At 52.3% G+C, this 61,827-nt stretch overlaps 1 protein-coding gene across 2 annotated transcripts; it reads right to left on the bottom strand.

Moving 5' to 3' along the window:
- Positions 1–15,435: 15,435 nt before the first annotated feature.
- HM13 (histocompatibility minor 13) lies at positions 15,436–42,611 on the bottom strand. Of its 2 annotated transcripts, XM_065566292.1 has the most exons (13): positions 42,334–42,611; positions 40,116–40,214; positions 36,875–36,957; positions 34,889–34,977; positions 34,332–34,417; positions 34,038–34,163; positions 28,351–28,408; positions 24,977–25,060; positions 23,335–23,371; positions 21,317–21,419; positions 19,781–19,866; positions 17,018–17,213; positions 15,436–15,878 (listed from the first exon to the last, which is right to left on the bottom strand). In XM_065566292.1, the coding sequence occupies exons 1-12, from the start codon at positions 42,526–42,528 to the stop codon at positions 17,063–17,065; spliced, it is 1,197 nt and encodes a 398-aa protein (XP_065422364.1). In that variant the 5' UTR covers positions 42,529–42,611; the 3' UTR covers positions 15,436–15,878; positions 17,018–17,062. The 2 variants fall into 2 exon arrangements, with proteins under 2 accessions (XP_065422364.1, XP_065422365.1); XM_065566293.1 differs by lacking the exon at positions 17,018–17,213 and having other exon boundaries at positions 42,334–42,608.
- Between the last annotated feature and the right edge of the window lie 19,216 nt (positions 42,612–61,827).

Raw genomic sequence — 61,827 nt, 5'->3', positions numbered from 1 at the left:
TCTACACTGGGAGCTCGGCCAGTACAACTACGTCGCTCAGATCCACCCCCCCCCAGCGATGGTGTTATACCGACATCCGCTGCCAGTGTAACCCAGGGCTCAGAGGAGTCACTGCACTCACGGCTGGCTCCCTGCAGATTAACTGCCCAGACACTGCAATCCCCGCACCGAATTGCTGCGGAATGCACTGTGCAAACGGCAGCCCTGCAGTCGAGGGCCTCTGAGCCGTAGCAATGAAATTGCTGCCGTCAGTGGCTTCACGCCCATCGGAGCAATGGACTGGATTCCGGGCGCTGGATCGGTGGCCTCATGGGATGGAGTTACTGCAAGATCAAAGCAATCAGAGTGAATCCCTGGTCACTGGAGACTCACTGCCACCCTGGCCAATTCCTGCTGCCTGGCCTGGGGGACTCGGATGGGAGGCATGTGAAGAGGGTGGCCTGTGGTCGGAGCACCCAGTCACAGAGCTGTCAGTGCAGACAGGGGGTACTCCCTGCAGGGAGAGGGCCAAGCTCTGCTCATGCCGTTTGTTACCCTTACACCGGTAACAAACAATTCCCATCGCTCGCTGCCAACAGCGAAGGGGGACAGTGCTCTGGGGGCAGGAGGTGAGGGAGGGTGTGAGATCTCCATTCTCCTGGCACTCTGCACACGCTGGCCCCAGCCGGGCACGCAAGGGATCATCCACGCCCAACAGGGCCCTTCCAGCCCCTCGCGTAGGGCACAGGCTGGGGCCCGGGGCCAGAGTCACCCTGGTGTAACTCCTCCCACGTTTGGCCCACAATGGGCAGAGTCCAATTTCCACCAGCCCTTGCTGTTGCTTCCCGCCCCCCCCTTCATGCCCCTTGCTTAGCCAGGGCTGGGAGAAGGTGGGAGCGGGAGGAGGGTGGGGGGAGGCGCCCGGTAACCAGCTTTGCTCCAGATGGCACTTTATTTTGCTCAGATGTGCAGCTCCTTCACATGCAGATGGCCACGTTTGTCTCTCTCCACTGGCTCTCTTAGCATGACAAAGCCGGGAAAGGAGCCCGGCCTTTGTGAGCTCCAGGAGAGGCCAGAGCCTCCACGGCTCCTTTCTCTTGAGGAGATTAGGGCTGGGATCCGGGGGAGGGGAGCCCAGCCGAGGGAAATGCTGTTCATCGCTCCTCCTTCCCCTGCATGGGAGTTACTCCTGATTTACCCGGGCACAGAGGAGAGCAGGGCCGGCATGGGCAGGTTTGGGGAGCACATGGGCTGTTTGGCTGAGGGCATCTGTGCTGAGTGAATGCACCGAGCGTGTCTGTGTCCAGGGCTTCGTGCTGCTTCCATCTGACGCTCTGGAGGAGCCGTGAATCACCGAGCTGGGGGCGGGCTGAATCGGAAGGCCACATGGTATTGGTTTGGGGGAGAGTTACATCAACCATCAAAAAATCCCAGGCACAACAGATAGTCCTCCGCACGCGCACGTGCACACATGGACTTATGGCAAGACATGTTGTTGTGTGCATTGACGTGCGGTGAAACACACACACCTGTGTACAGACATACAGATGCAGTGACACAGCGATATTCACGGCAGACACCTACACAAAAAGAGCAAAACTTTGGATTCATAAAACCCCCTGCAGAGAAGTCCCAGGCCATGGCCCCGTCTCCGATACCATGCTAATGATGGTTTATATCTCTATACAGTTTTCACCAACACATTCTTCCCCTGTTCTATATACACAGCCCTGCTGCCATGCACACAGCTCTGGGGTGGAGGATGCAACTGACTGGGGTACCACAGCACGATGCACAGAAGAGAAGGGGGTGGGGCAGCAAGAGACAAAGACAAAACCCTTGTCTCCTAGGACAGGTCACAGGAGATTTAACACCCAAGCGAGTGGACAGGACCTTGTTTGTAAGTGTTGTCCAAAGACACGCACCATGTAAATCACACAGGACTTGTGTTATCTGCCCGGCCATGGATCCAAACTGTGGTCTCAGGGACTCAAGGTATTTCCAAGCGGAGACCTCCCCCTTGCAGCCAGCCCTCCGCCAATACAGATAATGCCACCACAGACAATTAACGGACAACGGTTTTATTATCCATCACCTGAAAACATCCTCCCAATTCAAGCCCAGTCCATCAGCTCTCACCTTCTCCGAGCCACACCTGAGACACTGGCAGCGTTAGAGTATTGCACAGGGGAGCATGAAAATGCACAAAACTCTAGTCCTGACCGTCACAAGATGAAATGAAGGACAGACAAAATAGCTGGCTAGCTGGGACAGCAAAGGGCAATTAGGGCTAGAGGCTTCATGAACATCAGCTGAATGCAATGGAACAAATCTACCCAAAGCATTAAATGGCACCAAACTTTACCACCAGTGTGCGTCCTTGTCAGGAGCCAATGGGCTGGGATGTAGGCTGTCGGGGTCCGTGTCCCTGCCGCTGGTGCCTCTGCACTGGAGTTAGGAGGCAACCAACTGCTTCGGGACAGTGTCAGTAACGGACCAAACTGGAGCATTGGCTCAGAGTCCGAAATCTGCCCTCTAGTGCAATGGCTTCAACTGCCCAGGGTGTGTGACTGGCCAAGGAGGGTGACCAGATGTCCCGAGTTTATAGGGACTGTCCTGATATTTGGGGCTTTTTCTTATATAGGCGCCTATTACCCCCCACCCCCGTCCCGATTTTTCACACTTGCTGTCTGGTCGCTCTATGGCCAAGAGGTGGCTGTGCTAGAGGACAGTGACAATCCGTGTAGACAGACACAGCCCTGGGCAGCAGCCGAACAAAACGGCTAGGGCCTGATCCTGCTGTCCGGGAGTCTTCAAGGGGAGCAGGACTGGGCCCTTAATCAGGAAAGAGGGGGTCAGTATTGTATGATCAGAGGGAAAGGCTCCGTTACCCCCTGTCTCATGCACACCCTGCAGTACTAACCTCCCCCACCCTGAGCTCTTGCACCAGGACTCCTGGCTCTGCTCCATGCTCCTGGCAGGCCGGTTTCCCAGCAGCCTTTGCTCACCAAGAGCAGCTGGAGGTGGGAGCCGTTCTGCTGCGGGTGGTGGGTGCATGGCACAGCCTGCTAGCCAGCCGGTCAGGGGCTCCCCGGGGCCTCTAAGATCCTGAGGCCACCTCTGCTGCCAGGTGGGAGAAAAGTAGCCCCGTGACGGACGGTGAAACAAGAGGCACCCAGGAAGGCTTCTACTTGCCAAGGCAGATGTGACCCAGTGTTGGCTCCCTTTGCCCATGAGCTCACTAGCTGCACAGCTGTAGCAAGGACAAGGCCTGGGAGCTGCCTGAGAAACCCTCTATTCCCTCCCCCTCCCGTTCGCTTCCCCTCCCCTGGCTCCATCCGCTTCAGCCCAGACCAGCTGGAGCCAAGCGCCCCTTCCTGGGATTTATCGCAGCTTCCTGCCCCTCCTCGCGCAGGCAGACGTCAGGCTGTGGCTGTTCGCGCCTGTTTCCTTTCTCCGCTTAAATCAGGAGCTGCACCAGGGCGCGGGCAGCCGCCATCCATCACGCCCCAAAGCGGCGCGAGCAGGGCTGGCCCTGGCACACAGTCCCCTGCTGCAGTCAAGCACCCCAGCTTGGCTGGGAATCAGCAACCCCAGGGAAGCGCCAGAGCTGAAGGGATGAGGGACAGCTGGAGAAGAGAGATGGGCCCTGGGGTTGTTAACTCTGGCCTCTGACGCAGCAGCCATCCCAGCAACTGATTACTAGAGGGAGGCTCTTCGGGGCACAGAGATCGTCAGGGCCAACTGGGGCTTCGGGGTCATGCTGGTGGGGATGTGTCAGACTGGAGCGATCCTAGGCTGCCAGCTCGGTGGGGCAGGACTGTCTGTTCTGTGTTTGTACAGCACCTAGCACACGGGGTCCTGGGCCATGACAGGGGCTCCTTGGCGCTCCCACCAGACAACTAATGGATGGAAACTAGTTTGTAACAAACGACTCTGGAATCCCCCCACCCCCACAAGCGGACATGGAGGTCACTCAATTTTCACCAAGATCACTGCCACCAGCATGTCCGGTCCTGAGCCAGCCCAGCCGCCCGCCCCAGGAGACAGACACGTCGGGTCTGTTCTCGCCTTCCCATGGAAGTTCTCCTCCCATTGCATTCCCACTTGGGGCACCAGCAGCAAGGATGCTAGTGCAGACGCGGGCCGGGGGCAGCTGGCAGTGTATGCCCAGCCCGGTACAGGCCTGCACTGGGCCAATGCTAGGTGACAGCAGAGCACCCTCCAAAGTACCTCTCGAAGGTGCTGGGGGGGCTGCGAAACGCAGGCCGTTATTGAGGTGGGCACTTGGCACAGTTCTGCAGGCCCTTTGCTCTGAGCATTCAAAAGCCTTTCACAAAGACCGATTCTAACAACGCTGTTGGCTCTAAGCACCAGGACACCCCCCATCTGCTTTGTCACAATCTTATAACCCCCTCTAGCAACTGGCTCCCTGTGAAACCCTGGACAGGTCCCTTCGGCTGCCCATGCGCACCAGACAGGTGCCAACGCTCAGCTGACCCGCAGGACTGAGGGACCTTCTGTTAATATGTGTAAAACACTAGGAGAGGCTTGGATGGTGGGGGCTGGGCAGGCCCCAGGAGCTAACAGCTATAATGCAGGGCCCTGCTTCCCACAGGGCCTAAGGGCATTGGCTGCTCCCAGCTCAACCCCTTCATGTAAAGTCCAAAGTTTTAACTCCAAGGAGCACAGGCAGAGACAGGAGCACTTGAGTCCCCGGCGTGACCCTGAGCCGGGCTGCAGCACAACCAGCCGGGCAAAACATCCCAGCTACAGAGAGTTAGCGACGCAGCAGCTTTGAGCTCAGGGTCCTTCCCATCCCCAGGGACGCTTGGAGTCGTGACGTTGGTTTAGTCCATTGGAGAGATGGGACCCACTGTGAAACTCACGTTCCGCTCCCAAGCCCACCCTTGGTGAGAGTTCTCGGGGGGTCTGGCTCTGGGGAGTCCAGGCCACAGGGAGGGCAAAGGAGCTGAGCTGAAAAAGCCTCATTAGGTCCCATCTACACCGCAATTTTTGCACCACCGTAGCTACACCAGTGCAGAGGCCTGCGATCAATGTAAGGGGGGTAGGTGTGTAATTCACACCAATGCAAGGCCCGCTTTGTACTGGTGCAGGGTGTCTTCATTAGAGGGGCCGGGGCTGGCCCCAGTATAATTACATGGCGGTACGGCCCTCGGGGATAGCGTCCCCTACCGTGGACCAACTCCTGGTTCCAATCCAGCCGGGAGGAATTGCAGAGTTATTGATCATGCCTTGAAAGGACAGGCTCCTTGCAGAGGGTGGGGATGGAGGGAGCTGCGGGTGGGGTGGGGGCAACCCCGGTGCAGGAGATGGACTAAGGGGCCGTGTATTCCTGTCCGCCATGCCCTGCTCCAAACACGGCCCTGGAAACATTCCTGCAGATTCTGAAAGACAAACGGAGATTTCCTGCAGGAGCGCCGCACATTTCCTCCGCTGGAAGACGGCTTTCCCATCTGGAGGGACCCCACGGAGAGAAGGAAGGTGGTCTCAGCAGCTGCCCAGACAGAGTGGAGCCGGCTTGGGGGGGGAAGAGCGACCCAGCCTGGGAAGCTGTGTTATTGTAACGACTAAGCAGCCCAGGTGCGGAGCTGTTTTGCTGGTACGCACACCAGGGGCAGGCAGCGAGGAGTGCGCTCACAGTGCCTCGGGCTGCAGCTCATGCTGGCACACGCAGCGAGAGCACGGGGATCTTCCCGCGACCTTTCTGCTTCCTTCCTACATGCCCTGCCCCTCCCCTGCTCTTATCTGTTCCAGGCCAGGGCCTCGCACTGCTCCAAGGGCGAAGGCAAGTCCCCCCGGCCAATCCTTCCGCTCCTAATTCCAGGGCCAAGACACCTCGAAGTGTCAGGCCAGCTGCCTGGAAGGGAGGAGGTTGGATAGCACGCAGGCCTCGCTCTAAGGAGCTGGCGCGGGTAGCTGCTGAGCAAGGGAACAGAAGGCTGGCTTTGTTCTGTCGCTGTGTGCAGAAAGGGACAGGAAAACGAGGACAGCGCGACAGCATCCCCAAGACCAGGGAACGGCTCCACCTCCGTGCTCCCAGCCCCCAAAAGGCCGGATGATGGGATCAGCAGAAACCTGCTGTAATAGGGGTCTGGTGAGAGACACGTTGTCCACATTCATTCACACTAGAAAGAGTCTCCACTGAGTCCCACGCCCTGCGCCGGAGCCACTTGATTACAGGGCCTCCCTCTTCCCCTTCAGCCTGGGCTGGCAGGCAGAAGCCACGCAGCCTGGAACAGCTCGGCTCAGGGCCCTCCCAACGCAACAGAGGCCAAGTCAAGCCAGCTGGCCCCTCTTGGAACCCCGCTGCCAGCCTGGCCCTAGCAAACTGAGAAATCACCTCTCCTTCCACACCCCTCCTGAAACGGGTGCCCAGGCCAGAACGGTCAAGCCACAGCCCCCTTTGTCAGGGAAACAGGCAGGAGCAGGGGACTGTGCCCGTAAAGGAGCCTTCATGCACAGCTGGGCAGGCGTCTGTCTTCACGCCCCAGCCGCCCCACCAGCCAGGGGAAGGTGGTGGGATTTTACACATACAGAAGCAACATGTGGTAGCATCTCCCCCCGCCCCAGGACAGAGCTGCTTTGATCCCGGAGGTGGAGAGAGGGGAAAGGCTCGGGGCACAAGGAACAGAGAACCCTGGAATCCAGGACTTCTGCAAGTGCCTGGTGGAACGATGTTCTTACAGGCGTCCCAGGCTCCTCCGTTAGCTTCCCTGCTCCTGCAGCTCGTACCTTGTTCCAAGGACGAGATTTGTCAGAATCGGTGAGTTAAAGTCTGGGGCCCAGGATCTCTGCACATGCATTGTATACAGTATGTACAGGACTTACAATTCCTGCAAACTGCCTACGTCCTGCAGAGGTCTGGGGCAGGGACTGGGAATTGGGTTCTGGAGCCTGGGGGAGCAAAGAGAGGCGACGCAGATGGAGATCCTAAGCTCCCAAGGAATCTGCTGCTTCCTCGCTCTTTGGAGCCCTGCAGAGCGCACCTCGCCCTGGCTCGTCTGGAGTTCAGGCTGAAGTACGTCTCAATCACACATTTACGCCAAACACAAAGAAAACTTACCCTGCCAGCGTCGTGGGCAGAAACCTTTTAGAAAGCAGGAATGTCAGAGTTAAGGTTAAATTGAAAATAAATCCCACTATTTGACAGTCTGGAAGCACACAGTTAAAATCACCCAAACAACCTTAACTCTGCCCCTTAGTGACACCAGCTTTGTATCTTCCTTAGACATTCACCTCCACGTTACTGATCCAAACTCGCAAGCACAGTGCCAGCTGCTCATGTGGGGATTAGAGCAGGTTGGAGAGCGGACGATTGACTGGAAAATGCAGAGTTTTCTCTAATTCCCTTCTACCTCCACGTCTAATGAAAAAGCCTGACCCTTCTACTCAGAGAACACTTCTAATGACCAGGGGAAAGGTCCAAATTAAAGCCTTAACCTCTCTGGGCTGTTCACCATAAGGGATTAATGTGCAGATGGAATCCGTGCCCAGAGCAGCTGAGTGGAAAGGCGCTAGGGTTAACCTCGTTAGCTCCCAAGGAAATCTGGGGGGCGAAATAGGGATGAGAGAACTGATGGGAGTAAAGTCTGAACTGGCCCCAAGCAGTTTTTGTTCATGTCTCTTTTTTTCCTCCCCACGTTCAGATGTTTCGGCACTTCCTAGCACTGGTTGGGACCAGCAATGGGGGAGTACTGAAAGAAGTTCACGTCTGCAGCCCGGGGACAAGACAGGAGTGGGGATCTGATAAAAAACCCTATTCAGAGGGCTCCAAAGGGGTCAAAGTGAGGTTCCAGGCAGCATGGGGAGGCATGTTGGGATCCAGAGAAGCCAGTATTCAGCAGCACTCCTGGCATTTAATGCAACACACCGCGGGGTGAGACGTGACAAAATCCAGAACCACATACGCCCTGTGTGACGTTTGGGCCCCACTCGGCTGCTGGAGGCAGAAATCAGGCCATGTTTTGGCAGGGCAGGAGGATCTAGACACCAACTGACTTTGTGCCAGGATTCGCACACCCGGCTCCCGAGTACAGGAGGTTACATACCCTGGGCACAAGTGCCAGTCTTTCAACACCCAGCCCAGCAATGCACAAGGGCCAGGCTTCACCTCCCACGTGGGAGACCTCTCCTCACTCCCCCCAGCCTGGTGCTGCCAGGGAGTCTGCAGGCTGGGCATCTGGGTGCAGTAGGGCTGGCCTGGCCTGCCAGGGCATTAGTGCCAGGGCTCATCCTGCCAGCTGCCGCCACAGCAGCGTGATCCAGGTCTGACAGGCAGCCCTTCTCTCCCATCTCCCGGGCTGTTTAGGACGGCTCCTATGCTCGCTGAGTGTCATTTTTCCATGGGACACTGGAGGCTGGTGAAATCACATCTGGAGTCTAGACTCAGTGACTCTGTGGGCTGGGCTTGCAGGCTGGGCTGTGCCCAGTCCCTGCTGCACACTGTTTGCTTAGCTGGAGGTATTTAATTGGAATTAAAGTGGCCCCTCTTGTTTTTGCGGACAAGGCTGTTGGAAAAGTAGCTGTAAGTCATAGAAAACATCTGTAGGAGACGGCGAAGGGTCATTAGATGGCAGAACGCGAGGCGCCACTTTTAGTGCTCGCAGCCGATGGAGGGAATAATAGTTCAATACGGCTTTTGTGGAGAAGCTGCCAAGCCAGCAAAGACTTCTATTTATTCTGGCACCGGGCATAGGGAGAGACGTGGGGATACTCCAAGCACTCCTGCGCTGAAGGGCAGTCTCTATGCCAGCAGGGGAGATGCTGTGCGTGCCACCGATCCAGCGCTCTGGGGCTTGCTCTAAGCTAGCCCTGTACACTGAGGCTTCTCAGGCTCCGCTCGGAGAGGGGTGTCCATCGGAAAACGCTCTTGCGCTCCTTTCTTTGGCCCCTGGGCAGCAGAAGATCCCGTGCTGGAGAGGCTAGTGCTGGCTGACGGGGCTTTTCGCCTAGGAAGGGAATCTGAAACCAGTGAGCAATTAATGGCTGGATGGGTAACTTCACAGAGGACATGGGTCAATCCACGTCCCATCTACCCAGGCCTCGTGCACACAGGCTCACCCGTTCCAGCCATTGGCCTTGCTGCAATCCCCCAGGCAAAGCTGCTGATAGCCCTGGTTTGCATGAGAGCAGCTTGCCCATTCCCAGCACTGGCACAGATCCTGGCCTTTCAGCTCTCCCAGCGCCTGGCCTCCGAGAGCAGGAATCCCTAGTGCAGGCCAGGTCCGACTCTCATCCCTGCTGAGGCAATAGTGCTGCTTGGGGTATTCCAGCAGGCTTAAGAACACAAGAACGGCCATAGCGGGTCAGACCAAAGGTCCATCTAGCCCAGTATCCTGTCTACCGACAGTGGCCAATGCCAGGTGCCCCAGAGGGAATGAACAGAAGAGGGAATCATCAAGTGATCCATCCTCTGTCACTCATTCCCAACTTCTGGCAAACAGAGGCTAGGGCCACCATCCCTGCCAATAGCCATTGATGGGTCTAACCTCCATGAACTTATCTAGTTCCTTTTTGAACCCTGTTATAGTCTTAATGGGCTTCCCCAATTAGTGCTCTTACTGCCCCCCAGGATCCAGACCTATTCCATCCTAAGCTAACTGACCGCTCCTCTAACCCATTTCAAGGCTCAAAACAATCCCAACCCCAACCTCAGCTTGACCTACCCAACCACGCTGCTGCTTGAAGGCATCACAACTTCCCTGCTTGGTGCTCTATTACCCAGGAGTCCTGATTCCAGAGTTCTTGGGGGTGGTTTATTTCCGCTTCTCAGGGGAGCCCAGGGCACAATGGGTCAGGGCCTGGAAGTTTTTTAATCAGGGCTGCGTGGGCACCCAGCCAGTCGGATCATTAGAGTTCAGAGTGGGGGACCTCCCTTTGGAGCCTCACAGCCATGAGTGGAGCAGCCCCCAGGGTCCTGGGCCATGAGCAGCCACTGCCACCCTCGCAGCAGGGAGTTGCATTCCTTGCTCTGGGCACTTGTGATAGTATCAGCTGGGGCAGGAGAAAACAAAACCTGGAATTCAGGTCTCCGGGCCTACAAGGGTTTCTCCGTTCACCTTTCGGGATTGGAAGGACCCAGCTACAGGCAGAGGACTGCCAGGAGTTAGGGGTTCCGGGCCCTACATGTCCAGCCTGGGAACTTCCACTCGCCTCTAGAACAAGGAGAAAACATCTGTTCCTCTAGGGGATTTAACACTGGATCACTTCAACACATCATAGGAATGGGCAGGATCTACAGCAGGGGATTGCAAAGGTGGGATTCCTTGTGTTGCATAGAAGAGTGGCTTCCCACGGGCCAGGGCTCCAGCCAGCCTTCTGAGAAGCACGCGGATCCTGCAGCTCAGTGCAATAAGCGTGTGGACTGGGAAATGGGTTTTAAATGGTTGCCTCCTCACGACTGAAACGGCTTTCCTGGCTCAGACAGTCGAATAACCTCCCAGAAAACAGCAGCAGGTGGGACCCCAGACCACTCACTCCTGGCCCAGGGAGATGAGAGAGGAGACTGCGCAGTTGGAGACCCCCTCGGAGGCAATTCAGACCACGTGGGAAGGGGACGCGGCCCTCTCCAGTTGGAGACGTCCTCAGTACTGACAGATTGCATGGAGGGATGCAGGGCTGCCGTCGCCGGGTCAGTCCCAGGATACTGGAGAGACAAAGTGGGTGAGGGAATGTCTTTTATCGGACCAACTTCTGTTGCGGAGAGACCCAAGCTTTTGAGCTTAAACATGACCCGAAGAAGAGCTCTGGGTAAACTCCAAAGCTGGTCTCTCTCACCAACAGAAGTTGGTCCAATAAAAGACATTCCCTCCCCCACCTTTCTCAAGTGCCCGGAGAAATCCCAGCACGTGGGGTGGAATATTACAGTGATCTTTGAGCTAGGGCAGTCTCTCAGAGCAAGACCAAAGGCTCAAGTCTAGTTGTCCATGTCCTGTCAGACAAAGGGGAGCCCAGGCTGCCTCCTGGGGGTGCACACAGCACCCCACAATGCTGGCAAGCTACTGCACAGTGACCACACAGAGTCCTGGCAGTCCCCGAGGCTGGGAACTCCTGGGGTTCTTAGCCCACCACCCAGCCTGTCAGGGCATTGCAGACACACTGCCTCTGCTTCCCCAGCTGTAAAGGGGGGGGGGGTTCGCGTTCCCCTCCCCCACAGGACAGCTTGGAGAATGACATGCGTGCTCGGAATGCGATGGACTATCCAGAAACCCAGCAGCAATGGGAAAAGGAGACTTGTCTGTAGAAGGCGCAGGAGAGAGAGGTGGGGAGGGGGTGGATTGGGAGCTGGGTCCAGCACTGGAGAGACTGGCAAGAAGACAGGTCCCTTTATACCCCGAGAACAGCCGGGGTGGAATGAGGAAAACCCCTTTGCCTCCAGAGCAACGCCGGTTCCGCCTTTGAATTCTAGCGCAGGGTGCGAACTGCAAGCCCTGCCCTCAATGTGCTGCAGCCGGGCCTGGCCTGGCGCCCTCCGGCCCTTTCCCCTCCAGCCTGAGGATAGACGAGGGGAGGTGTAGCCATGGGAGCCTAAGGTCGCTGGCCTGCAGCATGGCTTGGGTCCCTCCGGTCTGTGCATCTTAAGACAGACCGTAGGCATCTCCCACTCAATCTGAAGACAAACGACTCCCCATCCACTGTATTTCTGCATCTTGGCTCCTTCTCACGCTTTGTGCTTCAGCCCAGGCTGAGCACGGGGGCTCCCTGAACACAGCTCTCGCTTGTTAAGCTCTGCTCCCCGGCCACAGGGCCCGGGTCAGCAGGCCAGCCCAGTAAATCTCGCCTGCTGCTGCGAGAGGCTGAGCAAGGCCTGGAACAAAACCATGAGGTGATGGCCCAGCTGTCCCGGGGCGGGCAGGGTGGGGGGAGGAGATGGTCACTTAGAAACTGCCGAGCAACGGAAGGCCGCATTGATCCAGCCAGGCCAGGCCTTGTCCAGAGGGCAGGGCCGTTCAATAAAGGGGCCAGGCTCCCACCTGCACAGGGACACACAAGGGCCAGTGTGAAGGAATCAGGCAGACAATGGGAGGCAGGGCGAGGGCTGCAGATGTCTGGGCTTTGGAGCGGTGCCCCTCCTCCCTGCCCTCCGCGGCTGGAGCTTTGAAACTGCCTTTTACCGAGGAGCTGGCTCAGGCCCCTCGCTGCTGCGGCCACCCCCTTCCCCCAGCCTGCTCCCCTTTAGCCAGGCCATACTCCGAGGCTCTCTAGCGTGGGGGGAGGCTGAGTGCAGGCTGGAGGCTAGTGGGGCCCAGAGCTGAAGCATGTTAGGACTCCTGGCTGCAGCTCCGCTCTGGAGGCTGCACTCATGGCAGAGGGAGCTGCTGCAGGGGCATCCGAGCCAGGCAGGCAACCCGAGGACAGCTCTGTGCACGACTCCACTGTGGCCTGCCCGGGGACAGGACAGCACAGGGCTGGCGAGCAGGGGACAGTGCCCGATGTGTCGGCCCAGCCGGACGTGTGAGAGGGAGCTGATCCCAGAAGCGATACGGTGCCCGGCTGGGAGCAAGGGCGATCCAGTATGAGGCAGGGTGCATGCATACAGCCACCAGGAGCCAGGGCAGGCTAAGCACATTGGGAGAAGGCGGCGAGAGATGGGGGCACCACAGTCAGCAAGGGCCAGATTAAGGAAAGCAGAGGCCTTAGACATAATGTAACATCTCCCAGCCCCCATGGCTGGCCCCCAGCTCTCCCCTCCACTTGCAGTGACTGTGGCAGAGAGACCCCCTCCCCGAGTGGCAGGGGCAGCACCTCTCTCTCCAGGAATGGCAAAGGGCCCCCCATCTACCCCCAAGAGACAGAAAGGGGACGCTCCCAGTACTCACATCACAGCTGCTGCCGGATCTTGGGGAGATGAGCTGGGCCGCTGCACCTTTCTCCACCTACCCCACAGCTCTCTGCTGGTACGGTGTGTGGCTGGAGGTGGGTCGAGTAGTTAGCACCCCCTGGAGCTGGAAGGGCAGTCCACCCTCTGCGCTAGTGGTTCAGGCTTCTGCACACTCAGATCCCATTGTCAGTGTTTCTTGCACAACCAGGACTAATTTTTTTCCCCCCTTTTAAAAACGCCAGCCTGGGCTTTCAGTCCCACGACTCCCACAGCCTGGGCTCTGCCACAGCCCATAGTGCTTTTATTTAACCCAACTTTGGGATTAGCACAGGTGCTGGGCAAAAGCAACAGTTCTAGTTAAGGCAGCCTGAGGCTGGCAGTCAGGGGGCTCGAACCCGCAGCAGTGCAATGCAGTGCAGAGCAGAACATCCCTTTCCAAGGGAGGGCAGTGAAGCCCTGCGGGCAGCAGCACTGGCACCCCCATCGGACAGGACTGGCCTCTCCCAGACACCGCGGCTCTCGCTGATCAGCTTCCCTGCGTGCAGGATCTACGTGGGTACCGAGGAGGTGCCGCCCCCCATTCCTGCAACGAATCACTGACCCTGCCCTGCTTCCTTTAGCTAAGGGAGGGAATCGAACAGCTGCTCCACTGCGTCCTGCAGGGAAAGAACACGACAGGTAACAGCTCCATGCTGCACCAGGCCGCACGTCCAAGGCCAAACGCAGAAGTGCCTTAAGAAGGGGTAGAGGAGTCTCTACAGCTCCAGCGGGTAACCGCTTACAATCAGAAGCATCTGACCTTTGCTCCGAACATGTTGAGATCCCTGCAGTTTCCTCTGTCCTGGGGCAAAACTCTCACTCAGCCTGCCGGGGAAACGAAGTTAGCTGGGTCTCCCTACTGGCTAGACAGGGGAAGAGAGTGTCAATTCCTAGAGTTCTCTGCTGCTAGCCTTCCCCTTCCAGAACCACAGCAGGGCAGGCTGGGAAGAGAGGCCCGAGGTCACAGATGTGTGGGACCCATTCAGAGACGGAAGCTTCTCCAGCCCAGAAAGCGATAGGGCCCAGCAGTTTTTAAGGGGACCCTGAGCCACAGCAGTGCCCAAATGCACAGACTGGCAGGAGCAAGGATGGTTTCTATCTCTGTGGTTGTAGGACAATGGGGCCCTGATGCTGATCAGGGTCTCTGGGCACAACCTACAGAAGGCAGAGTCAGACGTGGATTGTCAGCCTCAGTCCCCTTAGCTGAACGTAGGCCTGAACACTGCCTAATTCCTTCGCTCCGGGTCAGGACCCTGGCTATCGGACTGGCAAGACTGGGGCTCTAAGCCCCAGGCGTTAAAGAGGAGAAGCCTCAGGATTTAGGGCAGGGAACGGATCGGACACGTTTATCTTGTCTCCTCCTTCCGGCCCCCGCCTCTGGGGTATATTTTCTGGCTCTGTTATACTTGGCATAGGACAGGCAACACACATCAGGCCAGCCCTGATCACCTTCATTTCTCCCTGTCCAGCACCTCTGCTCCTCCCCACCCCTTTCCACCTGCTCTGAGCAGTGACAGGCCCCCAGGGGACCCTCTGTCCTATTCCCCACCCACCTTGCAACGCGAGCTCTAGTGCTTCCTTCTTAGGTAGGTCACGGCTTCTCTTCCATCAGCAGCTGCTGGGTTCGGTTCTTCATGGAAGCAGCAAGCCTTCCACCCCTTGTCCTGCCAGGCAGCAGCACCCCCTGGCAGGTGGATCTCCTCCCCAGAGGTCACAGCAGGTGGTGTTCCCACCATGCAGCTCTCCCTGGCACCGTGGGACCGCCAGCGCCCTGCAAGTCACTAGAAGCGCCAGCAATGCTCTCCCCAGAGATGCTTCACAGGGGCAGGGGACAAAGCGCAAACAGCCACTTCCACTAGTGCCACTGCCGCTTTGCTATTGGCCAAGGAGGGGTCACGTGATCTAAGCAAGCCAATCGAGTGGGGTTCTCAAAGCCACCTCAGCTGTGGCTCCCCGACTCCCACGAGACGTTAACGGGAGAGGAAGGATGTTAGGGCCCAGGCTGAGACCCAGGGTCAATTCTCTGCTCTGCCACAGACCCCGTGTGACCTTGGGCAGGTCGCTGTGTGCCTCAGTTTCCCATCTGTACAATGGGGATAATGGTTCAACTCTGCCCCCTGGGGCTTTGTGCGGATGAGGACAAAGGTGGACTGGCGCTCTGATGAGAGGGGAATGGGGGCCAGATGAGTACCTGAGACAGAAATTAATGGGAAACAGGCATCCAACTCCTCCAGGCAGCCAGCCCCACCCTTCCTCTCTGTCAGGGGCCAAGTCAGTCACGTGAGTGTGTAGCAAACAGAGGGAGTGATTGGACAGTTCTCAGAGAAAAGCACTTTCCTAGGCTAAGAGAAAGCGACCCCCCAGCCCACTAGGCAGTGATGCTGGAGGTCACTTTTTAGCTTGAACCTCATCTGCACTCAACACACTCCAGGCAGGACTGCACCCAGAGCAGGGGCCAGGCGACCCCCGATCCGCTGCTCTGGGGTAACGAGTGTCCTCCCCGCTGGGGCCCAAAGGGAGAGGTGAGCTCCCTCACCCACTTAACACCAAGGATCAGACCCAGACAGCTCCTCCATCCTTCGAGATGGTTTAATATGAGAGAAAGCGAATCCACAATACAAAATTTAAAAACCAGCCCCTTGGTTTTCCCCCTCCCCTTTTTTCTACCCATTTAGGAGATGACAAAAAAATGAAATAAAAGAAGGGAGCGTGGCTGCCCAAAGCGCTGCGTGGCCGTGGACAGGCCCCAGGTGGAACGTCGGGATGGCAGAAAGACTTCAGACAGAGATTCTCCCATCCCGACACACACACACACACACACACACACACACCACGATGCTGATACACAATTGGTCTTTTTATCTTTATCCCTTGCGATGGGGCCTGGATCCCAGCCTGGCCCCGACACGCCCATCCTGGCCCAGGCGTGCAAGGTCACTGCTCTTTTTTATCCGTTTCCATCCTTGCGTCTTTGGAGTCCCCAGGCTCCTCCTTTGGCGTGGAATTCTCCTCATAGCTGAGGGCAAGAGAAGGAGAGGATGTTGGGAGTTAAGCAGCTGCAGTTCTTAGGAAAGTCAGCGGGTGGGGACCGTGTGGATCAGGACCAAGGGCACTAGCACTGTCGGCCAGCTGCACAGAGAGCGGAGCTTTCCAGCCCGCCCCTAGCAGTGCAGATCACTGGGCTGTACACCCTCCACGCAGGTGGGGAGAACAGCTCCCACGGTCACTGCCGTGTTACAGCGCCGGACAGTGGATTCAGCTGAAGTCACTGGGACAGGGGAGGCTGACAACGGCCATCCTGAAGACAACGTAAGATGCACTGTCGTACCTCCCTCCCTCCCTCCCCTCCCCAAATATACATTCCAAACCGAGAAGAGAGGATTTCACCAGGGCAGCAAGGCGCACACGCAGATACACTAACATGCTCCAGTCGGCCCACTGAGCACGCCCGCCGATGGACACCCGCTCTCGGTCAAGGGACTGAGAATTCAGCTCAAGCCAGCCCTGGCTTGTGTAGGTGGTACATGGATCTGATAGCGCTGGCTCCCAGCGCCACGCAGAACATTCGGACATCCTGAATAAAAGCATTGCCCCTCGACACTGCCCCTCTGTACAGCGTGGCATTGGCATTTTCACCAGGCCAGACGGGCCAGGCTGCGAAGAGCACGTGTGCCTGGGACAAGTGACCTCAGTTAAGCCAGCAGCCAGGGGGCAGGCTATTCAGTAAGGCAGATTTGGGCTTCTTCTTTCGGGTGGCTGGCTCTGGCTGTATGAAGGGAAGAGCGTCCACAGAGGCCGTTCAGGGATTGGTTCCCTGGGGCACCAGAGGAGAACCTGGTAGCAAGGCCTTCAGGCAGACGGTGGAGAGCTGAACACATGCAATGCTGCCACCCACGCCTCGGACACCTCTGAACTAACGACACCAGGCACTTGATCCCGTGCATTGGGCTCACGAGCTGGGTTCAGACTGGGCAAGCGGGTGGCCTGAAGGTGCTCTGGCACTTAGTGTGGTGACCCAGGATGCCGTCAGGGGAGGGGCACCAGGTCAAAGGCGGAAAGAGTGAGACCAGCCCATCGCAGCGAGGCAGATGGCCACAGCACAAGCCAGACACCGTGGAGCTGGGAAGGAGTTTGACAGAACAGGAGAGACCCTACCTGGCCAGACAGAGACAGACAAAGAAAGGGCATCAGGTGCGATTGCTACATGGCGCTGGGGCTTTGCTGCCGGCGTCGGCGGGGACAGGACAGTTTCTGCTGCATGGAATCGGCAAGGCTGGCCGGAGAACCCGACACGGTTGGGAAGTGGGTAAGTCTTGGTGTGTGTGGCAAGATTTCAGCAGAGGATTCATAGCTGCAGGAAAGACAGGAAGCAGGAAGGGGACAGAGAGGAATGGGATAGAAGGGAAAGAGAAAGAAAGGAATAAGAATCGCTTTGAGTGACAGGTCTGCAAACACTCTGCCCTGCAAAGCCTGCTTGCTGTCTCGTAACCCGCACTTCTGGCCCCAGCACTGGGATGAGCTGGGCGGCTGGGTACTGTATGAGAGCCCGGGGGGCGCGAGCCTACACGAGTGCAGCTGTATGAGGCATGAGGGGCCGAGGTCTATGGCATGGCCGTACCTGCAGTGTGACCACGGAGAGCAAATGGACAGGGCTCAGCAGGAGAATAGAATTGGGCACCAATGCACAGAAGTGCACACAGGGAAGGGCCAGGCCCAGAGGCCTTTGAGAGGCAGCAGACCAGTGCATGCAAAAGCTCTTCCATACAGGTCTAGGCCGGCTGCTGTGCTCGCTATCGGATTTCCCGGGATTAATTCAAAGCACAAAGGGAGATGGGAGGTTGGGGACCTGCCTAAGAGGGCTCTGCAGGGACATGAACCCCAGAGAGTTCGCTCCAAGCTGGGTGCCGCCTAGCTCTGCTCCAGCCTGCATTTCCCTCCCCCACTCGACCCCATATAGCTAACTGTTCCCCCGGCTTCTTCTCCCATGTCTTCCTGGCTGCCTCGCCAATCCCCTCCGTAGCCAGGCACAGCACCGCCCCCCTCCTCTTAGGGCACTGGTTCTGTGAAGCCCAGCAGCGTGTTTACAACTGCCCGGCCATTGAAAATCCCGCTGCACTGAGCAGCAATTCTACTGTTTGGGCACCTGGTGCTGTCCAAAACCCGTAAGCTCCTCAGAGCAGAGCCACGGCTCCACGTTCAATACACACGGACTGCGGGCCGAGAGCTCGTGTGGAATTTAGGGCCAGGGCCCATCCGCAGACTGAGGTGTGCTGCCAGAAACACAGGTGGCTGATGGAGACGCGTGGAGCAGCTCCCCATCTCAAATCACAGACTTTCAGCGCTCACAGGAACACAGGCTGCATCAAAGCAACCTAGGATCCTACACCTGGTGGAATTCCTAGGGTGGGGAGGCTTCCGTCCCTCCAGGCACATGAGCTCTATCAAGTTCCATTTCCTCCTCCAAATACTGGAGCAGTTTCAAGAGATGCTGGACCCCAGAAACTTTCCTAAGACATCCAACCCCCGCGCTCTCTGCAAGGCAGCCGACTCCCGGAGATGCAGAATGCTGCGTCCGCCTCCAAGATGCTAGGAGGGTATCGCTCTTTCCTAGCAAGTTAGTTCTAAGGGGGGCTTGCTAACAATTGAGAGTCACACCGGGGTAAGAGCTATACGCGGTGTCCATGCTGGAACATTAACCCTTCTCGCTCTGCCACACGAGTCCGCGAGCTCCTTGCTCAAATACTGCGTGTGCAAGCAGCTTGTCTCTCACCAGAGCCATCTCTAGCACAGGAGGGGATGCTGCAGCAGGCTGGTGAGTCACAGGCGTGTGTGAAAAGTGGCTGCAGGATACCAGGTGCACAGGAAGGATGAAGCCAGAACACACAGTGCCTGCAGCAGCGACTGTCAGAAGCAAACATCAAAGAGCAGGCAGGTGCTGAAGGGACTGGGAAAAGGGGAGAAGTCCCAGCGAAGAGCCACAGTGGGGAAGACGCACAGAAGCATTCCCTGGGCTAGGAGATGGGGAGGGAAAGACTGGTTCCACTGGCATCCAGCAGGTGAATGACAACTTGCCCCTTTACTTTACCACACTTTTGCCCCCATCAGTTTCTGACCAATTGTGTGTCAGCCCAGTGGGTTCACACCAGCTGCCAGACCTGGAGCCGCAGGCCCCCGCTGAGCAGACAGAGGCCACAATGCAAGGAGCTCGCGTTTCCACGTGCCATGGACTGTCCGAGTTCTCCCGTGACACATGAGAAGGACGCCAGCTCTGGGGAGGAACTTACAAGGCTCCATTGTGGCTGGGAGGGTGCAGGACCCCCATGGCTGGGACAGGCCAGCCAGAAGGTGCTGGAGCCAGACTGAAGGGTGCCTCTAGTTGCTGGCCAGCAGGGCTAGAAGCGCCCCCTCTGCAGAGCCAGGGGCGGGAGTAGCACAGAGAAGATGGCTACATAGCTAGGACCTGGATGATTAAACTGGCCTGGTGGCACCCGTGATGATGAAGCATGCCATTACCTCTCCAGGCTCCACGGCTGGCCTGGCTCTGCTCCCTTCCCCCAGCGGGCACTGGGTGCTGACGAGCCAGGTGTGCTGGCCCACCCTCTGACTTCACTCCAGCTCATCGGAAGAGTGAGTCAGAGTTCACGGTGCAGAGCGATACCAGAGGCCTCACCTGTGTTCCAGCCCTGGCGCTCCCACACAGCTACCCAGGAGGAGGGTAGGGACCGGGCTAGAGGAGGAACGCTCCAGGGAGACGTGTATGAACACAGATTCGCTCCCTCCACCCGTACACACGCCCACGCGCCCACAGCATGCCCAGATGCACTCGTCCGTTTGCCTGCGCCCCAGCATGGGAACACCTGCACATTTCAGGCACTCCCAGCACTGCTGGCTAGGGAGCCGTGCCAGAGGCGGACTTACCTGAACATTTCGGTTACTTCTCCCTTCACCAAGGCCACGAGGAGAGGGAACCCAATGCAGGCAGGGACCAGGTACAGCAGGGCCGGCTGAGGGGGAGGAAAAACAGAGGCAATTACTGCATCCAACAGCCGGAAAAACCAACACAGCCTTCAGCAGAGGCCCTTGGGGAGGAACGGGACTGGCTCGTCTCGGGTTCATGGCTGGTCTCAGTCCCCAGATTATGGAGTAAGTCACACACGAGGGAACGCTGGGCACGGCTCAGGACTAGGGCTCAGTGTCAGATCTTTCCTTGATGCTCCAGAAATCTGTAAGCATCGAGTCCCGACATACCCTGACGCCCGGGTAAGAACGTGACCAGAAGTCCCACACTCTGGCCCAGCACTCCCAGCGCAGAGCACTTCCAGGAAGGGGCGGGTGACACTTTACAGGTGCTGACTTTCTGATAGCCAAGGTTCCGTCTGCTTGTCTAGCACCCACCTGGATGGGGACTAATGATCTGGGGATACGGCCCTGGAGGAGGAGCGGAGAACCCCCAAGTACTGACCACCCCACTGCACCAGGCTAACGGAGTTATGTGCTGAGGGCACAGCGGCTGCCACATCTTGTTCATTCCTCCCTCCCCTGCAGGGGGCAGCTGGGAAGCATTGAAACTAGCCGGGTATTTTTGCTGCGCTTGCACCTGCTCTTGAGATCCAGAGACGAGCCCAGGAGAACATGCCGATACTCCCCGTTACTAAGGAGCAGGCGGTTCTCAGCGCACGAGCAGAGCTCCCCACTGACGTGATGGAGTCGCAAGGCCAGGCAGAACCACCTCCCTCCTCCAGAAGACAGGAAAGTGCAGTTATACTCAGGGATGCCCACAGCAGGCTCCACCTTTAGTGCCTGGGAATCCCAGAGCCAGTTTGCCCAATTTATAATCGGAGACAATTCATCAATGCACACTTCACCCGGGAGCTGAAAACCCTGCTGGGCTGGCTGCCTCCTGCGTCACCCCTGGCAGGACACACCCTGCAGGAGGATCTTAGCAGAGTTTTGCAGATGCATGAGGCTCTGCTGTGCTAGCAGCAGTGAACAGATAGCACTCCGAGGGGCAGGCCCTAGTAACCTTTGCATTTAATGCAGTCTCTCCTCAGCCAGGTGCTCCACTCGGTTACGAAGCGCGCACCCCCAATATGAAAAGGCAAAGCGGAGCGGCTGTGTCTAGCATCTCAGGGTGGTCACCACACAATCTCAGCTCAGAGATACAGGGTCGATTCTCTGCCCCCAAAGCAGCACTGTCCCCCTGATTGTAACACAAGTTCTGACCAAGCTTCCCCAACCTGCTGCTGCACTTGGCTGCCTGAGGCAGAGCGGTAATGGGCAGGGCACAGAAGACAGGGGATTCGCCGCCCTTGATGGCCGGGGACTGCAAACTGTGCAGTGGAAGGCATCTTACAGATCCTCACTGCACAAACACAGGGAGAGCTTGGGGCCAAAACTGCAGGTTTGCAACTCCTTTGATAGCGTGAGGCGAGGCCAGTTGGACAGCAAGCTTACCTGGGCATGTTTGAAGATGTGCATGATGAAGATGGTCAGGCCCAGTCCAAAGATGTATGCCACAAAGCTGGTGTAGAAGTACGTGTGCGTGTTCTTCTTTAAACTACAGGGGAGGGAAAAGAGCAGGATTAACATGTGCCCCAAACCACTCCAGCTTATGGGATTTGCGAGCTTTATCAGGACAGATCTACAGCTGCCTAGCAATCTAGTGGCAACACATCCACACAGGAGACTGACATCCAGGCTGGCAGAGACCGTTGGCACCATTACTCCTGCCCGTGCTCGGAGTGGTGCAGAGAGGATCTGGTGAGAGCACAGTCCAGTCCTGGAGGGGAGGCTACCATGACACGAGGTCTCTGGAAGGATCCAGACACAAAGGATCCAAACACAAAGTGCCCTGTAGTCTTACCCCATTAACATGAGCGAGGAAGCTGCAGTGAGAAGCCCTCCACCAAGGGAGCAGCTCATAGACTCAGACTTTAAGGTCAGAAGGGACCAGTATGATCATCTAGTCTGACCTCCCGCATGATGCAGGCCACAAAAGCTGACCCACCCCCTTTCCCTTGACTCAGCTGTTGAAGTCCCCAAATCCTGTGATTTAAGGACTTCAAGTCGCAGAGAATCCTCCAGCTAGCGACCCCCGCCCCATGCTGCGGAGGAAGGTGAAAACCTCCACAGGGCCTCTGCCAATCTACCCTGGAGGAAAATTCCTTCCCGACCCCAAATATGGCGATCAGTAGAACCCCGAGCATGCAGGCAAGATTCTCCAGCCAGACCCTCATTGACCATTGATACTATTTACCAGCGATGGCACGCTGTTGATTAATTTACTAAAATCACGTTATCCCATCAAACCATTCCCTCCATAAACTTATCTAGCTTAATCTTTAAGCCAGAGAGGTCTTTCGCCCCCACTGTTTCCCTGGGAAGGCTGTTCCAGAACTTCACCCCTCTGATGGTTAGAAACCTTCGTCTAATTTCAAGCCTAAACTTCCCCACCGCCAGTTTATAGCCATTCGTTCTTGTGTCCACATTAGTACTGAGCTGAAATAATTCCTCTCCCTCCCTGGTATTTATCCCTCAGATATATTTAAAGAGAGCAATCATATCCCTGTATCTCCCTGCACCTATTCCCCGGCTGGGCAGCTGTTTTACTACAGGTCAGGCCGGGGCAGCAGCTGCAGGCAGAAGCACCCGCAGCTCTTCCAGCCCTGCACGGATCCATGTGGCAAGTGGAGCGTTTGAGGAGGAGTGGGAACCTGAGGGAGGCATGTTCAGTCGCCCATCTTCCAAGTGATGCAAGGTGACCACTGAGAAGTAGAGTCCCAGAGGCAGGCCGAACGCCGTGTGGGAAGGCCCTGCTTTCCCTACACATGGGAAAACACAGCCCTGGCAACAGATACGCACAGACAATGGGTCACATGTCCGGAGAAGTGCTTCTTGTGTGTGAGCGTGACAGGACCACTCCCAACAGCTTCTCACTGGCCTACACCATCGGCAACAGTGACCCTGAGCACTCCTCTTCCCCGTCTCCATGTGCCCAACCACCCCAGTATTGCTGCCTCGCCTCCACTTCTCCCAGCTCCACCACAACGGTCTCCTCTTTGCTCTTCCTCCAGGCCCAGCCCGTGCGGAATGCTGCTCTCACACGCACAAACGCAGCAGAGTTTCCAGGGTCAAACAACGTGACAGGGCCCCAGTCATTTCAGGGTCCAGATCACAAGTGACCACCCCCTGCCCATGGACTTTCCTGGTCCTTACAGACCTGATCTTTCTGGGCTTGTCTAGCACCAGGCTCTTTTCAGTCACAACGATTGTGGCCTTCTCCTTTGTTCTTCTGCTTTCTAGACTAACCCCATGGCCTCCTGTCAAAGCTTTCCCATCTCAAGGCTCAGTGAGAGACGTCTGGCCACCCTGGCCTTCCTCCTCTATTTCAGCAAAGCACTCTGGGGCAACTTACACAAATGCAGTGCAAAACAAAGCTGTCCTGTAGACATGCTCCTAGAGGCACAGCTCACCTGATGTCAAAACGCAGCAGCAGAGCAATGAAGATCCCTGAGGGGCAGAAACACAGAGTTAGAGAATGGGATGGAGAGATCACCTATCTGACAGCTGGTGCCGAATGCAGGGACGGGATGATTTTGTACCTGGCCACAACCACAAGCACATTTGGGACCACAGCACCCCCTTGTGGCTGAATTCAATATTGGTCCAGTACTAGCGAAACAATTCCTGACTCCCTTGGTATTGTAAAGCAGTGGTTCTCAACCAAGGCACATGTACCCTGGGGGTACACGGAGGTTTTCCAGGGGATATGTCAACTCATCTTGGCTCCATAAAAAGCCCTAGCGAAGTCAGTACAAACTAAAATTTCATACAATAACTTGTTTATACTGCTCTATATACGGAAATCTAAGTACAGTATTTATATTCCAATTGATTTTATAATTTGATGGTAACAATGAGAACGTCAGCCATTGTTCAGTAATAGTGGCTGTGGCCACTTTTGTATTCTTATGTCTGATTTTGTAAGCAGGTAGTTTTTAAGTGAGGTGTAACTTGGAGGTACGCAAGACAAGTCCCACTCCTAAAAGGGGTACAGGAGTCTGGACAGGTTGAGAGCCACTGCTGTACAGCACCCAACCCCAACCCCTCGCTGCAAAGGGAAACGGCAGGAGGGAGAGGCACTGGAGATCAGGGGAGTAAAATACGGGGGCACTATGCTGGGGCACAGGGCAGAGCAAGCCACAGGAGGGAATGCACCCAAACCCACATGCTCACCCCTCTTCCTTTCAGACAAGTGGTCCCTAGCCTGGAATTCAAACTGGTGACCAAGTGCTGCTGTCTCCATCACCATGCTGGGCAGCACCCGAGCACATTCCTTAAGGAACACTTCCCTGGCCCTAACGTACCAGGCCGCACACTAGAGCTAGATTACGAGACCAGGCCCAGCACATCTGCGAGCACCACTAGCTGTGCTGTCAGAAGCTCCCCCCTTCAGAGAACACTTTTCAGTCTAAAATGCTTCCCACCAGTTCCTTCCCTAGGGGCCTACGGTAGCAGTCGGGAGGGAAAGGGATCTCCTGAGAGTCCAAACCCTGAGAGGGGGGCGGCAGCAAATCCCTGCATCAGCGCTCCCAAGGAGCACAGCCCAGGCCAGCCAGCCCCAGCTCCCGACACGGCTGACTTGAGAAGGTCTCCGGCAGCCCCACACTGCGAGCCTGCAGCAGGCTCTATATCAATGAATACAACGGAGCCATCTGGCGCTAGGACTGGCAATGGCCTTGCTGCAGATCAGCATGGCAAACAAACTCCACAGCTATCATGACAGCTCCAATGCCAACACCTGGCTTCCCTCTACAACCTTTCCCATATGCCTTCCCCTCTCCTACTCCCAGCCTCAGGCTCCCCAAAAGCCAAGGGCTTCTCCAATCTCCCTTTGACAGCCTCCATTCTGGGCTCCCCCCACTTCAGAACCACGAGACCTCGTCCTCATTCAGCTCTTATGCAGAGGATTCCCTGGTTGACCTGTAGCCATTCAGCCGGATTTGTAGTGTACACTCCACACCCAGGCCCCAGCAGGCCAGAGTCCAGGCACCAAAATCGTATCCTTGGTCGAGTAACACACGTTCTATTAACACACCATCCATTCATCTTTACCTGGAATTACAACATCTCCAAGGCCCAACATGGCAAAGTTGTCAGCCTCCAGCCCCTTCTCCAGCAGATCCTGGGGGAAAACCACTGGAAAAGCAGAAAGGGAGCATTAAAAAGGGGAAGAGAGAGACAAACTAACAGGAAATTTTTGTAAGTACATCAGAGGCAATAAGTCTGCCAAGCAACCAGTGGGGCCAGTGGACGATCAAAGCACTGATGGAGCACTCAAGGAAGCCAAGGCCTTTGCAGAGAAGCTAAATGAATCCTTTGCATCGGTCTTCACCGCCAAAGGTGCGAGGGAGATTCCCCCACGTGAGCCATTCTTTTTAGATGACAAATCTGAGGAACTGTCCCAGGTGGGGGTGTCACTAGAGGAGGTTTTGGAACAAACTGATAAATTAAACAGTCATAAGTCACCAGGACCAGATGGCATTCACCCAAGAGTTCTGAAATAATTCAAAGGTGAAACTGCAGAACTACTAACTGTGGTACATAATGTATTATTTAAATCAGCCTCTGTACCAGATGACTGGAGGATAGCTTATGTCACGCCAATTTTTTTAAAAAGGCTCCAGCAGCAATCCTGGCAATTACAGACCAGGTGAGTCTAACTTCAATACCAGGCAAATTGGTTGCAACTATAGTAAAGAACAGAATGATTAGACACAGAGATGAACACAATATGTTGGGAAAGAGTCAACACAGCTTTTGTAAAGAGAAATCCTGCCTCAATCAATTCGAATTCTTTGAGCAGGTCAAACTTGTGGAAAGGGTGATCCAGGGGATATAGTGTACTTGGACCTTTAGGAAGCCTTTGACAAGGTCTCTCACCAAAGGCTCTTAAGCAAAGTAAGCGGTCATGGGATAAGAGGGATGGTCCTCATGGACCAGTAGCTGGTTAAAAGAAAGGAAACAAAGGGTAGGAATAAATGGTCAGTTTTCACAGAGGAGAGAGGTAAATAGCCAGGTCCCCCCAAGGATCTGTACTGGGACCAGTGATGTTCAACATATTCATAAATGATCTGGAAAAAGGGGTAAACTGGGAGCTGGCAAAGTTTGCAGCTAATACAAAACTAGTCAAGATAGGGAAGTCCAAAGCAGACTGAGAAGAGAGTTACAAAGGGATCTCACTAAACCGGGTGACCAGGCAAGAAAATGGCAGATGAAATTCAATATTGATAAGTACAAAGTCATGCACATTGGAAAACAATCCCATACATACAACATACAAAATGATGGGCTCTAAATTAACTGTTGCCACAGAAGAAAGAGTCATTGTGGATAGTTCTCTCAAAGCATCTGCTCAATGTGCAGTGGCAGTCAAAAAAGCTACCAATGTTACTAACCATTAGGAAAGGGATAGACAAGACAGAAAATATCATGCCACTATATAAATCCATGGTATGTCCACACCTTGAATACTGCGTGCAGTTCTGGTCACCCCATCTCAAAAAAGATGTATTCGAACTGGAAAAGGAGAAGGGGCAACAAAAATGATTAGGGGTATGGAACAGCTTCCATATGAGGAGAGATTAAAAAGACTGGGACTGTTCATCTTGGAAAAGAGATGGGGGGGATAGGATATAGGTCTATAAAATCGTGAATTTTGGCGTGGAGAAAGTGAATAAGGAAGTGTTAGTTACTCATTCACTTAACACAAGAACCTGTGGTCACCCAGTGAAATTAATAGGCATTAGGTTTAAAACATACATAAGGAAGTACTTCTTCATAGAACACAAAGTCAACCTGTGGAACTCCTTGCCAGGGGATACAGTGAAGGCCAAAGTATTACTGGGTTCAAAAAGGAATTAGATACATTCATGGAGGATGGGTCCATCAATGGCTATTAGCCAAGATGGTCAGGGATACAACCCATGCTCTGAGTGTCTCTAAACCTCTTACTGCTAGAAGCTGGGGCTGGACAACAGGAGATGATCACTCAATAAATTGCCCTGTTCTGTTCGCTCCCTCTTTAGCATCTGGCATTGTCCACTGTCGAAAGATAGGATACTGGGCTTGATGGACCATTGGTCTGAGCCAGTATAGCCGTTATGATGTTCAAAAGTGTTTCCTTTACTTTCTAAAACGATTAGCTGGGAGATTCCATTGTTCCCTGGAGAGTTACTAAGCCAAATCTGGAGACTAAGAGGGATTCTATGAGCCAACAGTGTGTCCTTGTGGCCAAGAAGGCTAACAGCATATTGGGCTGCATTAGTAGGAGCATTGCCAGCAGATCGAGGGAAGTGATTATTCCCCTCTATTCGGCACTGGTGAGGCCACATCTGGAGTATTGCGTCCAGTTTTGGGCCCCCCACTATAGAAAGGATGTGGACAAATTGGAGAGAGTCCAGCACAAGGCAATGAAAATGATTAGGGGGCTGGGGCACATGACTTACAAGGAGAGGTTGAGGGAACTGGGCTTATTTAATCTGCGGAAGAGAAGGGGGGGGGGAAGGGAGTTGATAGCAGCCTTCAACTACCTGAAGGGGGGTTCCAAAGAGGATGGAGCTCGGATGTTCTCAGTGGTGGCAGATGACAGAACAAGAAGCAATGATCTCAAGTTGCAGTGGGGGAGGTCTAGGTTGGATATTAGGAAACACTATTTCACTAGGAGGGTGGTGAAGCACTGGAATGGGTTACCTAGGGAGGTGGTGGAATCTCCATCCTTAGAGGTTTTTAAGGCCCAACTTGACAAAGCCCTGACGGGGATGATTTAGTTGGGGATTGGTCCTGCTTTGAGCAGGGGGTTGGACTAGATGACCTCCTGAGGTCTCTTCCAACCCTGATATTCTATGATTCTATTCCAGCTTTACATGCAAAACCCCACGTAGCCTGAACTGGGGAGCGGCTACCAACACCCCAGAATACTGCAGATTCCATGGCTTCAGGTGCCTTTCAGATTGCATGTCTGATGCACCTGCCTTGTTCAGTGGCTGTAAAAACTCACTTCACAAGTCTGAGGTGACCCTGAGTCCCCATGATTTCCACCTTAAAGGCTTTGTATTGACCCCCTTCACTGGCTCGGCCAGGTCTCTGCAGATATTCCCGCCCCATCATGAGAGACCTGAATGCCCACATCCAATGCTACCCTGCCTGGCAGGTGTATTGTACTTCATGGCGTGCCAGTGACAGGACACACCGAAAAGACCTATACCGAGCAAATGGCCGCGAGAGGATCCAAATTCCTCATGGGAAGAGTGCAAGCAGGAGTAGGATTACAACCCTGAGGGAGGGAGCCCAGGAAAGAATCCACTCATGGACAGGGGCACGCACAATAGAATGTAAAGCGAGTCAGGTGGAGCACAGAGCCCAGGCATTGAGGGTGATGGGCAGGAGACAGGACAGGTCCTCTCAGGAAGCAGGAAAGATCTACTCACGTTTTATTGGTGCCTCAAACGATTTGGCAACAGTCACCATCACGTTGGTGCCAAAAACCTAGGAGCAAACAACAGTCCCAAGTGAAACCATAGACCCAAGTAATAACGAAAAGTCATTCCACTATAGCTGCCTAGCTGCAGCTACCGCCACCAGAGCCAGTTGTGGTCACAGCAGAGACCAAGCTCCCGCCAGTCACAGAATCACACTATTCATTTTCTACCGATTCACATTCGTTGACTGTGAAGCCAGAGTAACAGGAGTGCAGCAATTCTTCCAAAAGAGCCATATTTCTGGAGTTTAAAGTACTCGCTCTCCACACCCCCACATCATATCTTGTTTGAAAGATTATTTTAGGTACGTTTAGATGAAGTATTATGCGGAACTGTCAAGTGGTGCCATAAGATTGCACACAAGGTGAAACAATGGTACACAAAACGAGAGTCATTTTTTTTGCACTGTTCCAGAAACACTAACGTGACGATGACTGGAGTTTTTACTGTTGAAATTAATTTCAACACCTTATTGCGGTGTTTATTGGTGAAAATTACCAAACAACAATGTATTAAAAGATCTGTATTGTATCTCACGTGAGATACTTTGACAATTAAGAAGTGATTAGAATAGATTTCCTATATTTTTAATTGAAATTTGCTGACCAGACCAGTTTCACACTGAAGGTTGTGAACCAGTAACAGTAGATTGCATGCTCCTAGCTTGCCCTGCACGCGTACATTTATACCTACCCACCGGATTCCTAATGTAATGCTTTTCCCTTTGTAAATACAACGTCGCATTTTGTCTGCCTGGTAGAAGGTTTTTAATTTGCAATTCCCTATGCATGCAGTACTAGTCTTTGAAATATTCTAGAAACTAGCTTTTTAATCCAGTGACACTTTATGCACAGATCAGTATTGGTGTTAAAGATGACAATACACAGCTCCATATTATGAATACGCAAAAGCTTTGAGAGAAAGAAGTGACCTAACAAGAAGTAGTGAAGACAAACCCCACAAACCCCTTTCCTCGGCACTGAAGGGAGATGAAGAGCATGTTACAGCTCTTACCAATCACATGAGCAATAATATGACAAACGCACTTGACCCTGTATCACATCTAGAGCAACATTTCTCAAATGTGGCCACTAGGGGCTTTTCTTGCGGTCACAGCTTCTTGGGTGGTGATTTGGGGGGTAGGGAGGAAAGGAGCAGCCCCTCTTCTGGGGCTGCCAGGAGGGGTTGGAGCTTGCCCCCCCCGGAGCCACAAACACTGGAGGAGCAGACATCCGGCGTGAGTTGCCCATCTTCCCAGTGCAGTGGGGCTCAGGCTTCTGGCTTCAGCCCTGGCGTGGCGGGTGGCAGGCTCCGGCCACGGGCTCTGACTGTGAGGCTTTGGTTACTCAGCGGTAGGCTCCATCCCTTGGCCACAGGACTCCATCCCCAGACTCACCACCCCATCATCGCCCCTGCTGCCTTCCCTGCCCACTTCCCCATCCAAGCCTTAATTTGTTCCCCGGCTTGCCAGGGCTGAATAAGTCTGCTGTAAAAAGTGATATTTGTATATTTGTTAATATCAGTTTTCACTGCCTCTCAGCCAGGTAACAAGTCTGTTAATATCACTTTTCACAGCAGCAAACATACAAATATCACTTTTCACAGAAGCAGACTTACTAGCTAGCAAGTCTAAAAAATGCAGCGAAAAAAGCAAAAGAAACAATAATAAAAAGACAAGAACATGCAAAGCACCTTATCTGTGTTTCTAGTCTGTTTAGGTCCAGTAAAGAACAGAGACAACTGTACGTTATTTTTATTAAGTCTGCAAAAAAAATGTACATAATAAATTAGAATGATTTGGACATAGACATGTGCATATTTGTTTTTCCTAAAGTTGATTAAGTATTTTAGGAAAAATTGTCAAGCGGCCAACAGCCAGAGTTGGTGGCCGCACTCTGAAGCGCCGACATTTTTTTTGGTGAGAACACCTGATCTAGAGGTGCTTACCAACATAGCCACCGGACTACATGTAACATCACATGTACAAGAGTCTCTACTGAAAACAGCAGATGTTGGTGAAGAACAAACAGATTCATGAGAGGTGCACTTGATTCTAATGCGACCCATAGCTTCTTCAGCCCAGTCAAGAAATCTGGCATCAAAACATTTGCTGACGTGGCCCAATAGGACGTGTACCTATGTCCCTCTTCCACGCGGATACAAGGAGAAGAACAGACAAAGATGAATTAGGACATCAACTGGAAGCTCAAGATGGAAGAATCAATACGCTAAGAGCGTGCAACAGAGAAACCACAGTGTACATGAAGTGCCATGGCTGCCATAGAAATGATGGCACGTGGCAATTCCACACCTTCGATGAACTGGCTGCTAAGTACTTGAGGCAGGTCCAAAAAGGATTTGACAAAGCTAATTCCGCCATCGAAGCCTTTGACAGATACAACAGTAACTCCGTGAAAACTGCAGAAAGACAGCACCGGACAGGATCGAAGGAGGGATGCATGGAAGAGCAGGTGATTGACGGATGCCCTGTGCCTCCAAGGAAGACGTTTCTAAGGCCTCGTCTACACTACAAAGTTTTGTCGGCAAAAGTTAATCCGCTTTAATTAAAATCACTGTTGCATGCCCTCACTAGCTCCTTGTGTCGGCAGAGTGCATCCACACTAACAGCGCTCGCATGCACGCAGAGAGCAGTGCACTATGGGTAGCTATCCCACTGTGCAAGAGGCCGCAGGGTGCTTTGGGAAGGGTTTGCAATGCCTCAGTAGATTGTCAGCCGCTTTTTCAACTGAAGTGGGGGGCGGGGGAGAGAGGAGTGGTATGTCTGTGACGGGGAAGACAGCAGGCTGACCCACCTATCCAGAGGCAGGGGGAGAGGGACACCCCCCTGGCTCTCCCCGGAGTCCGCACAGCAGTCTCTCCCGACAGCCCGCTCTGCCTGCGGCTCCGATTCCCTGAGCTCTCCCACAGCCTCCTCAGCTGCCGGGAGCCATCCCGAGCAGCTCTGTAGCTCTCTGTGCTGAGAAATGGCAAAGCAGCCGCCTAGTGCCGCCGGGCAGAACAGGAGCCTTTGTTCCCCAAACGGAGCAGCACACTGGGCTGTCGGATACTTCCTGGAGCTTCGAAAGGGGAGGGGGACATGCCTGCAGGGTAGGAGAGATCAAAACAGCGAGCGGAGCGGTCCCAGCGGGCATTGTGGGATATAGATGGAAGCCAGTTATGTCGACAAAACAAACAGCAGTGTCTACACTGACGCTTTGTTGCTTTAACTTTGCCGCAAAAAGCTTTATACCTCGAGGTGGTTTTATAGGGTCGGCAAAACGGCAGAGTTTTGCCACCAAAAGTAGCTTTGTAGTGTGTCCCCCTCCCGTTTTGTCGGCAAAAAGCAGCTTCTGCAGACAAAACTTTGTAGTCTAGACAAGGCCTAAATGTGGCATCCAGCACATTTCACACTTGTGAAATTCCTCTGACTAGATGGTTCAAAATATACCCGAGGGTGCATGAAAACGCTCAGCACAAACACCCCTCCTGGCTGGAGATTTTTCCAGTAGCACTTGCTCTTCACTACTTTCCGAAAATGGAACAGAGCAAGAAACACGTGGATTGAAACCCTCAATTACCAGCACAACGGACAAGTGTTGCACTTCATACTTGTGCGTGCAATTTGTGATGCACTCATTCCTGACTTCCGCAACATACCTCCTGCTGTACCGGCATTAACAGGCTGTAGCTGGGTCATTCCTATTTGGTGTTCGGGAAAAAAAATCCGTGCTTAATGTTGTTAAAACAAAGACAGCTTCCTGCTTCCGGGAGAGAGGGCAGACAAGCCAGGATGTCTGCAGCAAGGAAGTTGGTGGCAGTGCTCATAGACTTTAAGATCAGAAGGGACCATCATGATCACCTAAGTCTGACCTCCTGCACAACGCAGGCCACAGAACCTCACCCACCCACTCCTGTAACAAACCTGTGTCTGAACCATTGAAGTCCTCAAATCATGGTTTAAAGACTTCAAGGTGCAGAGAACCTTCCAGCAAGTAACCCATGCCCCACACTGCAGAGGAAGGCGAAAAACCCCCAGTTGTCTGAGTGAGAAAGAAAAGAAGACCCACGGATCTGAATTGCTTGTGCCTGAATCTAGCCATCAAAAAGGACAAGTCACTGGTCAAACGCCCACCATGTGAGGACAGTTTTGAAGTGCATGCCAAAAGAGCATCTTGGCAAACAAAGATTTGGATGTCCTTGCACACAGGTAAATCAGACAGCGGATCACCAGTGCAACATGGATGGAAAAATGTGGATGATGAATTACTTCTTGTATTCTTCAAGGGCCTGTTGGCATCTGAGCTTCTACAAGACTTTATTTGTGCCTGTACCAATAGGGGTTGCTACATAACTATACAAGTTTAAAGGGTAAAACAAAATCTAATAGATGATGACCTCAAAGCATCACAACAACAATACAGAGAGACATTAAACTAACAGAAGTGAATGCAAATATTGAAAGTGGTCACTAACGCGATGGTGTCAGTTTATCCCTGTTTCTATGGTAACGGCACCACTTGACAGCTCCATATCATACCTCATCCTGAAGTAGACCTCATAAGGTTCCAAATGATGTGTGATGTGCATGTGTAGAGAGGATACATTAAGTCGACCACATTGATGGTGCTGCCATTCACATGAAGGCATTTCTGCAAAACTACAAACTGCTGACTTGGCCGCAATCACTAGACAATGCAGAGTTTGTGTCTGGAAGCTTAAAACAGGACTGAATTCAAGAGGAAGTGTAACAATTGCTTCTGACAACTGTATTTTGCTCTGTGGCCATCTATTTTTATTGTCTTATCTGGAGGAATGTGTCCATTTTAAATATTGACATCTTTTTGCTGGACTGACTGAACACGTGTTTGTCAGGCCTCTTCAATTCCTGGTCATTTCATGGCATCTAGTTTAGATTAAGCCGACTGTAGATCTATAAATCAGAGGCCAACTAGTTCCCGGCTAGTGAGAGCCAAGAGTTAGCACAGAGAGACAAGAGCATGACAGAATGGTGCAATCACTGTTCGAATGTCTATTATAATCAAGGAGTGAGGTCAGAAAGCTCTAGCTAGGACCAAGGAGAGGACAGTCTCCAGAGGGACCTTCCAGCAGACTGGCCCTTGAAACAGCCACAAGGACTAAGGAAAAATCTTTAACAAACATTCTAGCAAAACTTCACACCTACATTACAAGAGGGACCTGTAGCATGTTCAGTAAAATATTTATCTTCTCCTTATTGTAAAATCACCACCTTGGATCCCAAATTGTGAATGACTCTCACTGAACTACAACGTGACTGTTTAACGCTGAAGAGAGACATGAAATCAAGCAACAAGGACAAGTCCTTTGTACAGAGCCAGGAAGTCTGGCTGGAGACGGCTTGTAGGCACAGCATGATAATCAGCTGAGAAAACCAGATCTACTAGAGCAAACAGACAGCAGTGCTGGTGCCAACTGCACCCCCTTGCTTTTGGGCAGAGGAGAAAGCGTACACCCGATTGTAGTCATGGTTTCCAATAGTCCCTCCTTTCCCAAAATTATCATGACATCATATACGGCCAACTCTGCCAGAAAACCCACAGAACAGGGGTGGTGTGACACTGCTCCTCCTCCAACGCCCACGAGCCGCGCCTGCTTACCCAGAACACATCGTAGATGAAGAGGCCCCCGAGCAGGATGCACCCTGTGCTGACGTTGTTCAAATGCAGGAGCTCCACGCCGTTGAGAGAGAACGCCAGTCCAAAGAGATTGTTTGCAATCCAGTGCTAAGGGCCAAACACAACAGGAAGATGGATCTGGTTCAGCACAGCCCGCGGCACAAACTGACTATTCCTTGCAAACAAATTACCAAGAGACTCCCAAGTTTGATCTAGGGGCTGTTCCTCCCCCTTCCTAGTTTGAATATCCCACTGCTGCTTTGTTCCCTTTCTTACCTTCCTCAGCAGGTACCAGACTCCAACGACACTGCTCATGGCCAAGCAAACAAGGTCCTTGGAATCAAACTCATAATTCACTATTTCTGTAACAAACATAACAGCATGATTCCAGCTAGCCCGCACAACTCCTCCTCCCACTCACACAGGCAGAGCAGTGACTAGTGTATATAGAGCAGGTGAGCAACACAGGACCACCGTGGCAACTTTCCCAAACGAGTGTCGGAGTGACACTGCACGTGCAAGTGACCAATTCTACAGTAACCCCATTCAAGTTAGGTGTGCACTGGGAGCTGACCTTGGAAAATCCAGACCTTTCCTTTCATTTCAACCAGGCCACTCTTCCTCGGCAGACTGTCTTGCTGCCAGGAAGGACACTGAACTCAGGGTACATCCGAACAGGCCCGAGCAGCATGGAGTGGGGAATGAGAGGCAGAGAGTCCAAAATATTTTGATTCAATGAAGAGTTGAAAATTGACAAGCTGAGAGAGTGAGAGCACATGAAGCAGGACACAAAAAGGTAGAGTCCCAAGAGAAAGCAGGCAAAATAGACATACCTTCCTTGTTTTCCCCTGAGCCCTGGGTGAAGAGAAGCTGGTACTGTTTGCTGGGGAAGTTAGCCGGGAAGAATTTGTTCATGATGGGGCTGAAATAGAGATGGAGAGAAGGTCAATCCTGCAGAAGCACCTGTGAATTCAATGCACTTCCCTAGCACCTCCAGGATGACTGCAAATCCCATTACAAACATCAAGTCCCAACACCTCTGCCCTATCCCCACTGTACAGATGGGGAAACTCAAGTACAGAACAACGAAGTGACTTGCTGAATGTTCCCAAGATAGTGGCACAGCCAGGGCTGTGACGGTCACCAGGCGCTAACCGGCAGAAGACAGTCTTTGTAGGGTTATAGGCAGTATTCAAACCAATTTGTAGGGGGGCCTGCAGGGGACCATTGCTGGGTATATTTCGGAAGCATGCCAATTTGGTGCAATTGGCTGCATTCCAATGCTTTCCAGAGTCGCCCATGGCAGGGCTGGCTTAGCATTGGCCAGAGAGAAAGGGGAGCTCCACTGGAGGCAGAGAACCCTAACCCCAATTCTGCTAGTGCTCAGGAGTGATAGTTCTCATTTCCCATCCATTACACCTCCTAACGCCGCGAGGTTGGGGTTCCCTCTGGATTGCTCTCTGGATGCCCCAGCCCACATGTAACTTGCTGCAGCATCCCACGAGTCTCCTGGATCAGAGACTGGCAGTGGAGAGACCCCCATTCGAAGCCTGACACCAGCAATACCTTCTCAGGCAGTAACTAACGTGTTTGGGTCAGCACCTCTAGAGAGAAAAAGGCAAAACACCATAATCCAGACGCCTGGGGAAAGTTATCCCTGTCCCAAAAGCCCACAACCTCCTGGGTTTGCGGGGACCAGTGAAACCAGTATCAGAAATCAGAGGGGTCCACGTAGGGTTCAAAGTCCTGTAATCTAAAGGAAGGCATTTTCCCCCTCCCCACACCACCCCCCAAAGGCCCCAAACAGCTCAGGAACAGGAAGTTGATTTCTCTCTCCCCCCACCCCCAATAACTTGACTTTTCTAGAAAAGCTCAGATGAGATTGCAACATCCAAGGCCAGATCCTACCCTACTCTAAGGTGCAAAGGGCCCTTAAATGCTGCCTTCAGTGGGCGACCAGTTTCCCCTGGAAAGACGGAATCCTCAACTGGTGCAAAGCTGGCAGAGCCGGCCCCCTCTGGTGGATCGGGCAGGAGGGGGTGAGCCTTGCTGGTGTCACGAGCTCAGACTGCTCTAACTTGCATTGGGAGGCGTGGCTAGCCCCAGGCATGGGGGATGGAGCAGAACGGTGGCCCAATTCCACCTGTTTCCTGGACTGTATCACATTTCGTCCCAGCGCCGCTGAGAATTTAGCCTGCAGTTTTCACTGAGGTTTGTGCTTTGTAAACCAATTTCCCAACCGGCTTTGCTGAGGCACAAGCTCTAGCAATAAAAGTCCATTGAGGATTTCACAACCATCTCTCACGGTTGCTGTTCAAAGCAAAACCGTCTCTGTGTCCTGTTTAAATACAAGCTACGCTGTAAGCTCCTCAGGAGAGGGACAGTGCCTTGCTGGCCATGCACACCTATGGTGCAGTAACAGCATAAAGCCAAACTTTTGCAGGCAGCGTAGCCCAGTGCTTTGTCCACTAGCCTGGGGCTTGGGAGAGCTGGGTTCTATGCCTGGCTCACCCACTGGTCTGCTATGTGACCTTGGGCAAGTCACTTCACCTCTCTATGCCTCAGTTTCCCTGTCTGTAAGTCAGAGATGATGCTGCTGCCCTCCTTTGTAAAGTGCTTAGAGTTCTACGGATGAAAAGCGCTATGTAAGAGCTAGGTCGTATTATTACGGCTGCAAGGTAACAGCACTCTGGGAATAAACCAGTCCAATCTGCCCTCTTCCAGGTGCACATATGCCATAGGGCACTTCCCTATACACTCCCCTAGTCACCAGGACAGAGTTTACCATACAATATTGAGGTACCCCCCCCATTTTTTACCTGATGGTGTGAGACAGGGCTAGGATCCCCAAGACAAAGAAATACATGGAGAGCAACAGGTTGATATATTCTTGAGAGAAGATCTGGAAGGCAAAAGAACAAGATTCGGTTACAATAGCAATTCCCACCTTGCAGGTGGCAGAAAAGGCAAGAACCCCTTTACATGTTACGCAGCTGTGATGTAACTAGCAGGTTACTTGCCATTGCTTTCTGGTCACAGTTGTGACAAGGGACTAAGAATGACAAAGGGAACTCAACATATTTACTATATTTCATACCAGCAGGGTTAAAATAAAAAAGGAATAAAATAAATGACTAGTCCCCCAATCACATAATAAGGGCTATGTGGGATAGGTGGCCACCTCCGGGGTCTATGCTACCACTGGCAACAGTGAGCCATTCAGAATGGTTTAAAAAAAAAAAATTTTTTTGCAGGAAAGGGCACTCATTTTTTCCAAACAATTCTCGTTTGGGGAAAAATTCAGCATGTGATTGGAGCATGAAATTGTTTGTTCAATTCATGCAACAGCCTGAAAATAAAAAATGACCAAGAGGTTGACCTAGTCCTGCCGCAATCTGAGGGACTGGACAAGATAACCTCTTGAGGTCTCTTCCAGCCCTACATTTCTAGGAAAACTGAATTAAGGTGGCATTCCCACTACCCTTCAGTTCCAAAGGCATCCTACACTCATACTCCGCCCTAGTTTATCTGAGGATATTATGAGAACGCCTACTTCTCTGAAATGCAAGTGTAGCCTTATAGCCTGCATTCAATTTCTCTCTCTGAGAGAGAGACACACACACACACACACACACACACACACACGTAACCAAGCTAAATGTGCCAAGAAGCACTTAAGGCAGCCTTTGAGCTTTTCTTGTACTCTCCTAAAATAGAGAGAAATGAAGATACAGATGCCCATTGCAGAGTAACATCACGGTAACAATCTAAACCTGTCCAAGTGAAGGCTCATGTACCAACATTAACTTGTCCACATTGCACACATTTAGCACTTTCCCTTGAGACACTTCACAGCCAGACCTGGCATGACCAAAAGATAAGGGCTGGTAAAGGTACCCGAGGAGTCCTGCTAGGATCCGGACACTGCAGGAGATTGGATCTCTTAGGGGGAACACCTTCTCTGACCACAGGCAAGAAGGAACTGACCAGAACGTTTGATGGGCAGTATTTGTAACCATGGTGGGGAGATGCCATAAATAGTAGGGATCCTGGCTTCTGGTCTCCCCTATTCCAGAAGCAAGAACCCTATCCAGATGGTATTTTTAGAGAAGTATTCCCCCTGCCCCAAAGCTCACATAACTCAGATATGCCTGAACCAATTTCATTCAAGTATTCTAAAAATAAATTCCCCCTGGGCTAAAGACCAAGAACGGAAGATTACAGCCCAGAGAAGTATGAGAAAGTTGTAAGTGACAAAGGATTAGAATAGCAGTTGAAACGAATCCTTAACTAAGGCCTCCTCCATCAAAGAAAGGCTGTACCACTTTAACTAAGCTGATTTTAAATTGTAAACGAGTTAGGCCTGCACATCCCCCTATGTAGACACACTTAAGCCAGTTTAAGCTTCAGTTTAAATTGGTAATTTGCTACCTTAAGCACAGCTACATAGGGGATTCATACGGGTTTAATTACATAATTTAAAGTCAACTTTAGTACAGGTTTCAGAGTGGTAGCCATGTTAGTCTGCATCAGCAAAAACAACAAGAAATCCTTGTGGCACTTTAGAGATTAACACATTTATTTGGGCATAAGCTTTCGTGGGCTAAAACCCACTTCATCAGATGCATGGAGTGGAACGTACAGTAAGCAGGTATAAATACACAGCATATGAAAAGATGGGAGTTGCCTTACCAAGTCAGGGTTGCACTGACCCTACTCACTACTGTATGTTCCACTCCATGCATCTGATGAAGTGGGTTTTAGCCCACGAAAGCTTATGCCCAAATAAATGTGTTAGTCTCTAAAGTGCCACAAGGACTCCTCGTAACTTTAGTACAAACATTCTCACATAGATGAAGCCCAAGTCAATTCAGTTACATCAGTGCCACTATTCTCATATACAAGGCCTAAAGCCCTTACTGACCTTTAGCTACAGTTCTGGCATTTTCATGTAACCTGGGATGTGGGCATGGGCGCCAGGTTTGTATAATTTTTGGTGGTGCCCAGAATGGGTCCAGCAGAGCCGTCCAGTCCATAGGACGGACCGGGGCAACCGCGGGAAGAGGTGGGGCGAGGGCTTGGGGGAAGGGGTGGAGCATGGGTGGGGTGGAGCAGGGGCAGGAAGAGGCGGAGGAGAGGGCAGGCTGGGGCCGGGTTACTTGCTACTGACAGCGCCAGGCCCCCCGCTAATCCCCCAGGCCACCCTGGCCCCTATGTCCAACTGAAGCTTGGCGCCTGGGGCGGTTGCCTCGTTCCATCCTATGGACAAGATGGCTCTGAAAATATCAGCCCAAACGTTGGTGGAGCCGGGCCCACCTTCCTGAATACTGGTGGAGCACGGACACCACGGGCCCATATAACTCGCCGCCTATGGATGTGGGTGTAGTAGTTCTCTGAGGCTTCCCCTATGAAACATGTGGGAGATTGTCTGTAAGTAAAAATAATGTCACCTTTTAGCTTCTCAGCTAGCTGGATAGCTGGCATTGATAAATGCCTAAGGCTTGTTACAGCTGGAAGGAATAGGAAACAATGTGGGAAGAAGCTACAGTTCATATACCTTCATTCTCCTCTGCTTTCAGTCAGGTCACTGAGTTACCACTTACTACATCTCAGACTTCAGAGACAGCACCACAGCGTGTCAGGGAAGGCCACATGTGCTTAGTAGTCTGAGAATCGACTCAAAATTTCCATTGGTTCTTTGGCCTTATTTTATAAGCAATTACTTGTACACAGACTCAGACTTGCCATAAAAGTCAGATAATTCAGAATACAGGCTGTGACTCCGTCCCTCATCTCTCTCACTGCCTAGCAATGTTGCAAGGACCTCTAAAACCCGTGCAATTTCAACATAGTGCGCACCCAGAGATCACAATACAGCAAGCCAAAAAGAGCCTTTCAGACTCCTCTTTGAGATGTCTGCACTGCAGGCTGTGATCAGTCTTGAGGTGATTTAAACATGAATGCAGTAAGGTAGAGAGGTTAAAACAAACAACGAGCAAAGAAGGGAGTTTCCACATTTCTATGGCCCCCAACAACATAGGATCTAAGTGGCTTACTTACTTTAAAGAAGAGGTAGAGTCCGAAGAGGGTGCAACTGGCGACAATGGGAAAGCGAGCAGCGTCCCGACTGGTAATCGTCTCTGGCATATCTGAGGCATTCTAGAGAGGGAAGAAGAGCACATGTGTAGATTAACCTGCTCTCTGTATCAACACATTGAGGAGAAGAGGTCCAGAAGCACCAGCGGAGCTATCAGCTTGCTGGACTCTGCAGAACTAATCAACACTGGGCTCACACGGACGCAGGTTGCTTGCTGGTTTCCAGTCAACCCTGCTGAGCCTTTATTAAAAGCAGAAACTGATACCTGCCCACCTTTGTCCTAGCAGGAATTGCCAGAGTTTACTACTTTTTTCCTTGGGGAGAAATCAGCTGACCTCCCTCCCCATTTCTCTCTTCCTACTCCACCAGCCCAGCAGAGTAGTGTTGGACACTGCTGGCTCTGCAGCGCCCTCTGTGCTATTCTTGCATCAGAACTGTTTCAACATTATTCATATTCTTGGCTTCATTTAGCTTCCCCATCTGTGTGTACCATAGGTTTATTACCCATTGAATGACAGTTCTGTCCAGCCACGTATTTACTCATCCCATTCTTAGGATGCGCCCTTGTATTGAGCCCCTTATTAGTGTGAAAGATGTATCAATTTTGTAGATTCCTTTAAATAATTTTGGAAGCGTCTGTTAGGTAACTTGAAGTCTCTTGTTTTGACCCAACAAAGTCTGTTTCTCTCAATGTAGGTCCTCAGTTCCTGATATGACCTTTTGTTCTCCTACACTGCATCCTCTCCATGACATCAATAGCCTGGCTGTGGTACCGAGACCACACGGCAGAGCATAATGGCAAGGAGTCTACTTGGAATGCTGAAAGCAGCGTCACTCAGTGATGGTTACCAAACAGCTGACTACACTCGACACTTGGCATTAGCTGTTTGGCTAATCAAGACACAGAAACTTTCACAACACACTTGCAATCCCGCCTGAGCAGTATGCGCCCTACTGCTGCAACGTATGCAAAACAACCATATGAAAGTAGCGACGACTCATATAGAGCATACAGCTGGCTGCTACACAGCATTCCCCAGCTCAAGACAGTATCTAAGTACCCAAAGAATTGCTCATTCTCTGCAGCAAGGTCTGTTAACTCCGCAGCTTTATTTCCATCTAGTGCATACTGAACAACGCGGCTATAATAAACTCCCAAAGCTAGGCATTAGAGAAGAAAATGTGATATGACTGGGAAAACCAAGATGAGCTATCATTACTAGACAGCCCCCAAGAAGGGGACAGGATAATGCGCAGAATCATACAAATGCAGGGTTGGAACGGACCTTGGGAGGTTAATCTAATGCAGTCTTCTGCAATGAGGCAGGACCAAGTATACCTAGACACTCTGAAAGGTGTTTGTTTAACCTAAAGCTGGGAGCAGAATTCTCTCAGACAGGGAAGGCATCTCCGTGGAGGATAGTGAGAGGAAGCAGGAGTTTTTCCAGGGAGAAGGCCAGAGGGATAGAAACAGAACCCAGGCTCGGCTCTCTCTGGTGGATGCATTACTCAAAAAGGGATGATGGTGCTTAGAAGCTTTCCAAGGATATATGAACTTCTCCTGAGCCAGTAGGGCACTATCCAGGGGGCAATAACCAAGAAGACAGAGGTACCTATGGGTTACCTCTCTCCAGAAGGGGAAAATGAAGGCAGTACTAGGGAATGAAAGCAAAACCCTATGGGTCACAGATAGAGATGAGGGACCAGTAGCTACAGAGCATCTCTTGCCAGGAACAGAGCGGTAATACCTGGGGGTATGAAAACGCCGTGGCCCCCATGTGTGACATATGGCTCCCAGTCCTTGGAGGAGGTTCAGTCCAAGGGAATGCTCAGGACTCTTCGAGGGGAAATCGCTGAGATCAGAGCCAGACGCTCAGGACACCTCGGTGTCTCAGGGGAGCAGTGGGGGACCACAGCAAAAGGCAGACCTGTCACTGGGGGTCAACCGGAGCAGCAACAGGGGGAATCACGGCCCCTCAGCGTGGGAGGTCCCCGGGGATGCTCCAGAGCACGAGTCCCTCCAAGGGGCCCGGTCGAGCGGGGGGTGGTGGTCCGGTCCCGGGGGGTCCGGTCGAGGGGGGGGTCCGGTCCGGGGGGGGTCCGATCCCGGAGGGGGGGGTCGAGCGGGGGGTGGGAGTCCGGTCCGGGGGGGGTCGAACGGGGGGGGGGGGCGGAGGTTACCTTGCTCTTGGCACAGGTGACGGAGCGCAGCGCCCCGAAGAAGATGGGCAGCAGCGCCATGAGCACCAGGCTGCCGTAGGCCAGGGCCATGCCCTCGGGGGTGGCGGGCGGGCGCGCCGGGCCGGCGGCGGGGGCCTCCCCGGGCCCGCTCACGTTGTGCGCTTCGCTCAAGGGAGCCGTCGCCTGCTCCGCCATCGCTGCCTGCTCCCAGCGCGGTCCGCACTTCCGGCCCGGCAGCCCCGCCGTGTCAGGGACACGTTCCCTTAAGAGCCGGAAGTGAGAATCGCGCGTGCGCCAGCCTGGCCCCGCCCCCTAGCAACCGAGCCGGCTCCGTTCCCAAGGCACCTGCTGCTGCGGCTGCACCAACCGGGGATGAGCCAGGGACACGCCTAGGCCTAGAGCAGCCCCCGCCCCCCCTCCCCGTCCTGGGTCCCCCCGCCCCCAGGCCGGACCCCCACCCCTGGTCCTCCTCCCCCCAGCCTGGCCCCCCAGGCCGGGACCCCCACCCCGGTCCTCCTCCCCCCAGCCTGGCCCCCCAGGCCGGGACCCCCACCCCTGGTCCTCCTCCCCCCAGCCTGGCCCCCCAGGCCGGGACCCCCACCCCATGTCCTCCTCCCCCCAGCCTGGCCCCCCAGGCCGGGACCCCCACCCCTGGTCCTCCTCCCCCCAGCCTGGCCCCCCAGGCCGGGACCCCCACCCCATGTCCTCCTCCCCCCAGCCTGGCCCCCCAGGCCGGGACCCCCACCCCATGTCCTCCTCCCCCCAGCCTGGCCCCCCAGGCCGGGACCCCCACCCCATGTCCTCCTCCCCCCAGCCTGGGCCCCCCAGGCCGGACCCATGTCCTCCTCCCAGGCCGGGCTCCCCACCCCATGTCCTCCTCCCCCCAGCCTGGGACCCCAGCCCGGACCCCCACCCCTGGTCCTCCTCCCCCCAGCCTGGCCCCCCAGGCCGGGACCCCCACCCCATGTCCTCCTCCCCCCAGCCTGGGCCCCCCAGGCCGGACCCATGTCCTCCTCCCAGGCCGGGCTCCCCACCCCATGTCCTCCTCCCCCCAGCCTGGGACCCCAGCCCGGACCCCCACCCCTGGTCCTCCTCCCCCCAGCCTGGGCCCCCCAGGCCGGACCCATGTCCTCCCCCCAGGCCGGGACCCCCACCCCGGCCTCCCTCCTCCTGACCTGTCCCCCCAGCCTGGGCCCCACTTCTGGGCCCATGTCCTCCCCCAGGCTGGGCTCCCCACCCCTGGCCTCCCTCCCCCCAGCCTGGGCCCCCATTCCCAGGCCCCTATCTTCTCCCCTGTCATCCTTGAGCCTGTGACCTGTGTCCCAGCAGGGTAGAGTCGGGGCTCCCTTCCCACAGGGCCACAAAGAGGTTCTTGCCAGGAGGGAAGAAGCAGAGCCGCCCTTCTCCCATCCAACAGCTTCTAGCTAATCAGCCTCCTGCTAACCCCAGGCTGACAGAGCCCCCAAGCAGCACCAAGAGGAGCTTGGCAGAACTCCTAGCAGGGGACATGGTTCCACGCTGGGCCTTAGCGGTGGAGCCCCTTACTTCCCCCGTCTTTTGTGCTTACCCCTGGGCTAGTTGGCTTATCCCTTTGACTAGTAGGTATCTAATGAGTTTTGCAAGCCCTGTGCACTAGGCTGGTGCACCAGCCAGCGTGAGCTGCATTCCCAGTCACTCCCCCATCCTGATAGTGCAACATGTACACTGGTCTGTGCAACACCCCATTTAACAGGCCTCCATGGGTACTAGATAGACTTGACTGTGGATGGGCAATTAGGGCTTGTGTGCTTTGATTACTGGGCTGGCTTGTGAGGCAGGTCTCTTGTATTAGTTTAGATGAATATATGGGCTGAAGGTGTTACCATAACCCGGTCGCTGCCCAACAGTAAACAGTGATAAACAAGGTCCAGGTTTTCATATATAGAGACCTCGGGCTGCTTAGTGCCATGGCAGACACACCAGTCAAAATCCTTTTAACCTTGTATTAAAGATAAAAAAGGAGAACACAACAGTTAAAACATTTAAAATATAAAGTATGAAACAAGACTTTCATTTTACCAACATCCTTTGTTCCCTTTCCCTGTAGCTGGAGAGAGTGTTTAGAAGGAAAAACCCCTTTGTCTGACAGCCTCTTAGATGGAATCAAAGATGGTAAGAACTGTCCTTTGGGGGAAAGAAGATAGCTGAGATGGGCTGGAGCTGGTGGTGCTGCTGGTGTTAAAATCTGTTCCCACTTCATCCCAGGTGGTGTTTGGGACTCAGCTGGAGCCAGTGGAGGTGGTAATGTCATTTGAACATAAGAACGGCCACACTGGGTCAGACCAAGAGTCCATCTAGCCCAGTGTCCTGTCTCCCAACAGTGGCCAATGCCAGGTGCTTCAGAGGGAATGGACAGAACAGGTAATCATCAAGTGATCCATCCCCTGTCGCCCATTCCCAGCTTCTGGCAAACAGAGGCTAGGGACACCATTCTTGCCCATCCTGGCTAATACCCATTGATGGACCTATGCTCCATGAATTTACCTAGTTCTTTTTTGAACCCTGTTATAGTCTTGGCCTTCATAACATCCTCTGGCAACAAGTTCCACAGGTTGACGGTGCGCTCTGTGAAGAAATACTTCCTTTTGTTCGTTTTAAACCTATTAATTTCATTTGGTGACCCCTAGTTCTTGTGTTCTGTGAAGGGATAAATAACACTTCCTTATTTACTTTCTCCACACCAGTTATGATTTTATAGACCTCTATCATATCCCCCCAGTCGCCTCTTTTCCAAGCTGAACAGTCCCAGTCTTATTAATCTCTCCTCATACGAAAGCTGTTCCATATCCCTAATTTTTGCTGCTCTTTTCTGTACCTTTTCCAATTCCAATATATCTTTTTTGAGATGGGGGGACCAGATCTGCACACAGTATTCAAGATGTGGGCATCTCATAGATTTATATAGAGGCAATATGATATTTTTTGTCTTATTATCTAGCCCTTTCTTAATGATTCTCAACATTGTTAGTTTTTTTGACTGCCGCTGCACATTGAGTGGATGTTTTCAGAGAACTATCTGCAATGACTCCAAGATCTCTTTCCTGAGTGGTAGCAGCTAATTTAGACCCATCATTTTATAAGTACAGTTGTGATTATGTTTTCCAAGGTGCATTACTTGCATTTATCAGCATTTGGGTCCCTCTTTCTGCTCAGTCTAGTCAGGATCTCTCTCAGGATCAGGATGATGAAGGCCTGACATCTCAGGAGACGGTGGGCATGGCAGCCATGATGTTGAAGCTCGCTCCAGTAGCCAATTTTTCTCCCCAAAGTCTCTTTCTTTAAGGATTCACAAAGGAATGATGGTTGGAATAGCCCAGCTCATTATTTTATCCACCAATTAGGCCTAGTTTCTAACCCAGCAATTTTGGTTCCCTGATTTCTGGTTCCACTTTTCTTGTTTACCAAGCATGAGCTTAACACAGTCCATGAGTTATTTCAGGAAGTCTTTTTGTTTGGACTCATTCAGTCTGTCTCACTTTCATACTTTTTCCCATCAGCTTTTGTTGTTATAGGTTATTGTGACATCTTATGACCTTTCAAGTACTTCTTACAGTTGAGCTCACAATTGGGATAAATTTGTAAGCCCAGTTATTACAACGGGTAATAATTGTGATCACGCAGCTGGCACAGGCCTAAGGCCATCACAGCCGAGGTGTTATAAATATTTTCTTTGACAAAGTGAGTACAAACTGTTATATAACCAGACATTTCACACAGCATAACTCTGCGTCCCCCATGGCACAAAATAAACCCGGCCTTTTGGAGCACGCAAGTCAGGTCTTTTTTCTAAATGCCACAATTGTTGCTACATATTCAACTGGATTCAAGTATTACAGCTATAGCAATGCCAGCGTGTTATTGATTAGCTAATCAACCAGATCTCGAGTTGCGAGCCGAGTGGCATTTGCCAGGCAGTTGCCAACAGCAGCAAATTCCCATATGAGAGACCCCCCAGATTAGAAATGAGAGATCTCTCATTCCTTTTGGTGTCTGGAGATTGACCCACATTCCGATCACTCAAGCTGAAAGAGATGGAGAACACACCCTCTGACAGAGAAAGGATATTTGATCCGGACATGCTTCACCTTGAGCAGTTCAGGCAGTGCAAAAACCACTTCCGTGTGGAGGGCTTGCCACAGATCTGGCCCCACGTCTTCGTGAGATTTCTGTCGGAACAGAGCCACACCCCCAGGCTAGTGGAAATATAGTGCACTACCATGCAGAGGGTCCAGTGTTGGGACTTGTGCTGTGTAGTCTTTCACTCCTGGGTTGGCACTAGAGAGTAACACTGCAAGAGGGAGTCCCCCTCACATCGGCTGATTCAGAAGTATTCATGTGGGCGCTTAGTGAGGGGCGGGGGGGCAGCCATTTCCAGCTCTCCTCAACCAGAATGATGGTGGGGTTGATACAGAATTCATACTGTGAATGGGAAATAAGAGCGGGGGGAAAGATAGAGGGTTGCCTGGGTCACCAGGAAGAGCTTGGAGGAACCATGATAAAACAAATAAATCATCACCAGAAAACTCTTACCCGAGCTGGTTGCTTGGAGTGAGCTGCTGTTTAACCCGAGAGCCGCCAGAGGTCAGCAAAATCCAGCTGATAGATGCATGGACTTGATGCGGCCTGTGTGGAAGAGAAGACTTTGCAGCCCCTCTCTCTATAATCTGCATCCGGAGGTCGATACTACTGAGCGATTGCAGGTGTCTTTAAGGTGCCACCAGACTCTTTGTTGTTTTTGTAGATACAGACTAACACGGCTACCCCCTGATGCAGGTGTCTGGTTGTGTTCAGAGAGCTGCAGTGTCTGAACTGGGCTAGCTTGGGACAGCAGTTGTTTTTCCAGTTGCTGAAAAGACTATGATGCTAGTTTGCTGCCTAGGCAGGAGTAGAGTAACTGCTCTCTCAACCAGGACATCTTCACTCACAATGGACTGGGGAAAACACAAGACAAAATGGAGCCCCAGCATCTAAACGATCATCCCTTAGCATAAGAGTGCTAGCCAGCATGTATGGGTCTGGCTCCCTTCAGGGCAAGGATAGCATCCATTCAGTAGTCACTACCTGGGGAACAAAAAATTGATAAGAGGGCACTTAAATCTCGCAGACAAAGGTATAACAAGGGCCATGTGCAGCCTGGAAGTTGTAGCTAGGCAAATTCAGACTAGAAATACGGTGCAAATTCTCAACAGTGAGAGCAATTAACAACTTACCAAGGGTTGTGGTAGATTCTCCATCCCTGGAAACTTTTCAATCCAGATTGGATGTTTTTTCTAAACGATCCGTTCTAGGTCAAACCAGAATTAATTCAGGGAAATCCTATGGCTTGTAAAAAGCAACAGAGGGTCCTGTGGCACCTTTGAGACTAACAGAAGTACTGGGAGCATAAGCTTTCGTGGGTAAGAACCTCACTTCTTCAGATGCAAGACATGTTATCTTGGAGGTCAGAGTAGATGATCACAATGGTCCCGTCTAGTTTTATAATCTATTTAGACTGTGGTCCTTAAGTCTGTATTTCAGGACTAGATACCACTGGGAATAGGTGCTTGATAGACAGACCATTGGTGTACTCCCTGGCCTCCCTGCAGCTCTGTGTAAAAGGGTACAATATGGGGGGGGGGGTTCCCTCTTTTTTCTTTATTTGTAGGCTGTTCTATGGAGCATCGAATGCTGGGTCTGAGCAGAGCAGTGTAACTGCAGTTGTAGTTTGTGTTGTGGAGTCAGGGTACCAAAAACCTCCTTGTTGAAGATGTGGTGCCAAGAACCTCTATGCTTTGCAGATGAAGTCATGGTCCAACCCCTAAAGTAAAATCTCTGTCCATGGCCAACATAGGGTACGAAAGGCTCAGCCACTTACTGGTTGGGGACGTGGTAGAAAAGGCCTCCTGTCCTGTGCCTGGAGATGTGGCCTAAGGGCCTTCTACACTGGTTGTACAAATGAAACAGACCCTGAGGATGCCCGGCCTGTCTCCAGGAGCAGTGTGTGTTGCTAGCTCCTTTGCTCACAACGCTTCTAATACTCAGAGTGTTGCATATTTAACTTTCCTCGCAGCTGCTTCTCCCTTCTCCGCTCCACCCTCACCGCCACGACGGGCACCCGAAGAAGGCAATAAAAGAGAAGGTGATAGATATACAGCCAGCAGAGGAATCTGAATAAATTACTACGTCTGGCGCTATAATCGTTAACTAATGTCCCTGTTTTATGGTGGGCTTCCCTGTTCTGGGGCTGGCTGGTTCAGAGTGAAAGCTAACCGCTCTGAATCTTCCCTTTTGCCTCATTGGATCCTTCTCACCCCTGTTCTTCCTTGGATCCCACCTGCGGCAGGACTCCGCAGACAACTCTTCAGGAAAAATGCCTCGTAAATGAAAGCAAACTTTCCATGCAGCTGGACAGGAGCCCGGCCCCACTGGAAAATTGGCTGAAATGTGTGTTTTCCTTGTGAATATTTCCTTCCCTCCTGGGCTGCTGGCAGCGTGGCTGTGTTATTGAGCATCCTCCTTAGCTTATACACGGAGGCTGCTAGAGTGGTGTCCCCCTTTCCTCATCTGTCGGAGAAGGGGTGGGAGGGGCTTGGTGCATTTGGGACACTGTGTCCTCTTCCCAATTCATCCCTGCAATTAAGCTCTTTTGAAATCAGTTCTTCTGCTTCCTGTGGAACCTTCTTCTGATGCCTAAGCCTGTCTGTGTCGGTGTCTATCTCAGAGTTTAGTCTCGGGGTCTTCCAGTCTGTAGGAGCTAGCCCTGAATCAGGAGATCATTCACACATATTCTCTGATCGGAGAAGTCCTAAAATTCAAACCTGGTAAAGGCTTCCCTTCTGCAGTGCACAGGGTCAGTGAGCCCTTTCTGTCCACCAGAGAAGGACACGGTAAGCAGTCGTGTCCTTCATTTGTAGCAATGAGGGATAGAGCCGCTCTGTTTCCAGCAAATAAAACATGACTATCCGGAAACTAAGGGAAACTGGGATTTACTCTCATAAAACAGGACGACTCTAGCTGGGGCTTCGCTGGTGCAATTAGAGGCACGGGTTTCCTATGGCTCTGAGGAGGAGAGTTTAGGTAGTCTCAAATTGTTAAGCCTACTTGGTCAATTGAATCTGTCACAAACTACCAGTCACTGAACCCGAAGAGTCATCTGCTTCACTCGTGACTAATTACCTCGTGGGCTGTGCCTCTCGCGAATGTGTTGTAAGGAGACCGCAGCCCTGCTGGGGCTTCAGAATGTGCATTAACGTCTGAGTTGCCAAGTGGAATTCAAGGTGTTGGTTTTAAACCTATAAATCTGTAGTGATTTGGGTCCTGATTACCTGAGAGTTGGCCCTTCTCCCCATGCTATAGTGGACCTAGAGGGCTGAAAGGAGCCAACTTCCGCTCTCCCTACGGCTGCTGGCTCCAGGGAATGACAGCATCCTTCAGAGCCTTACAGGCTGCCCCAACTAGCCGAGGAGAGCACAAAGAAATAGGACGAAGGCTCCACTTGCCTCTTGAGAGGAAAGCAACATAGTTGAGTTATCAATGCACTGGTACCGCTGGGAGGAAGAGTTTAGAATAGGCTTTGCCCAATCCCCTTTAGGCTCCATCTTGTATAGATGAGACCCTCTTGTAACAGGGCCTCTGGATTTTCCAGAGGAATTTAGTGTAGGTAAAAGGTGCACCACTGGCAGTCCTGGAGCCCAAAGTCCCTGTATCCACAGGACATGCAGTAGCCGTGCTGCCTTCCTTCAGCCTGCCCCATCAATGCTCCCCAGCCCTGGCCTGGAGGGACCACCTCTGGGGAGGCTGAGGTAGTTCTGTCTCATGGCCCATTCAGTTCTTTGCTAAGACGGGGCTCGGTGCTAGTTTAAATTCAGAGTGCAGGCAGGGCAAACGAGCCCAGGAAGGAAAGAAAGACGATTGCTTTAATTTATCCCCTTTAAAAAACAAATCTATTTCAGGGCTCAGAGGGGATGATTCCTAGTTTCATATTTCAGGGAAAGGGGAGATAGAAAGGTCTCGAGGGAGCTCCAGTCCTGATTTCCATGGGGCTGGTCTCCTGACCAGGACACTCTCCTAATCCTTTCATTGTCTGTCCTTCTCTCACGAACAGCAGGTGTAAAGCATATTCTAAACCAGGGCTTGGCTGGTAACCCCTTCATGCAGGGCAAACTCTTCCCCTTACTGCCCTCTCCCCGCCTCTACATGACTTTATCTCAACCCCATTCAGTCCCTGTCCCAATCCCTTGCAAGCCGTAGGACTCCAGCCCCAGAGTGTGCTCTTTGTCAGCGATAGACACACGCACATCGTGGAATCGAGGCTTCTCGTTTTCCATGCCAACTCAGGGTGATGATGACTGAATTATGCCCCGCGTCAGAGGCATGTTTGAAAAGATCACTCCCAAGTGGGCTAGAAGAATCACCAGGGGAGAAAACCCTTTCAGCCTCTTATTTTATTTTTTCTGTTGGAAGAACCAAATTAGTGTCAAATTCTGCTCTTAATTACACCGGAACAATGGTGCTGACTTCAAAAATGCAACCCTGGTGCGCCCCAGAAAAAGAATTGAGCATCATGTGATCAGGGCCATGATGCCATGATGCTGTGGTGTCCATGGCTTGCTGCAAAGTCTCAGCTTTCACTTTAGAAACCATATTTCTACGTTGCCTGGTTGCAAAGGTGCCCTAGATAACCTGGATGGAGTGTGACTGATGCAGTGCTGTCTGCCTGAGTTTGGAGACAGCCTGAAACAATAGCTTGGAGAGGTGTGAACTGACCCATTCATTTCCAAGGATTGTTAAATCTGAAACCTGAGGATAACTATTTCAATGCTAACACTGTTAACTATTTCACTGCTGAGCATTTTAGCAGAAACATTCAACAAATATTTCCCCCATAATTCCAAATTGCCATCCATGGCTCCCCCGAGGGGGAATATAATTCCAAACTAAATAATCCAGGGTGACTCTACTGACTGTAGAGCTAATGTCCATGGCTGATACCTTTAAAAAAACAACAATACCGTTTTTAATTGGATGAAGCTGGTGTGGAAGTTCCATGTGCTGAACCTGATGACACAGAAGCCAGGGATCTTCATGCAGAACTGAAGGCCAGCTTTCTGCAGAATATCTTGTACCTCGCATTTGACAGGGTGCCACCTGGGAAGTGATGTGTTAAGCTGGAGAAGGTGGGGAGTAGCACAGAATTGTAGGGTGAGTAAGGAATTGGCTAAAGGAGGGATGACAACGGGTTGTGCTGAAAAGAGAACTCTTGGGATGGAGGGAGGCTATTAGAGGAGTTCCTCAAAGGTCAGTCGTGAGACTGAGCTCATTTAATATTTGCACTAGTGACCTTGCGTGCGAATGAAATTTGCTGATGACAAAAACTGGGAAGCACCGTCAATACAGAGGAGTGGAATATTAGCCAGGAAGAACTGGATGACAGAGGACTGGAGTAATAGAAATAGGATGACAATTAATACTACATAGTGCACTGTCATGCACTTAGGGACTATTAACAAGAACTTCTGCTTAACACACTTAAAACCGCCTTCACCAAACAAGGACGCTGCACCAGAGACGTGGACTGCCTCATGGAATGGGCCACCCCAATACCCCAAGAGAATCTGTTTCAATACAGAAATGACCCCTCTACCAAACGCCTCTAGTTGTCACCTACCACCCCACCCTGTAACCCATACGGGGGATCATCAAACAGCTACAACCCATACTCAGTGGGGACCCCATCCTGAGAGAAAAGGTCCAGCTTGGCAGGGGCTTTGTTTGTCATGAGGATGGGGAGAGTCTTTGACACGATTGAAGAAACTGGATTTAGAAATAAAGTTGTAGTGCTCTGACGCCTGCTCACGGACCATTCTTTTCCACTGACAGTGGCAGGAAGCACCAACAGGCTCGACTCAGAAGCTCGCCAGTGTCATGTGTCTGGGCGTGCTCAGATCTCTGGCTTTGCAATCAAGCCCTGGCAAGTCATTCCTCTGACTGGTGTGAGTCTGATCCTGGGGACAGCAGCCTCCATGAATTGCAAGGGCAGATTTCAGGGCAAAAGCCCTTAGTCCTAAAGGGGCGGATTACAGAACGAGACTTTCAACAAGCAGGACTGGTGGATTTCGGGATCTCTAGCTAGCTTCTAGCATTTATAATGCGCCCATCACCATGGCATTTAGGCAGGCACCTTGGACCGAGATACGATGACCCCAGGATAGTGGCTTCAGGGTTCCAGGAAGAGTTAATTGCAGGGATATTAGTCATCTGCTAGAGAGAGTCCAACAGTGGGGTAGCAGTGAGCCGAGTGGAGAGGTCAGGAGAATAACAGGAATTTTCTGCAAGAACACGTGTTGGGAAAGCAGGAGGGACTTTCCACTATCATTGTACTAGAGGGATTTGGAACATGACCTGCCTGCAGCCTGTAGTGAGGAGCAGGAGAGGCGCCAGACCATCCTTCCCAAAAGCTTTTCTTAGAGCCTCTCCATGAGAAGATGAACTGTGGCACATTTTATCCACGCGTAACCATTTCCACCCCAGGCTGCTGGTATGGCCCACGTCGATCTGAGATGCCTTCTCCGCCCGCACGCATGCACACACACACGTTAGACTTCACACAGGCACTGTTAGCAATCTTCATTCAAAGCAACAAAAAATTTCAGGGTCAAATCCCCAGGTTGGACCCTTTTTCCCTGCTGAGATTCACAGCTGCAAACCCTGTCCCTGTCCCTTTGGTGCATCTTCCCAGCACCAAGCTCTGGAGATGACCTTGGTCTGATGCCCCTCAAGTGGGGAGGGGGAACCCCACACTGCATTTGAGAGGATGAGAGACAGAGAGACACTGCCTCACTTCATCTCTCAGCACCACCAGAAAGAAATGGGGAGTGCAGGATAAACAAGGCTACGTAGAGAGAGAAGCAAAGGAAGGGACAAAGAGAGATTGGAAAGGGGGGAATGGGGAGAGAGAGAGAATAGAAAAGAAGTGACGGTTTTGCTACTCCCCTGCTTCTCCTCTTTAATCTCTCCTCTCCTCTTTTCTTGCCCTGTAAACCGCTGAAACGAACCTTTTGTTTGCAGAGCAGAGGGGCTGTGGACAGAAAAGGGACCGAGAATGCTGCCCAAAGAGGCTGCAAATGGCATTATCAGTCAGTTGAGATATCCAACCTCATGCCAGTAAGCAGGGGAGGAGGGAAATCCTCCATCAGATAAGAGACAGGCATGCCCGTTCTGCAAGGGGGAAACCTACCCGTGCTGAGACGGGGTGGGACCGGGGTCAGCCTTGGGCCCCTCTATTGAGAGCCTGTCCATGTGTTGTACTTAAAGTACTGCACAGGATCTTTTTAGGGGGAATAAGACAAAACGCCACATTTATTAGTAATACATGTATTTGTTAACACTGTATTATATGCATATAATATATTACACTTACACTTACACACACACACACAAACACACTCCGTCTTGTTGTTACCAATTAGTTGCTCCCCTTAACTTCACTGGCCAGGTGAGTTAGATGGGGGAGGGGGTAGAGCCGGGCTTTTGCCGATCCGGATCGATGCTCCCATGTTGACAAGACGAGACCCGGGGTCCTCTGCAAGACACCTTACTTTTATAGCAGCTTTCCTCTTATGCAAATCTAGACCAGATTTAAACTCTGTGTCTGTGTCCATTGGTCCTTTGTGCTGCTTTCTTTTGAGTGTTGTCCCAATGCTGCAAAAAGGGTGTTTCCAAAAGAAGGTGCTTGCTTCTAACCCCCGAGGACGTCAGTATGTCTGCTTGTCTTTAATGAGCCCACTTGACACGTTTTATTGTCCTTGGGTCTGGCTCCCAGCCCCTCTCCAACAGTTGAGGCTGTCTGGAGGTGCTGCCTTCCATGCCTTGCTCATCCACACCTCATTCATTCAACAGGGCAATTGATTAAGAGTGGGGGGGGGGGAGGGAGAGCTCTTGTTCTACTGCTAGCAAAAAGAAAATTTTCTTCTATCTTATTCTATCCTTAGGGGCTATAATATTATACCAAGGGCAATGCAAAGTTTCTAAATGAGGCTTTGATACAAAGTCCCATGAAAACAGAGGTCACACGTGGGTAGACCCACCACAAGGTTATATGAAGAGGCACAATGTAAAGTCATATGAAAATTATCAGAGATTTATTTACATTGTCCCCCTTTTGACCTCTCAAGAACAATTCTTGAGTGGTCACCATATAAATCTTTTGTATTTGTTGCAAACAAACCAAACAATTATAACCAGGTGAATATAACTAAAACTATTAGAATTGACTAAACACCAGATATAACATAAACACAAATGCAAACAATTATAATTATAATAATTGGAAATACAACAAAACCATTACCATTACAATAATTGGGTACATTGACAAACAAAATGAGGCCCAAGTTTGATGCTGCAATAGCCATCAAACAATAAAAGTCACTGAGGTCAGGACCTTCTTAAGCACACACAACAAATAAGATTTTGTAGGAGTACCACAGTTGTTATGCAAGGTTAAGCTGATTTGGACTTAAACTAACATTCAGTTGCTAAAATGTTTTAGAATTTTTTATTTTTAACAGTTGTTCTCAGAGGTTTCTGGGGACCTGAAAGATGGGGCCATACAATTATGGGCCAAGGTCTTACAGGTTATGGAGGCCCAAGAACTACCCTTCAGGGCTTGGGGAAATAGAACCAGAGTGCATAGAGGAAAGTGTGGAATTAATAATAATACAAGCAAATGTAACTAACAATACAAATGTATCAAGAACAAAAATTAACAACAAAATGATTATTAGAGAACCTAACAAAACAAAATAACCCTGATGCACTGGGGACCCAAGTATTTTGGACACAAGGGGTGATTGATAAGTTGGATGGAGATGGGGGAAGTAGAGAGAGGAAAAGACATTTACCCTGTCTAGTGTAGTATCCCCTCTCATTCTGGACTCAATGCTAACACAGGACACCACTAGAGACAGACACAGAACATGCAACACAGAACACTGAACACAGACTTTGTCATGACACTATAACCATGGTATTTTATAACTCTTCAGCTGGTACCAGCTCTCCTGATGTTCTGGTTCAGAGCCTGAAAGATAGAAGCTTGGAAACAAATTAGCACAGTGCTTTCACCATGGCAGAACCTGCTTAGTTTCTGCCACAGTGTGTTTGGTACTTGGGGCTGCACAAATGCTAATTAAGTGGTGCATTTTTTGTGAGTGTAAATCCTCCTTTTCTCTCAGTAAAAGGGTGTTAACACTTCATCTAGAAAAAAAAATTCTGTTTTAAAATCTCCAGCCATTTTGCCATGGCCTGGAGATCTGAGGCAGAAGCAGGCACTGTTGTTAACTGTTTTAATGGCATTTTGGCCCTGGGAGGAGGAATTTACCCAAATATTTCAAATATCCCCCTTCCAATCTTCAGAGGGGTCCCAAAGGTCTGCCCCATTCTGGGGTCTTAAATGTTTCTTTTCCTGATGTTACTGCTGCTGTAAGATTTGAGAGTGCTGTTTTAACTCTCTGTACCCAACCTGTTTTTCAGTTTCTTTATTTGTTGCTTGCCTGGGCCCGATCCTGCTTTTTCCAATAAACAGTTCCTTTTCCTGGGCACAAGTCTTGTTCCACTACCAATTTAGCAAGGAGGGTGGGCTTTCCAACTAGCCCCCACCCTTCCTGGTCCCATTCCTTAAACATTTTCTTCAAAATTGTGAAATTACCACAATATTACTTAACAAAACAAAACAAAACAAAAAAACAAACAAACATAAACCACACTACACTGCCCAAACTCCTATATCCTTCAGAGTTTGGTTTAACAGAACAAGATCTGCATCTTATGTTTTTAACCCACTCTGGGCCAGAGGGAGAGACACTAAGCCTCCCTCTGTATTACTCGGTCTGCTACCACCGAGGGTTCATACACCAATTATACAAATCCTTCCCCGGATTAGATCCTTCCCCGGATCAGAGTGAGAAACACTAAGTTCTCCTCTTTAGCTCAGTCTTGCTACGGCTGAGGGTGTATGTACCTCTATAACACAATTTAAACCTAAACTCCTATATCCTTCAGAGTCTGGTTAATCCTTCCCCGGATCAGAGTGAGAAACACTAAGTTCTCCTCTTTAGCTCAGTCATGAACACAATTTAAACCTAAACTCCTATATCCTTCAGAGTTTGGTTAATTAACTGAAAGTTTACGCTCTTTTTCCTATAGTGCCAGGCTTGCTAAAGCTGGCGGTGTGCACACCAGTTTTATAATAACTGTGGATTTTATGCTTGCTCCCCCTTTCGCATTCTCCACCAAAATGTTGTACTTAAAGTACTGCACAGGATCTTTTTAGGGGGAATAAGACAAAACGCCACATTTATTAGTAATACATGTATTTGTTAACACTGTATTATATGCATATAATATATTACACTTACACTTACACACACACACACAAACACACTCCGTCTTGTTGTTACCAATTAGTTGCTCCCCTTAACTTCACTGGCCAGGTGAGTTAGATGGGGGAGGGGGTAGAGCCGGGCTTCTGCCGATCCGGATCGATGCTCCCATGTTGACAAGACGAGACCCGGGGTCCTCTGCAAGACACCTCACTTTTATAGCAGCTTTCCTCTTATGCAAATCTAGACCAGATTCAAACTCTGTGTCTGTGTCCATTGGTCCTTTGTGCTGCTTTCTTTTGAGTGTTGTCCCAATGCTGCAAAAAGGGTGTTTCCAAAAGAAGGTGCTTGCTTCTAACCCCCGAGGACGTCAGTATGTCTGCTTGTCTTTAATGAGCCCACTTGACACGTTTTATTGTCCTTGGGTCTGGCTCCCAGCCCCTCTCCAACAGTTGAGGCTGTCTGGAGGTGCTGCCTTCCATGCCTTGCTCATCCACACCTCATTCATTCAACAGGGCAATTGATTAAGAGTGGGGGGGGGGAGGGAGAGCTCTTGTTCTACTGCTAGCAAAAAGAAAATTTTCTTCTATCTTATTCTATCCTTAGGGGCTATAATATTATACCAAGGGCAATGCAAAGTTTCTAAATGAGGCTTTGATACAAAGTCCCATGAAAACAGAGGTCACACGTGGGTAGACCCACCACAAGGTTATATGAAGAGGCACAATGTAAAGTCATATGAAAATTATCAGAGATTTATCTACACATGTGGCAAACACAGTCTAGAGTGGCCATTACTGTGTTTGCCTTCTCCGGCATGGTTGTCACTTTCTCTCCGATGCAGACCTTGCCTTGGTCAGGCTGGGTTACTGAGATGTGCTTCTGCTTCTCTTGAGATAGCACCAAAAGCTTCAACGCTCACAAACTGGGGTTGCCTGCCTGCACCTTGGGATAGGAGCAAGACAACTGGGTCCCCTGCAATCTACTGACCCCCAAAGGATACAATGCAAAGTCCTGGCAATGGCAGAACCTTCTGTAAGTCCTAAGTATTAGGGTGAGATGTGATTGTGGTATCTCCCGACCCAGCAGTAGCAGTCAGAAGGCATTTGGGCCCCTCGCGTCAGTCAGGAGCAGGGACGGCTCAGGTGAAGAGTCTTGGCTCATGTACAGCAAGTCTGCCGGAGTCCTACACTAGCTGCCCTCAAAGCATAATACAAATCTCGTTTATTTCGGTTGGCCTGTTTTAGGTTGGGGGTGGGCCCCTCCCCTTGCGTGTGTATTTGCTACCCTTCCTCGTTACTATCACTAGATGGGAATTGATCCCGGTGCAAGCAGAGTGGTTTGCCCGATGGCTATTAGGCTTGTCCCAGTGCCAGATATTTTTTTACACTGTCTGGCTGCGTATTGCATTTGGCTGGTTGATTCTTTGGCATTTGGTTTTTATTGTACGTTTCTTAGATGCCTCACAAGAGTTGCCTTATCAAAGGACTAAATAAATAAAGTAAAAATGGTTCTGTCCCCATGGCCCATTCAGAGCCTGGCCTCTCTACCAAACCCTGGGCCAATCAGTGCCAACTGGGGGGGTGTTTTCGGAGATGTGGACACTGTTGGAAGCTGGATGAAAACTCAACAAACTCGTTCCACCGAGGCCACTGAACAGCCATCGAATGGCAACAACTTTTGGTCCCCAATGACCCAGTCTGGATACCAATGAGTGACTTGGAAGTGAAAAGACTCCAGATCCTATTAGCAACTGGCTGAGTAAAGTTTAGGCCCAGATCCTCATCTAGGCCTAGATCCGCTGACTTCAAGGGAGCTGCACAAGTTGACATCAGTGGGGGGCTCTGGCCCCTTCTTTTCAGTTAGTACATTGCGGGCTGCTCCTGGCCACTTTAAACGCTATTTGCATTTTCTTTCCCGTCCTCTAGGTTTTCTCGGCCTTCCGTTTCCTGCGGTGCCTCCCAGGCAGCAGATGCTACTTCCCGAAAGTTGCACCACTGATTGTCTCAACCCCCTGAGCTCACTTCTGCTCTCAGTTACAGCTGGGCCACCTAGAACATTAACAGGGATGCCCAGGTGTGACTGAGAGCAGAATTGGCCCATCGCCTTCTGCCCCGTGTGGGATGCTTTTCTCCGAGAACCTGCTTCTGCTGAAACATTGGCAAAAACCCCACTGGCTTCCTCAGAAGCAGGAGCAGCACCGACAAGCTTCAGGGCACGTCCCACGGAGTCAGCCAATGGCTGGAGACAAATAGAGGGCAGCAGCCCTAGACAGGGAATTCCAGCTGAAAGCTGGCACCTGGCTCCTACTGGTTCCCGCTGGCTGGCTAGTGGGTTTTGGGACAGAGCAATGGGCCGACTGGTCCGCTGGATAGCGGAGGTCCTGGTTCGTGTGGAGGGACCAGAGGCCGGTAGCAATCAGTGGGCACCACGTGAAGCAGGGTGCAGTGTGTCAACACTTACACCTGGGCCAAAGTCGTGCAAGTGAGAACGGCAGCGTTTTGCACCCGCAGGGTGGGGTGTGTGCAGCCGCGCAGGGGGCTGGAGCCTGCGTGCACAGAAGCAGGCAGGGGATGCTGGGAGGAGCAAGCCCAGACGTAGCAGGTACTACTAGATCCTTAGAACAGGTGCATGGCGTGCTCCCCACAGGTCCGGCCTCCAGCCACTCCTAGCTTCACCCCGTGACCAGTTCAAGGCCACTTCCAAGCCACATGGTCACACTCCCTTTGCACTCCTGGCCCGTGGCAGCACGAGAGGAACGCTAGCTCCGGCCGTGCACTGGAGGCAGATTCAGAGATTCCTGGGCCAGAAGGGACCGTTGTGATCTTCCAGCTTGAGCTCCTGTGTAACAGGCCCGCGAACGTCCCCCAAGGAACACCTAGAGCAGAGCTATTCGAAAAACCTCCCCCCTTGCTCTAAGAGCCATCAGTGATGGGGAGCCACCACATTCGGCCGACGGGCTCCCCATTCCCCTCTCCCCGCCTGCCCTGCCCTGCAGGTGGCCCACGCTGTGACGGACGGGCAGTGCCGCTCAGGAGGGGTGGGAAGCAGGCAGCTGAGGCCTGGCTTTACGTACCTGCGTCAGGTGCCGCAGCGCGTGCAGAATCCCTGGCCAAAAGCCCCCCTCCCTTCCTTTCCCAGCGGGTCAGTGTCGCCCCCTTGGCCTCTCCTCCAGGCCCTCCAGCAGGGCTGCATTTTTCTGGGTTTGATCTCATTCTTTCCACTCTCCTCCCGGCCTGCAGCCTCTTGCCAACTTTCCATAATGACAGCCCCGCCCCCGCCTTTCGGCGCAAGCGACTGCAACCGTCTCTCAGCTGTTTGCACATAGGAGACATATGGATGCTCCCCGGCCGGCCGGGGCCGGGGGGGGCGAAGGAGGGGGAGGGCAGCAGGGCCAGAGCTGATCTTCAACAACAACAAAGAGCTTTACAGATCAACGCTGACGCTTCGCAGAGAACTGTTTCCACTGCGCTTTGGAGTGGTGCCGCCCGGCCAGGCAGCCCGGCTAACTCCACACCAGGGCAGCACAGGGAATGCTGGGCTGGAAGAACCCAGCGCTGAGATCAAAGGGCATTTCCTGGGTCCAGCTGCAGCTAGGTGCCAAGGACTGTGAGCTTCCTCCCAGCAGTGCGCTGCCAGCGGCCAATGGGACTCCAGTGCCGTGAGCTTCCTCCCAGCAGTGCGCTGCCAGCGGCCAATGGGACTCCAGTGCCGTGAGCTTCCTCCCAGCAGTGCGCCGCCAGTGGCCAATGGGACTCCTCCAGTGTGAGCGTCCCTGTAGCGGTGCCTTGAGGAAGCCGCTAGATCCCAAGCGGGAAGAAGCACTTTGCGGAAGGGGCAGCTGGCTGTGTGGCATCTAAAGGAGCAGCAGCCCGAGAGCGGTCACTGTTTATTAGAAGCTCTCGCCGCTCGGAAACAGAGTTTGTTGGTTAGTGAGAACCTTTCAGCAACACCCCGGGGGCTACAGAGCAGATTTCTTCGGGGTTCCTCTGGCTAATGAATAGTGCAGCAGCCCAGGGCAGATTCTGAGCTCGCTGACAGCTGGTAAATCTGGAGTAAGCAGCCGTCAGTGGAATCACTCTGGATTTGCCCTGGTATAAAGAGCAGCAGAATTCAGTCTCTAGTTTTCTCAGGAGCAGGAAAGAGGCTTTTACACCCCCCGCCCCCCACCTCCTTTCAGCTGCCTAGATTAATGACTGCAATTCACCAGAGCTTTGCATCTCCCCCGCTCTCCCCTTAAACAATTCTTCCCGCGCCTGATGCTAAAGATGCACGGCGAGTGGAAACTCCCGACCTGACCTGGGGCGGGGGCGGCTGGCCAAGTCAGCTCTGGCCTGGGGCCCAAACCTCCGAGCAAGCTACCACCACGAACCACTTGAAGGCTCTTCCAGCAGCCGCAGCTAAATAAAAGACAAGCCGAGAGGGGTTTTTGCTCCTTATTGGAGTCATGGATTCCTCCGGTCAGGTTCTGCAGCTGGGGGGGCTGCGCTCCCGGTGGAGAATCACTCACTCTTGTCCCTGGCATACCAGTCCCATCACACCCAGCAGTGGGGATCCTGGCCGTCCCGCTGGGGAAGTGTGCTGCTCCCAGCTGACTAGCCAGGACAGGGGGAGAGCTGGCCATTCAAAGGGCGGATTTCTGTGGCCTCACCCCCACCCCATCAGTGCTAGCCTCTCTCACCCCGCTGGGCCCACGCAGCCCAGGCCCGTTCTCCTGCGGCTCCGTCCCATCCAAGGCTGTCGCTGCCCGGTTCATCGACCGGGGAATTCAGCCTCCCAGCAGCTCTGCAAGGTGAGCACGAGTCCCCTGTAGCACAGACGGGCCCTTAATGGATTCCCCAGGACCAGCAGCAAGTCAGGACTGGAAGCTCCAGGGAATAGCCCCGGGCTTTAACTGTCTCCTCCTCACTGGGCTCCTGCCCAGGGGATACGAGGTCCCCGTCTGGGCCAGGCTAGCCCCAGCATGGCCTGGGAGGGGAGATGCAGCGGGCACCTAGTGCCCAGGGGGAGCCTCGGGAAGGCCCTCCCCTCCCTGCAAAGGGGAAACGTGCCGTAGACCAGCGTGGGCCTTTGACGAAGCCGCGCTGCGAGCCGG

The sequence above is a fragment of the Chrysemys picta genome, chromosome 13, assembly GCF_011386835.1.
Source record: "Chrysemys picta bellii isolate R12L10 chromosome 13, ASM1138683v2, whole genome shotgun sequence".
NCBI lineage: Eukaryota > Metazoa > Chordata > Testudines > Emydidae > Chrysemys > Chrysemys picta.
Note: the sequence above shows the minus strand (reverse complement) of the source record. Positions and strands in the feature narration are given on the sequence as shown.

Coding starts and splice junctions, on each gene's coding strand:
- HM13 (XM_065566292.1), bottom strand. CDS start 42,528: ATGGCGGAGCAGGCGACGGCTCCCTTGAGCGAAGCGCACAACGTGAGC. Junction 36,958..40,115: donor GACTCTACCTCTTCTTTAAA/GTAAGTAAGCCA, acceptor TTTGCCTTCCAG/ATCTTCTCTCAAGAATATAT. Junction 34,164..34,331: donor TCTGGTACCTGCTGAGGAAG/GTAAGAAAGGGA, acceptor TTTGGCCCTTAG/CACTGGATTGCAAACAATCT.